Below are 72089 nucleotides of genomic sequence, written 5' to 3' on the forward strand. Positions count from 1 at the left end.
TTTTTGAAAAGTAGACACCCAAAGCTATTTGCTGATAGGCATATTGAGTCCATGGAGTATTTTATATTTTGTCCTATGTTTCGGGAAGATGACAATTTGTTTTGTTTTTTTTGTTTTATTTTTACACAAAGTTGTCACTAAAGGATATATTGCTCACGCATGCCATGGGAATATGTGAAATGACACCCCAAAATACATTCTGTTGCTTCTCCTGAGTACAGGGATACCACACGTGTGAGACTTTTTGGGAGCCTAGCTGTGTACGGGACCCCGAAAACCAATCCCCATCTTTAGGTTTTCTAATGACGTAAATTGCTGATTTTACCACTGCACTACCTGTCACAGTTTCAGAGGCCCTGAAATTTCAAGATAGCACAAAACCCCCCCAAATGACCCCATTTTGCAAAGCTATTAGCTGAGAGGCATGATAAGTCCATGGAATAGTTTATATTTTGCCACAAGTGTCGGGAAAATTATTATTTCTTTTTTTTTTGTTGTTTTTTTACACAAAGTTGTCAGTAAATTATATATTGCTCACACATGCCATGGGTATATGTGAAATGACACCCCAAAATACATTCTGCTGCTTCTCCTGAGTACAGGGATACCCCATGTGTGAGACTTTTTAGCAGTCTAGCCGTGTACAGGACCCGGAAAACCAATCCGCACCTTCTGGCTTTCTAAGGGCGTAAATTGTTGATCTCACTCCTTACTACCTATCACACTTTTGAAGTCCATGAAATGTGATGGCACAAAACCCCCCCAAATGACCCCATTTTGCAAAGTAGACACTCCAATCTATTTGCTGAGAGGCATGGTGAGTATTTTGCAGCTCTCATTTTTTTGGGAAAATGAAGAAAAAACAGGAAAATTCATTTTTTTCCTCTTTTTTCAATTTCCAAAACTTTGTGACAAAAAGTGAGATCTGCAAAACACTCAACAAGCCTCTCTGCAAATAGCTTAGGGTGTCTACTTTCCGAAAAGGGGTCATTTGGGGGGGGGGGGGGTGGGTTGTGCTGTCTTGGCATTTCATGGCCTCCGAAACTGTGATAGGTAGTCAGGAGTGAAATCAACAATTTACGCCCTTGGAAAGCCTGAAAGTGGGGATTGGATTTCGGGGTCCTGTACTCGGCTAGACTGCAAAAAAGTCTCACACATGGGGTATCCCTGTACTCAGGAGAAGCAGCAGAATGTATTTTGGGGTGTCATTTCACATATACCCATGGAATGTGTGAGCAATATATCATTTACTGACAACTTTGTGTAAAAAAAAAAAAATATATATATATATTTCCCGGAACTTGTGGCAAAATATAAAATATTCCATGGACTCATCATGCCTCTCAGCAAATAGCTTGGAGTGTCTACATTCCAAAATGGGGTCATTTGGGGGGGTTTTGTGCTGTTTTGGAATTTTAGGGCCTCCGAAACTGTGACAGGTAGTGCAGAGGTGACATGCACAATTTACGCCATTAGAAAACCTGAGAGTGTTGATTGTTTTTTGCGGTCCTGTACACAGCTAGGCTCCCAAAAAGTCTCACACATGGGGTATCCCTGTACTCAGGGGAAACAGTAGAATGTATTTTGGGGTGTCATTCCACATATACCCATGGCATGTGTGAGCAATATATAATTTACTGACAACTTTGTGTAAAAATATATATATATATATATATATATATATATATATATATATATATATATATATATATTTCCCGAAACTTGTGGCAAAATATAAAATATTCCATGGACTCACCATGCCTCTCAGCAAATAGCTTGGGGTGTCTACTTTCCAAAATGGGGACATTTAGGGGGGGTTTGTGCTATCTTGAAATTTCAGGGCCTCCGAAACTGTGATGGATAGTGAGGAGTAAAATCAAAAATTTACGCCATTAGAAAACCTGAAGATGGTGATTGATTTTCGGGGTCCCGTACACAGCTAGGCTCCAAAAAAGTCTCACACATGGGGCATCCCCATACTCAGGAGAAGCGGCAGAATGTATTTTGGGGTTTCATTCCACATATACCCATGTCATGTGTGAGAAATGTATCTTTTAGTGACAACGTTGTGTAAAAAAACAAAACAAAAAAAAAAAACAATTGTATTTTTCCCAAAACTTGTGGCAAAATATAAAATATTCCATGGTCTCACCATGCCTCTCAGCAAACAGCTTGTGGTGTCTAATTTCCAAAATGGGGTCATTTGGGGGGTTTTGTGGTATCTTGACATTTCAGGGCCTCCTAAACCGTGATAGGTAGTGAGAAAATGCAATGAAAAATTTACGCCCTTTGAAATTCTGATGGTGGTGATTTGTTTTCGGGCTCCCGTACACAGCCAGGCTCCCAAAAAGTCTCACATATGTGGTATCCCTGTACTCAGGAGAAGCAGCAGAATATATTTTGGGGTGTAATTACACATTTGCCCATGGCATGCGTGAGAAATATATAATTTCAATGACAACTTTGTGTAAAAAAGAAAAAATATATATATATTTAGAAATATTCAATGAGCTCAACATGCCTTTCAGAACATTCCTTAGGATGTCTACATTCCAAAAAGTGGTAATTTGGGGGGGGGGGGGGGGTTTGTACTGCCCTGCCATTTTAGCACTTCATGAAATGAGATAGGCAGTCAGAAATTAGAGCTGCGTAAATTTCAGTATTTACACCATAGTTTGTAGACGCTATAACTTTTGCGCAAACCAACAAAAATACGCTCATTGAATTTTTTTTTGTCAAAGACATGTAGCTAAATATATTTTGGCCAAAAAAAATGACATAAATTGAGTATATTGGATATTTTTTAAAAGACAAAGTTGAAAATGTAATTTTTTCCGCAACATTTTTGCTCTTTTTCTATTAATATCGCAAAAAATAAAAAGCGCAGAGGTGATCAAATACCACCAAAAGAAAGCTCTGTTTGTGGGAAAAAAAGGACATAAATTTCGTTTGGGTACAGCATTGCATGAGCGCGCAATTGTCACTTAAAGTCACGAAGTGTCAAGTTGAAAAAAGGGGTCTGGTCAGGAAGGGGGTAAAATCTTCCAGGGCTTAATTGGTTAAAGAAGAATTATACAAAAAAAGATTAGTAAAACCTGCAAGTGCTTTTTTTTTTTTTTTTACCACTACTATTCCTTTTTATTGGGTTTTGAAATTTGCAAATGCAGCAATTTAGAATTTGGATGAAAGGTTTAGCATTGGGAAACACTTTTTGAAAGATAAAATGTACATTTTACATACAACCATATAGATCAGACCAAAATGAGGGACAAATGAAGAGGGACAGAGGGACTTTGTTCCAAATCAGGGACAGCCCCTTGAAATCAGGGACAGTTGGAAGCTATGCACACCTTCCAAGTTGAATGTTGCATTTAGTAGGGTCAACGCTGAACCTGTGGCCTCTCCACCAGTCTAGCGTACCTCTGTCACCTCACTCCCAGAATGGGGTCCCACCATGCACAAAGTGTGGACCTCATGCATGCAGTTACTTAACTCCTTCCCTCTCTCCCATACCATGCGGCCAGGTAAGGTCTCCGTACCGTGGGTTTGTTCCCAGATACTTTGGGGGAACTGACCGCTAGGAAGGGAGCCAGAACACTGACCTCCTCATTACCTGAAGACCTGTCTCCTATTCTAGGTACCACGCTTTATGGACCGGCTGCTATACAGTACACCCCCACCAGTCTATAGCTACCTGTGGCTACTACTCTTCTGCTTACCCTTCATAGTGGTTCTTACTTCTGTACCCCCTTTTAACAGGCCCAGTTCTCCTGATATGCCATGTTCCACCATGCACCCCTTTCAATGACTTCAGACCAGGCATATGGACAGTTCAAGAAACTTTACTAAATGGTTCTGCCAATTACAGGTCCCAATGCATACTCAGTTCTCCTCACTAACTAAGCTATGGCTGCCCAGGCTTACCTTTACAGGTGTAAGTTTTTCCATTGTTGAAGTGTTCCCTGGGGCAGAAGATGAATGTTGCTCTGGACTACATTGCTCCTTGTGATCCCCACCTTTTTGCTTCCTATGCAGTCCCGCTCACTCTCTGAGACCGGCCTTCCCCCTATTTATTAGTAGACCAGGGTGGAGGACAGAACCCAAAAAGCCCAGGAAACAGACAGACCCAAAGCTTAACCCTTCCCTAGCATGGGCAGCTAAATCTCACTTAGAAGCAGCACACTTCCTGAGCTTAGGACATTGACAATGTAGCTGTTAACTGGCTAAACATTATTATTTTTTTAAGATCATTATCAAAAGCATTACACTATCTTAAAATTCTATTCTTTTTGCCATTGCTGCAAGAAAGAGAAAGTTGAATTGCTTTGTCACTAATACAAAATAGTGAATTTTTTTTACTAGTATTTAAAGTGCAAGTTACTTGCTAGGGGGAGAACCTCTGGGGGAATATAAGATGGAAAAGGACCTGGGGGTCCTAGTAGACAACAAGCTTAGCAATGGCATGCAGTGCCGAGCTGCTGCAAGCAAAGCCAATAGAATACTGGCATGTATAAAAAAGGGGACAAAACTATTATTCTCCCACTTTACAAGACTCTGGTCGGGCCGCATCTGGATCATGCCGTTCAGTTCTTGGCACCGGTCCTCAGGAAGGATGTGCTGGAACTGGAGAGAGTCCAACAAAGATAATTAGGGGGAATGCAGGACATCAGCTATAAGGAACGACTATAAGCATTGAACTTTTCTCTGGGGAGAAGACGCTTGAGAGGGGATATAATATCAATGTACAAATACTGTACTGGCGACCCTAGCATAGGGAACAAACTTTTCAGCGAAAGGGAATTTAATAAGACACGGGCCACTCACTAAAACTAGAGGAGAAGCGGTTTAACCTTAAACTACATAAAGGGTTCTTTACCGTCAGAGTGGTAAGGATGTGGAATTCTCTTCCACAAGCAGTGGTGTCAGTAGGGAGCATCGATACTTTAAATGAACTATTAGATGGGCACCTCAAAGACCACAACATACAGGGGTATACAATATACTGTTTAAACAGCAAACACACACATACATCATAGGTTGAACTGGATGGACTGGTGTCTTTTTTCAACCTCACTAACTATGTAATTATGTAAAGTACAGAATGTCTTTGTTAGCAGCCATTTACAGCATATCAGTTTGATAGCAAAACTGAGTCATTCCTCTAAGCTAATCTTATACCACAAAGTTCAATGTCGGGGGTTATAACACACAGAACACTACAGAAACTCTATGTGGTTAGTAATTTTCAATGCCAAAATAAGGTCTTTTAGCACCCAAGGTGTTCATCTCATCTTCCATGTACTGTGAACCTAGTAGCATAGGTACCTTTTTTTATTTCACATGGCTTTGTTTATATTTTCCTTCATATTTACATGCAGGGTAAAGCTATACAGCAAATGTGACTCTTACAGAGGTTGGGACAAACCATTTAACACTGCTTACAATGGTCAGCTTTTCTTCATTTGATTTAAACCCTTATTTAAAAAAAAAGAAGCAAGACTGCTGCCTAAACTGCTTAAAAAGTATTAGCTGAAGTTGGGCTTACATTTGCCTTCTCCTACCTAAAATAGAACTGAAATTGAAGATCTGCTATGTTATAGGGCAGGTCGTTGACTGGTATCGGTCCGTGGCCTGTTAAGGACTGGGCCGCACGGCAGGAGGTGAGTGGCGACCGCGGTCCAGACAGTGTTATCACTATCGCTCCACTTCTGCTGTGCATCCATACCACTAAGCCTGTGTGTCCTCTCCGGCATTACCACCTATCATCCTATCAGCAGAGCAGGGGCAGGAGGAGCTGCAGATCTGCACAGAGAGTGGAAGTCTTTTCATAACAACAAGCGGGTAATCACCCACTTGTTAACATGGTAAGTTGGGCAGCTCCCACCCTCCATCCAGATCTGCAGCTCCTCCTGCCCCCTGCTCTGCTGAAAGGATGACATCAGGGGCTGGGTGGGAGATGCAGGAGAGGATACAAAGGATGATAACTGCCTCTGCCCCGCAAAAGGAAGAACTGTTCAGGGGAAGCAGAGATTTAAAGGGTCCCTGTGATGTTAGACATGAAAGGGGGGTGGGGGCATTACTGCAAGGAGCAATGTTATGGGGGGCTGTGATTGCTAGGGCGCTGTAATGTAAAGGGGCATGATGATATAAACAAAATTAATAAAAATGGTCTGACATTGTAGTTACGTACACCTCCATCCCCAAAAAGCTGCATAACAGAAAAACATTTGCCCTGGTGGGACTTTAATTGAGGCGAACAAACAAGTCACTTAGATGATAAAAGTTTATTAGAAAATGAAATACATGACCATACAGCATAAAAACATGACCAGTATAACATACAGGTATCATAATATTTCATATAAAACATGATGGCAGAATAATAATACCAAGGATGCATATAAATTTACAGTGTTTTGAACTCGACGCGTTTCGTCGGTCGAATGCCCACTCATCAGCAGTAATGATGCATGAGTGTTTCTATAAAATAAATATATGTCAGTATAAAATAATCTACCTAGTGCTGACTAATAAGTGCGGGGACTCAATAAATATATAGCCCATGTGGGGAGATCCACACTTACGTATGATTAGGTCAAAACAATGGGTATGACGCTGCCATAGGAGGAGGCACCAAGTTCAACCCGGGAGCTGAAGGGGCCAAAATCTGCAGCAACCAAACGGGGACCAGGCGAGAACACACATGGGAGGATGGTGATGAGATCTTGGTTTCCATATAACTGGCTGAAAAAGATTGTATAAAGGTATGTCAATATACGGTAGTGTATACTGCATCACATTGGTGATAACAGAAAAAGTATATTGATTTGTAGATAGCAGGGGGGGGGGGGGGGGGTAGGAGGAAAGAGAGAGGGGAAAAAAAAAAAAAAGGAGGACAGAGTGATGCATGTGTAAAAGTAAATGTATGGATGTGGTAAAAAGGGATAAAAAGTAGATAAAGGTTGCCACGATGGTGAGAGAAAAAACGAAGTGAAAGTAAAGGAATAAAAATACTGGTGGATCTGTTCATGTGGGGAAAATATAAGATAAATGACCATGATGTGTGTCAGCCAAAAGGTTGTGTGTGTGCCTGAGAAAATTTTGCGTCATACCCATTGTTTTGACCTAATCATACGTAAGTGTGGATCTCCCCACATGGGCTATATATTTGAGTCCCCGCACTTATTAGTCAGCACTATGTAGATTATTTTATACTGACATATATTTATTTTATAGAAACAATCATGCATCATTACTCCTGATGAGTGAGCATTCGACCCACGAAACGCGTCGAGTTCAAAACACTATAAATATATACCGTATATACTTGAGTATAAGCCGAGTTTTTCAGCACATTTTTTTGTGCTGAAAACGTCCCCCTCAGCTTATACTCGAGTCAAGGAAAAAAATGTCCTCTCCGACGGGTTTAAGGTTTAAAAATGGCGCCGCCCGTCGCATACATGTTACCGCGCACGCGCCGCCGCCGCTCGTGTAATTTCGGCTATTCCCGGCGCCGCTCGGGAGAGGCCGGGAATAGCCGAAAGTATACGAGCGGCGGCGGCGCGTGCGCAAAAACGTGTCGGCGCCGGGCGGCGCCATTTTTAAAATGAAGGCGCCTCTGGAACAGGTAAGTGAAACAGCTTCACTACCTGCCATGGGCAGCGGGCACACTACGAGGGATGCAGTGCTGCGGGCATGGTCCACATGTACCATGCCCACAGCACTGCATCTCCTGTAGTATGCCCACAACCCCGGATCCTCTAGTACCATGCCTGTACCCTGCAATCTCCTGCACCATGCCAGTACCCTGCATTCTCCTGCACCATGCCAGTACCCTGCAATCTCCTGCACCATGCCAGTACCCTGCATTCTCCTGCACCATGCCAGTCACCCTGCATTCTCCTGCACCATGCCAGTCACCCTGCATTCTCCTGCACCATGCCCGCCGCCCTGCATTCTCACCCTAGGCTTATACTCGAGTCAATGATTTTTCCCATCTTTTTGTGGTAAAAGTAGGGGCCTCGGCTTATACTCGGGTCGGCTTATACTCGAGTATATACGGTATGCATCCTTGGTATTATTATTCTGCCATCATGTTTTATATGAAGTATTATGATACTTGTGTGTTATACTGGTCATGTTTTTATGCATGCTGTATGGTCATGTATTTTATGCATGTTGTTTTCTAATAAACTTTTATCATCTAAGTGACTTGTTTGTTCACCTCAATTAAAGTCCCACCAGGGCAAATGTTTTTCTGTTATGCATGATGATATAAAGGGGCTAGCACTGTAAAGGGGCACTGTAATAATTACTGTGCTCCTTTGCTGTGCAGTCTCCTTTATATTACAGTGCCCCTTTACAGTGCAGTCCCTGTTACATTAATTTAAAGGGGACTGCATTGTAAAGGGGCACTGTATTGTAAAGAGGGGCTGTGATGTGAAGGGATACTGGCGATACTGTGGCACAGCTGTGGACTGACTTTGTGAACATTCCCCCCCCCCCACTCCACCCTGGTCCTTGGAAAAATTGGCTGCCAGTAAACCGGTCCCTTGTTCTGGAAAGGTTGGTGCCTGCTGTGATAGGGGACATCTAAAAATGTTAATTGTGCCTAAGCCATACCTTGAAAATGTACCTTTAGGCTTGAATTCCTCCTGAAATATAGTCACGCACATCCTGGTAAGTGAGGATGCCTAGGAACTCCTGTGCCTACAGCCTCATAGGTTTACAACTATAGTGTGAGATCCACGGCACTGCTGCCTCTGACTGGTGATTGGAAGACTAGCAGTTTATTTAACCACTTGCCTACTGGGCACTTAAACCCCCTTCCTGCCCAGGCCAATTTTCAGCTTTCAGCGCTATCGCGCTTTGAATGACAATTGCGCGGTCATGCTACACTGTACCCAAATGAAACTTTTATTCTTTTTTTCAAACAAATAGAGCTTTCTTTTGGTGGTATTTAATCACTATTGGGGGTTTTATTTTTTGGTGAACAAACAAAAAAAAGACCAAAAATTTTGAAAAAAAAAAAAAAAAACAGTTTTTATAGCTTGTTATAAAATTTTGCAAACATGTAATTTTTCTCCTTCATTGATGTGCGCTGATGAGGTGGCACTGATGGGTCCTGATAGGCACTGGTAAGCTGCACTATCTGACTGCACTATCTGACACTGATAGGCTGCACTGATGGGCACTGATAGGCTGCACTGATGGGCACTGATAAGGCAGCACTGATGGGCACTGATAAGGCAGCACTGATAGGTGGCATTGAGGGGTGGCACCGATGGGCACTGATAGGCGGGACTGAAGGGCACTGGTAGGTGACGCTAAAGGGCACTAATAGGTGGCACTCATGGGCAGTGATGGACACTAATAGGCGACATTGGGTGGCACTGATGGGCAATGATAGGCATGGTAGGTGGCACTGGTGAGCACTGATCGGTGGCACTGGTAGGTGGCGCTGGTGGGCACTTGTAGGTGACACTGGTGGAAACTGGTGGGTGACACTGGTGGGCACTGGTAGGTGGCACTGGTGGAAACTGGTGGGTGACACTGGTGGACACTGGTAGGTGGCACTGGGGGCACAAATAATTCCTCTCCTCTTCAGGACCGATGTCCCTCTGACAGCAGCCAGCGATCGTTTGTTTTTTCTCCTTACTGACAGTGTGAGAAGAAAAAAACAGCTGATCGCGCAGGACCGCCCCGTTACTCCGATCTGTGATCAGCGAGTCTCATGGACTCGCTGATCACAGAGCGAGCCAGGTGCGCTCCGCAGGGAGCGCTCAGGCCGCTCATGCACGGGAGGACATCAATGTACACCCTCCCGGAAATTTAGGTCCGCACTGTAGCTGTCTTTCGCCTATAGCGCGGGCGGCAACTAGTTAATAACTAGGCACAAATGACACGTCCAAATGTTCCCTTTAACAAAGCAAATCTTTTTTGTTTGATTTTAACTTTTTGTGTTCAATTTTATCTTGGGTAAATATCCAGACCTCTATATAAAGCCTGGTTAGGGATCTGGGCTCTTCTTTTAAGGAACTGGCTCTATGTTAAAGCCCCTTATGGAGGAGCAAATTTGGGGCGGCATTATCTGTAGCAATGACCTTTTATGTGCCAAGGTTTCCTGGTGTGTGGTTGAAATTCTTCTTGTTCTGAATAAAAATATAAAAGAACGTGGCTGAAGGTATTTGCAGGTACCACAACATGTTTTGCTTCACCAGCAATGGCAATTTCACTTTAATTGACATTAAAACCCAGTGTTGGCATCAAACTATCTTGTCCTCTTTTAGCCAGGAAACCACAGTTTATCAAAGAGGCCTTCTGATTCCATTTTTTCCTCCTTGTTCCTGAGCTTGACCAAAGTTTTATACATGCTAAAGGACATTTGAGTAAGTAAATAAAGTTTATCAAGCCAAATCTATGTCCTTCAAAGTTGATTTCATGGTAGATCCAACATGTTATTGATTGTATAGAGGTCTTGCGTGATGTTGTAGACTTTAACTATGGAATCCACGGTGGTCAAGAGGACAACTTTGGCTTCTTTGTGGTCCTGGACACACACTAATTTGTACATTTCCTCTAGAGGCGGCAGGGCCAAAAATGCCACTTCAGCTATCTGCCTAATGAACCAGCTGTGGTAATGGGACAAGGTCTTGTGGTAGGCATCGGCACACATTTCTGAAGTCCTGTCCTGGCCAGGACTGGTGCCCACTTTGTAAAGAAAGACTTCCAGCCATTTAAGGGCTCTGTGCATGCGCAAGAGTGTCCGGCAGCCTGAGGGCACTTGATTGGAAGGCAGATATTTAAAGTTCACCACCTCATTCTCCAATTCATATTTTATCATGGACTTGATTGTTTTATAGCTTTTCCCGTTCTTGCCATCTAGATATCCTTGGAGGATGTTGATTTTGGTCGTTGTTTCATGAGAAATAAAGGTGAATACAGAACCCATCGAATCCATGAACCTAAGATAAAAGTGGTAAATGTCAATACGCAGACTCATAGCTTCTTTTGTCTGTATCACCCTGCAGGAGGAGGACAGACTCATAGCCCCCTTCTGTCTGTATCACCCTGCAGGAGGAGGACAGACTCATAGCCCCTTCTGTCTGTATCACCCTGCAGGAGGAGGACAGACTCATAGCCCCCTTCTGTCTGTATCACCATGCAGGAGGAGTACAGACTCATAGCCCCTTCTGTCTGTATCACCCTGCAGGAGGAGGACAGACTCATAGCCCCCTTCTGTCTGTATCACCCTGCAGGAGGAGGACCGACTCATAGCCCCCTTCTGTCTGTATCACCCTGCAGGAGGAGGACAGACTCATAGCTCCCTTCTGTCTGTATCACCCTGCAGGAGGAGGACAGACTCATAGCTCCCTTCTGTCTGTATTACCCTGCAGGAGGAGGACAGACTCATAGCCCCCTTCTGTCTGTATCACCCTGCAGGAGGAGGACAGACTCATAGCTCCCTTCTGTCTGTATCGCCCTGCAGGAGGAGGACAGACTCATACCCCCTTCTGTCTGTATCACCCTGCAGGAGGAGGACAGACTCATAGCTCCCTTCTGTCTGTATCACCCTGCAGGAGGAGGACAGACTCATAGCTCCCTTCTGTCTATCACCCTGCAGGAGGAGAACAGACTCATAGCCCCCTTCTGTCTGTATCACCCTGCAGGAGGAGGACAGACTCATAGCCCCCTTCTGTCTGTATCACCCTGCAGGAGGAGGACAGACTCATAGCTCCCTTCTGTCTGTATCACCCTGCAGGAGGAGGACAGACTCATAGCCCCCTTCTGTCTGTATCACCCTGCAGGAGGAGGACAGACTCATAGCCCCCTTCTGTTTGTATCACCCTGCAGGAGGAGAACAGACTCATAGCCCCCTTCTGTCTGTATAACCCTGCAGGAGGAGAACAGACTCATAGCCCCTTCTGTCTGTATCACCCTGCAGGAGGAGGACAGACTCATAGCCCCTTCTGTCTGTATCACCCTGCAGGAGGAGGACAGACTCATAGCTCCCTCCTGTCTGTATCACCCTGCAGGAGGAGGACAGAGTTATAGCTTCCTTCTGTCTGTATCACCCTGCAGGAGGAGGACAGACTCATAGCCCCCTTCTGTCCGCATCACCCTGCAGGAGGAGGACAAACTCATAGCTCCCTTCTGTCTGTATAACCCTGCAGGAGGAGGACAGACTCATAGCTCCCTTCTGTCTGTATCATCCTGCAGGAGGAGGACAGACTCATAGCTCCCTCCTGTCTGTATCACCCTGCAGGAGGAGGACAGACTCATAGCCCCCTTCTGTCTGTATCACCCTGCAGGAGAACAGACTCATAGCCCCTTCTGTCTGTATCACCCTGCAGGAGGAGGACAGACTCACAGCTCCCTCCTGTCTGCATCACCCTGCAGGAGGAGGACAGACTCATAGCCCCCTTCTGTCTGTATCACCCTGCAGGAGGAGGACAGACTCATAGCCCCCTTCTGTCTGTATCACCCTGCAGGAGGAGGACAGACTCCTAGCCCCCTTCTGTCTGTATCACCCTGCAGGAGGAGAACAGACTCATAGCCCCCTTCTGTCTGTATCACCCTGCAGGAGGAGAACAGACTCATAGCCCCTTCTGTCTGTATCGCCCTGCAGGAGGAGGACAGACTCATAGCTCCCTCCTGTCTGTATCACCCTGCAGGAGGAGGACAGAGTTATAGCTTCCTTCTGTCTGTATCACCCTGCAGGAGGAGGACAGACTCATAGCCCCCTTCTGTCTGTATCACCCTGCAGGAGGAGAACAGACTCATAGCCCCTTCTGTCTGTATCGCCCTGCAGGAGGAGGACAGACTCATAGCTCCCTTCTGTCTGTATCACCCTGCAGGAGGAGGACAGACTCCTAGCCCCCTTCTGTCTGTATCACCCTGCAGGAGGAGGACAGACTCATAGCCCTCTTCTGTCTGTATCACCCTGCAGGAGGAGGGATGATATGTAACTCACTTGATCAGTTCTCTCCATCCCCCTAAGTAATGTTCCAGTAAGATTTCATTGTCGGTTGTCACACTGTCATGAAAGGATTGCAACATTTTCCCGATCTGGAAATTCTTCCCCTTGCAGTTCTTCTTAGACGTTTCTATCACCCACAGGTAGGAGGACTCTTCCTTAAAGGACTCCACACCCTTTTCCTGTTGTAAGAAGAGAGAATTTTGTGACAACCATTGAGTAATTTCACAATTACAAAATGTTCATGTATTGTAATGGTCCACATGAGAAGCGAATTTGCATTTTGGTAAAACATCTTATCAGTTTGTCAGTTTGCTTTGAAGCATGGCATACTAAGCAAAACTGTTAGGTCCAATACACCAATCAATATAGATACTTAAGTATTTTTATTTTACTAAGCACATAGCAGCTTCGTCAGCTTATTTTCCTTACTAAAATATTTAAAGTCTATTTAAAGCCCAAGAATTTTGTTTTGGATAGAGTTATGATGTATAGAACACTGGTCAGGGAATTTTGTGCTGTCTGTCCTTTGTCACGTAACCCGTGTTTTCCTTCTCGTTGGGCACCAAGCAAGGGCCTTGTGAGAGGTCTACCCCAGGGCGGCTTCTTCTGGGCTATGCTAGACACTTTATACAGGCTCGCTTTACTACATATGGGGTACCTTTGCTTTGTGCCATCTTCAACAATGCCTTGAGACAAGGCTGAGGCTACCTTTAACCGGTTGCCGACCGCCGCAAGTACATATACTGCGGCGGTCAGCCCAGTGCAGGCAAAGTGACGTATGGGTACGTCACTAGCCTGCGAGCCAATAAGGGGCAAGCGCGCGCCGCCGAAGGCGCGCTCCCGCCCCCGCTCGCTCGCTCTAATCCCCGCGTGTGTGACCGGCGGACCCGATGTCCGCCGGTCACTCTCGATCGTCAGTTACAGAGGGAGAAAGGCAGGCGGCTAATGTAAACACAGCCGCCTGTCATTCTCACTTGTGTAACAGCAGAGATCATACGGTCCTGCTATGTAGGATCGTAGATCTCTGCTGTTATATGAAAAGCCACATCCCTGCACAGTTAGAATCACGCCCCTAGGGACATACTTAACCCCTCCTTCTCCAATAAAGTTAACCCCTTCCCTGCCAGTGTCATTTTTACAGTAACAGTGCATATGTATAGCACTGATTACTGTAGTAATGTCACTGGTACCCCCAAAAGTGTCAAATGTCAGTCAAGGGTCCGATCTGTCCGCCGCAATGTCGCAGTCCCGCAAAAAAAATCGCAGATCACCGCCATTACTCGTTAAAAAAAAAAAACCCACCAAAAATGACAAAAATCTTTCCCTTAGTTAGTAAACGCAATAACTTTTGCGCAAACCAATCAAAATACGCTTTTTGCGATTTTTTTACCAAACATATGTAGCAGAAAACAAATTGGCCTAAAATGTTAAAAAATTTAGATTTTTACATTTTTTGGGGGGGAATTTCATATAAAAAAAATGTGAAAAATATTGTTATTTTTTCAAAATTGTCGCTCTTTTTTTGTTTATAGCGCAAAAAGTAAGAATCGCACAGGTGATCAAATACCACCAAAAGAAAGCTCTATTTGTGGGGAAAAAAGGACATCAATTTAATTTGGGTCGCACGTCCGCTCAATTGTCCGTTAAATTAACGCAGTGCCGAATCGCAAAATATGGCCTAGTCAGGAATGGGGTAAAATCTTACGGTCTTAAAGCGGTTAAAAATACGCTCATTGAAATTTTTTTGTCAAAGACATGTAGCTAAATACATTTTGGCCTAAATATATGACAAAAATTGAATATATTGGATATTTTTTAACTGTCAAAGTAGAAAAATATTATTTTTTCAAAATTGTCGCATTTTTTATTAATATCGCAAAAAATAAAAATCGCAGAGATGATCAAATACCGCCAAAAGAAAGCTCTGTTTGTGGGAAAAAAAGGACGTAAATTTCGTTTAGGTACGGCGTTGCATGACCGCGCAATTGTCAGTTAAAGTCGCACAGTGCCGAATCGCAAAAAGTGGCCCAGACGTAAGACAGCAAAATCCTCTGGTGGTAAAATGGTTAAAGCAGAATTGTCCAAAAAAAAAAAGGATTAGTTAAATCCACAAGTGCTTTTTTTTATTTATATATTTTTTCAATCACTACTATTCCTTTATATTGGCTTTTGAAATTTACAAATGCAGAAATTTAGAAATTGGATAAAAAAAAATTAAGCACTGGGAAACACTTTTTGAAATATAAAAGTGCACTTTCTATATAACTATATAGATCAGACCAAAATGAGAGACAAAAAAAAAGGAGGAAAGAGGGACAGAGGGACTTTGTTCCAAATCAGGGACGGCTGCAAGCTATGCAAAAGTAATCAATCAATAGTAATCAATCTGGTCTATATAGGGTGCACATGTGCCAGAGCTGTAGGGGTTAAAGCAGAAAGTATCACAAATCCAGCATCTAAAGGTCACTAAACCAGATTAAAGGTCTGGTGCCATGGAAATAATTCATGTAGACATTGCTGGGATTTGCAGTCCCTGTCTTGTAAACTGAATAGAGAGCTTGTGTCGTTTTCAGAAGAGGCCACCAGGGGGCGGTGCAGGATGTCAAATTGACCCTATCCTGAACACCATTGGCAGCTGCTGGAGCACATCACAGCCAGTTTTTGCTGCAAGTTGACCTGTCAGTGTGCACCACTGGCCCTGACATCCAGGACATCACTCATACTTTGCCAGATGACTTGTCCCTGGAAGCTCAGCAGTTTGCACACCTGGAAATGAACACTCAGTCCTCAATTTACGCTTACAGTATGATAGTGTAAAGACTAAATGAGAAATGGGTCCCTTAAATCTGTCGTGATGGGGTGCCATGCTAGGACTGACAACAGATTACAATTTACACATATCAGTAATATTTCCATCCATGAGAATTTCGATTGTCAGCTCTTCTGGGCAGGATTGCTGTTTTCTGTCTATCATGGATTAAATGAGAACAGCAAACAGCTGTTTTAACCACTTTACCACCGGAGGATTTTGCTGTCTTACGTCTGGGCCACTTTTTGCGATTCGGCGCTGTGCGACTTTAACTGACAATTGCGCGGTCGTGCAACGCAGTACCCAAACGAAATTTACGTCCTTTTTTTCCCCACAAACAGAGCTTTCTTTTGGTGGTATTTGATCACCTGTGCGATTTTTACTTTTTTGCGCTTTAAACAAAAAAAAAAAGAGCGAAAATTTTGCAAAAATAACAATATTTTTCACATTTTTTTATATGAAATCACCCCCCCAAAAAAATGTAAAAATCCAAATTTTTTATCATTTTTGGCCAATTTGTTTTCTGCTACATATTTTTGGTAAAAAAAATCGCAATAAGCGTATTTTGATTGGTTTGCGCAAAAGTTATTGCGTTTACTAACTAAGGGGAATTCATTTTTGGTGTTTTTTTTTTTTAACGAGTAATGGCGGCGATCTGCGGTTTTTTTTTACGGGACTGGGACATTGCGGCGGACAGATCGGACCCTTGACTGACATTTTTGACACTTTTGGGGATACCAGTGACATTACTACAGTAATCAGTGCTATAAATATGCACTGTTACTGTAAAAATGACACTGGCAGGGAAGGGGTTAATTTTTATTGGAGAGGGAGGGGTTAATGTATGCCTGGTGCTTACTAACGTGTGTGGGGGGAGGTGACTGAGTGACACAGGGACAGATCGCATGTTCAGCTATGCTGAACCCTGCAATCTGACCCTGCCTGTCACTTAGGAGATCCGCCCGCTCTGTTTACACAAGCAGGCGGATCTCCACACTCGATTCCCCAACGATCGGGGAAGAGCGGCGGTGACCACCGCCGCTCCTCCCCTGGCCCGACTCCCGCGCCGCGCGCCGCCGAGAGAGAGGAATGTCTGGTGACGTAGGTCTACGTCGCCAGACGATAACGAGCCACTTTGCCGCAGTACAGTCAACGTGACTGGTCGGCAAGTGGTTAAAGGCAAATCTTTCTGGCACAAGTTCCTGTGCATAAAAAAATGCAAGTATGGTCCATATAGTGTGAATATTTACACATGTATATGCACAAAAAATCTAGCTCCCAGAATGCCAAATAATATAATCTAAATAACATAATAATAAATAATATTAATAATATATAAATAATATAATTCCAAATAATATAATAATATATATTTATACATAATAATATATAATTCGAAATAATATAATTCAAGGGGGGGGGGGGGGTGTGATTTATGTACACGTGTAAAATACTGACCAATAAGGCTTCTTGCACACAGACACCTAAAAACAAACACGTATTTAGGCATTCAGGCGTTTTTTGTTGTGTTTATCCAATTGCAGCCTGTTGTTTTTACAGGGCATTTACACATAGGCATGTAAACTTGCGCCGCATATAGATTTACATACATGCACATATGACACAAGCCTAGAAAAGCTAGAAGAATTTGTACACAAATTCTCTGCCAGGAATCTCATGTTCATAAATCAGAAACGTGTAACCTGATGCAGATTTTTTTTTTTTATGCGCTTCTAGTTTACTGATATTCACACACCTGAGTGTACTGACCCATTAACCACTTAAGCCCTGGAAGATTTTACCCCCTTCCTGACCAGGGGGTATTTTGCGATTCGGCACTGCGTGACTTTAACGGACAATTGCGCGGTCGTGCGACGCTGTACCTAAACGAATTTGATGTCCTTTTTTTTCCCACAAACAGAGCTTTCTTTTGGTGGTATTTGATCACCTGTGCGATTTTTTGATCATGAGCTATAAACAAAAAAAGAGCGACAATTTTGCAAAAATAACAATATTTTTCAAATTTTTTTATATGAAATTTCCCCCCAAAAAAAATGTAAAAATCCAAATTTTTTCACAGTTTAGGCCAATTTGTTTTATGCTACATATTTTTGGTAAAAAAAAAAAAAAATCGCAAAAAGCGTATTTTGATTGGTTTGCGCAAAAGTTATTGCGTTTACTAAGGGAAAGATTTTTGTCATTTTTGTTGTTTTTTTTTTTTAACTAGTAATGGCGGCGATCTGCGATTTTTTTTGCGGGACTGCGACATTGCGGCGGACAGATCGGACCCTTGACTGACATTTTTTACACTTTTGGGGGGACCAGTGACATTACTACAGTAATCAGTGCTATACATTTGCACTGTTACTGTAAAAATGACACTGGCAGTGAAGGGGTTAACTTTATTGGAGAGGGAGGGGTTAAGTGTGTCCCTAGGGCCGTGTTTCTAATTGTGCAGGGATGTGGCTTTACATGTAACAGCAGAGATCTAACGGTCCTACATAGCAGGACCGTTAGATCTCTGCTGTTACACAGGGATTAATGACAGGCGGCTTTGTTTACATTAGCCGCCTGCCTTTCTCCCTTCACAGCGTACGATCGCGAGTGACCGGCGGACATCGGGTCTGCCGGTCACACGCGCTGACTTGTTAGGGAACGAGCCTGGGCGGGAGCGCGCGCCCGCCCGCTATTGGCTCACAGGCTAGTGACGTACCGGTACGTCACTTTGCCTGGCCGGGGCTGACCGCCGCAGTATATGTACTTGCGGCGGTCGGCAAGCGGTTAACTACCGTCTGTTTTAGGCGGCCGCAAAGTTATCTTCCCCTGACACATTACATGAAGTGCCGAGAACAGGACCTGCGGTCGGGTGCAGCGGGACTCGGGAGTAGCCCTGGAAGTGCTGGATCTCCCTTTCCTCCTCCCAGGGTCAGTGTACTCCAGATCACCAATTCTCCTTCTGGCATTGGTGGGCTCTCTGAATCATCTTGCCCTTTAGCATGGGTCAGTGTACTTTTCAGATCTGCCTTTCCTCTTGAAGAGGTCTGTCTACTCTCTGGATCTCCCTTACTTCTTCCAGAGGTTAGTGTCCTTTTTGGAACTCCCTACCTCTTGCACACACTCGCCCCCTAGCTGCCACCAGGCGACCGACGTATACCTACGTCGGTTTACCTGGGAGAGCCACACTGCCGCAGTATACAGTATATGCGGTAAGCGGTCGGCAAGTGGTTAATACACCATCACATGTATTTTTTTTAATGCAAGCAGTGTAAGTCCCGTTACAGCAGAGTTTAGGCTGAGAAAGTGGGGGTGGGGACAACACAAGGAGCCAATCAGTTGTGCTGCAATGCAGGGTACATGCTTGATAGGAGGAGAGAGCAGGGTGATGAAGAGATGAGCTCATCTGTCTACTGCTTCTCCAGTCAGAGGTTGGGGGAGGTACAAGACCTGTAAGTGTTACTGAACTGTAGCAGAGGAAAATCAGGTCTCCTACCCTACCAGACTGGGCTGTGCTGTGTAAACCTCAGAACCTGGGTGGACATAAATATCTATCATTTGGCACATAAAACAATTCTCAAATATGTATTTAGCCGTTTAATATTTTAGCAGTAACAAATCAACCAAAATATGGAGAACAGTGATAAAATAAACGTGAAATGAAGACAAATAATACACTGAAGAAAATTATAAACGCAACACTTTTGTTTTTTCCCCCATTTTTCATGAGCTGAGCTCAAAGATCTAAGACTTTTTCTATGTACACAAAAGTCTGATTTCTCTCAAATATTGTTCACAAATCTGTCTAAATCTGTGTTAGTGAGCGCTTCTCCTTTGCTGAGATAATCCATCCACCTCACAGGTGTGGCATATCAAGATGCTGATTAGACAGCATGATTATTGCACAGGTGTGTCTTAGGCTGGCCACAATAAAAGCTCTAAAGCCCCTTTCACACAGGTGGATCGTTCAGATCCGCCTGTCCGTTTTTTTGGCGGATCTGAACGGTCCCCCCATGCATCTCTATGGGGCAGTGGATGGCAGCGGAGACATGTCCTCTGACACCCGATCCGATCCGTCAAATCTGGACGGATGGAAACCCTATTTTCCATCCGTCCAGCGGATCGGATCAGATGGGATCGGATGAGAAAGGACCGACGGTCCATTCCCAACCGATTCCCCCATAGAGATCTATGGGGCTGTGGACAGCTGTGTCTCCACACACAGTGCGGAGAAAAGCTCTCATTCACCTGCTCAGCGGGGGATCGGCAGATCGATCCCCCGATGAGAAAAGCGGAGTCCGTTTGACGGACTTACTGTGTGAAAGGAGCCTCTAAGGCCCCTTTCACACAGGCGGACCGTTCAGTTCATCAGTTCAGTCACGTCAAAATGTATCAGTTTTCCATCCATTTTTTCATCCATTTTCCACCCGTTTTCATCCGTTTTTCGTCAGTTGTTATCCATTTTTCATCCGTTTTCATCCGTTTTCATCCGTTTTTCATCCGTTGTCATCCGTTTTTCGTCCGATCCTTTTTTTTGACGGATGAAAAATAGGGCATTCATCCGTTCAAAAAAAACGGACATTGACGGAAGCGGATGAAAACGCATGTTAACTGATGATCATCCGTTGTCATCCGTTTTTACATAGAGATACATTGATGTCCGTTTTTCATCCGTCAACGGATGGATGAAAAATGGACAAATGGACCGTATGTGTGAAAGGGGCCGGGGGGCTCTTTCACACATACGGTCCGTTCAGTTCATCAGTTCAGTCACGTCAAAATGTATCAGTTTTTTCATCCGTTTTTCATCCATTTTTCATCCATTTTTCGTCAGTTGTCATCCGTTTTTCATCCGTTTTTCATCAGTTGTTATCCGTTTTTTGTCAGTTGTTATCTGTTTTTCATCCATTGTCATCCGTTTTTCATCCGTTGTCATCCGTTTTTCATCCGTTGTCATCCGTTTTTCGCCCGATCCAATTTTTTGACGGATGAAAAATAGGCCATTCATCCGTTCAAAAAAAACGGACATTGACGGAAGCGGATGAAAACGGATGTTAACTGATGATCATCCGTTGTCATCCGTTTTTACATAGAGATACATTGATGTCCGTTTTTCATCCGTCAACGGATGGATGAAAAATGGACAAACGGACCGTATGTGTGAAAGGGGCCGGGGGGCTCTTTCACACATACGGTCCGTTCAGTTCATCAGTTCAGTCACGTCAAAATGTATCAGTTTTTTCATCCGTTTTTCATCCATTTTTCATCCATTTTCCGTCAGTTGTCATCCGTTTTTCATCCGTTTTTCATCAGTTGTTATCCGTTTTTTGTCAGTTGTTATCTGTTTTTCATCCATTGTCATCCGTTTTTCATCCGTTGTCATCTGTTTTTCGTCCGATCCTTTTTTCTGACGGATGAAAAATAGGGCATTCATCCGTTCAAAAAAACGGACATTGACGGAAGCGGATGAAGACGGATGTTAACTGATGATCATCCGTTGTCATCCGTTTTTACATAGAGATACATTGATGTCCGTTTTTCATCCATCAACGGATGGATGAAAAACGGACAAACAGACAGCATGTGTGAAAGGGGCCTAAAATGTGCAGTTTTATCACACAGCACAATGCCACAGATGTCACAAGTTTTGAGGGAGCGTGCAATTGGCATGCTGACTGCAGGAATCTCCACCAGAGCTGTTGCCCATGAATTTAATGTTCATTTCTCTACCATAAGCCATCTCCAAAAGTGTTTCAGAGAATTTGGCAGTACATCCAACCGGCCTCACAACCGCAGACCCCGTGTAACCACACCAGCCCAGGACCTCCATATCCAGCATCTTCACCTCCAAGATGGTCTGAGACCGGCCACCCGGACAGCTGCTGCAACAATCGGTTTGCATAACCAAAGAATTTCTGCACAAACTGTCAGAAACCGTCTCAGGGAAGCTCATCTGCATGCTTGTCATCCTCATCGGGGTCTCCACCTGACTGCAGTTCAACGTCGTAACCGGCTTGAGTGGGAAAATGCTCACATTCGATGGCGTCTGGCACTTTGGAGAGGTGTTCTCTTCACAGATGAATCCCAGTTTTCTTAGATCTTCAGTTCGTGAAAAATGGGGGCAAAAAGAAGTGTTGCATTTATAATTTTTGTTCAGTATAAATAGCAAAGTGAATATAAGCCTTAGACTTTTCTTCTGTTTTTTCTAGCTTTTTGCGGAATTAAAAATGTGTGAGTGTAAACCCTAGGGGAGGCTCACCCATACATCCTCCTTCGCGATGACATCATTCTCATTCTTGACACACGGTTTCCCATCCTCAATGCACTCATAAAGGGGAGTATCTGCTGTACAGGAAGAGAAAGAGAAAAGAACAAAATAGTTGGAACCATTGGTTGAAAAGCAAAAGCGTAGAAAATGATACTGAGCTCCCAGGGTGGGGCGATAGGGCAGGGGGTCTCCAAACTTTCCAACCAGTTTACTGTCCTTCAGGCTTTAGGGGGTCTGGACTGTGACCAATGGGAGTAGAAAATGCTCCCGCATCAGTGCCCCATCTTCTGTTCTAATGGGATAAATTGTGCCCCATTGCTGATATCAGTGAGGAGATTATTACCTTGTAGAAAAAGAAATAGCCGCACATCCAGGAATTCCAGTTGCCTTTAGATTTCTTTTAATTCCAAAATGTTACAAATGATGACACCAAAGACACCAACATGAAGTCACGTAGACGCGTTTCACACATAATGATTAAGCACAAGATGTATGTGGGAAACGCGTCTACGTGACTTCATGTTGGTGTCTTTGGTGTCATCATTTGTAACATTTTGGAATTAACCACTTGCCGACTGCCGCACGACTATTTACTGCGGCGGTCAGCCCCTCACAGGCAGAGTGACGTAGTACTACGTCGCTAGCCTGTGAGGGTCTAGGGAGCGAGCGCGCGTCCCCTGGAGGCGCGCTCCCACGCGGTCACGGACTCCCCCGCGCGTGTGACTGGCGGACCCGATGTCCGCCGGTCACTCAGCGATCGTCGGGGCAGAGGGAGAAAGGCAGGCGGTTGATGTAAACAAGCCGCCTGTCATTCTCCCCTGTATAGAAACAGTGATCATACAGTTCTACTATGTAGGACCTTTGATCACTGTTCCTACACCTCAAGCCACAGCCAATCACAGTTAGAAACATGCCCCTAGGGACACACATAACCCCTCCCTCTCAAAAAAAAGTTAACCCCTTCACTGCCAGTGTAATTTTACAGTAACAGTGCATATGTATAGCACTGATTACTGTAGAAATGTCACTGGTAACCCCAAAAGTGTCAAAAATGTCAGTCAAGGGTCCGATCTGTCCGCCGCAATGTCGCATTATCGCAAAAAAAAAATCGCAGATCGCCGCCATTACGCGTTAAAAAAAAACAACAAAAATGACAAAAATCTTTCCCTTAGTTAGTAAACGAGATAACTTTTGCGCAAACCAATCAAAATACGCTTTTTGCAATTTTTTTTTACCAAACATATGTAGCATAAAACAAATTGGCCGAAAATGTTAAAAAATTTAAATTTTTACATTTTTTGGGGGGGGGGGAATTTCATATAAAAAAAATGTGAAAAATATTGTTATTTTTGCAAAATCGTCGCTCTTTTTTTGTTGATAGCGCATGATCAAAAAATCACACAGGTGATCAGATACCACCAAAAGAAAGCTCTGTTTGTGGGAAAAAAAAGGACGTCAAATTTGTTTGGATACAGCGTTGCACGACCGCGTAATTGTCCGTTAAAGAAATCTAAAGGCAACTGGAATTCCTGGATGTGCGGCTATTTCTTTTTCTACAAGTTTTCTACGGAGGCGGGCCAGGGCCAGCACTCTATGGGATACTCCATCTTCTAGCTATCACCACACACCTGGAGCAGCGTTCTCTCTCTTCAGGAGATTAGTACCCCTTTGATGGTGTCAGTAGGGTGAATGGTGCCTCATCATTGGTGTCAGTAGGTGGAATAGTGCCCCAAGGGCAAAATAAAGGCAAGTAAAGGCCACATCTGGCCCCTGTGCCACCGTTTGGAGACCACTGCGATAGGGAGTTCAGATGAGGACAAACGCGTGGTGTTGGCTGATCTGAACGTTCATGGCCATGTCTATGCTGGCCCTAAACTGCACACATTTTGTCACTTTTAAACAGCTTTGAACTTCAATCATATACTTGTGATGGAGGTAAAAAAAAAAAAAATGGCCATCTTTCTTTCCCATATTAAAAAAAAAAAATAAAGAGTTAGATTCACTTTTTTGCCAAATTTGCGGACACATGGCATCGTTCGCGGCGGCCATATTTGTTTACATTGGGGAGAACTTTGACCCGTGACACAGCCGTCAGGTGGAACGGGACAGCCAATCGAAACATTCCAGCACATGGACAGTCCCCCTACCCTATAAATAGACCCGGTCTGGCGGCCATTTCACATTCCGCTTTTTGCCAGTGTAGGGAGAGGTCTGCTGTGCTCATCAGGGAGAGTTTGCTAGACACAAATAACTCTGTGAAGATCTACAAAAGTCCTTTTCAGGGCTGGTATTTCGGTATAGGTCTAGTATCTTTTGAGCTTAGGGAGAGGTATCCAGTGGTTGCTTTAGGGGCAGTTAGAGATCGGCTGCAGTCACACACAAATCGCTCTGTCAATGGCCACAAAAGTCATTTAAAGGGCTGCAAATTTTTTGGTTTGGCTGTGCACGCACTAAAAAGGGGGGGGGGGTGGTGGAGGGGGTTAATCCACAGTATAATATACTTTGTAGAAAGCATATTATAGTGGATTAGTAGTATTATTGTGCACTGTGCAGCATTGTGACAGGTGTGGTGGTGAGACTGAGCGTTTCTGCAGCAACACTACACACAGTGGCAAACTCCCTGGCCAATTATTTGTAGAACTGGTGTGATAAACCAGTGGCCCCCCAATAGCACATATTGAAGTGGAGTGTTATCCGAGTATACTTTTACAAGTGTATTTGTGTCCTGCAACAATATTGCCTCTTTTGCTGTGTGAAGTCTGATACACACAGTGCCAAACTCACTGTCCAATTTTTTCAACAACTGGTGTGATAAACCAGTGGCCCCCCAATAGCACATATTGAAGCGGGGTGTTATTTAACAGTATGCTTTTCTAAGAGTGTATTTTAGTCCTGCAAAAATTTGGCCTCTCTTGCTGTGTTGACTGTGCTACACACAGTGACAACAGCTACTGGCCAATTATTTGTAGAACTGGTGTGATAGACCAGTGGCCCCCCAATACCACAGATTGAAGCGGGGTGTTATCTACCTTTTTCCAGATATACTGCGATTCTCTAGAGACTTTTGTCACAGGGTAATTAAAAAACATGACAGGCAGAGACGTACGCAGGGGTGTTAGGGGTAGGGCAGGAGCAGTAGGCCAGGGCCTAACTGTAAAGTTTCAAAAGCCGCGTGCAATTACGACAAAGGATGCACCAGACTTGGTTGAGTGGGTCACTAATCCTTCCTCTTCTGCACCCTCCTCATCCTCTCTATCTGCACCCTCTTCACGCTCTGCTGTGTGCACCCCCAAAGACACCACCACCACCACCACCACCACCACCACCACATACCCTCCACTTGAGTTACTGGAATTATTTTCCGATCCATCACAAGACGTTTGCGATGCGCAGCCATTGTTGGCATCAGATCAGGAAGAGGAGGTAGCAACAGCCGCCACTCAGCAGTCTGACGACAGTACCCAGATCAGCCCAAGGAGGTTGGTCCCCACTGTTGCTGCCTACTCCGAGATCTCGAATGTTAGTGGTGGGGAAGGTGACGTCGATGATGACGAGTCTATGGACGTCATGTGGGTGTCCACAAGAGAGGAAGAGGAAGGGAGTTCAGAGGGAGAGACGGACCGGCAGATAGGGAGGAGAGGCAGGCAGAACTTGCATTGCACAAGAGGTAGAAAGCAGACTGCAAATTTATCAGGAGCAAGCCATCAACCATGTACAGTCACATCTGGCGCTCCCAGGACGCCGACACATGGCTCCGCAGTGTGGGCTTTTTTTAATGTGTCCGTTGCTGACAACGGTGTTGCCATCTGCAGCCTTTGCAGTCAACGCATAAGTCGCGGTAAGCCCAACACTCACCTAGGGACAACCGCCTTAAGAAGGCACCTGAACTCCCATCACCAAGCCCAGTGGGAGCAGCACCGTCAGAACCCACAAAGCCACACTCAAGGCTCTCACCGTCCAGCCCCTTCTCCTTCTCCTCTCTCCTCACATTTGCCCTCCACTCCACCTTCCATGATGCCGTCGTCACGCTGTTCTGGAAAAAGGTAGGCTTCTGTGGTCCAAATGTTGGAGCGGAAAAAAATGATGACGCCGGATAACCCTCTTGCCCAACGTTTGACTGCTGGCTTGTCGGAACTGATAGCCCGCCAACTACTGCCATACAAACTGGTGGACTCGGAGGCCTTTCGTAAATTTGTGGCCATTGGAACACCACAATGGAAGGTCCCAGGCAGGAAATATGTCTCGCAAAAGGGCATTCCAGAGCTGTATGACCATGTTAAGCGGCAAGTGAATATATCTCTGGCACACAGTGTTGGTGCCAAGATACATCTGACCACAGACACATAGTCTAGAAAACACAGGCAGGGGAAGTATATCACTTTTACTGCCCACTGGGTGAACCTTCTGATGGCCGTTAAGCATGTATCCCCAGAACCTATTCCACATGCCAGGTGAGATGTTGCCATGCTGTGCTGTGTCTGTTGTGCCTGGAAGCCAAGAGCCACACTGGTCCTGCACTCCTTTCAGCTTTGCGTTCACAGGCAGATCAGTGGCTGAGTCTGCTGAATTTGTCAGTTGGTAAAGTGGTGTGCGACAACGGTGCCAATCTGCTGAGCGCGCTGAAACAGGGCAAAATAACACACGTGCCATGCATGGCACACGTCCTGAACTTGGTGGTGCAGCGATTAGTTAGCAAATCCAACTAATCGTCCAGGACATCTTGCGACAGGCCAGGACAACCGCCTTAAGAAGGCACCTGAACTCCCATCACCGAGCCCAGGGGGAGCAACACCGTCAGAACCCACAAAGCCACACTCAAGGCTCTCACCGCCCAGCCCTTTCTCCTTCTCCTCTCTCCTCACATTTGCCCTCCACTCCACCTTCCATGATGCCGTCGTCACGTTGTTCTGGAAAAAGGTAGGCTTCTGTGGTCCAAATGTTGGAGCGGAAAAAAATGATGACACCGGATAACATTCTTGCCCAACGTTTGACTGCTGGCTTGTCGGAACTGATAGCCCGCCAACTACTGCCATATAAACTGGTGGACTCGGAGGCCTTCCGTAAATTTGTGGCCATTGGAAAACCACAATGGAAGGTCCCAGGCAGGAAATATGTCTCGCAAAAGGGCATTCCAGAGCTGTATGACCATGTTAAGTGGCAAGTGAATATATCTCTGGCACACAGTGTTGGTGCCAAGATACATCTGACCACAGACACATGGTCTAGAAAACACGGGCAGGGAAAGTATATCACTTTTACTGCCCACTGGGTGAACCTTCTGATGGCCGTTAAGCATGTAACCCGTGGCACCCGTGTAGATTTAGTTGTACCACCATGGATTGCAACCAGGCCTGCCTATTCTTCTCCTCCTCCTCCATTCTCCCTCTCCTCCTCGGCTGACTGCTCCTCTTCCGCTGCTACCGTCTCTTCTCCTGTGCCACCCAAGATCCCCAGAACCTATTCCACATGCCAGGTGAGATGTTGCCATGCTGTGCTGTGTCTGTTGTGCCTGGAAGCCAAGAGCCACACTGGTCCTGCACTCCTTTCAGCTTTGCGTTCACAGGCAGATCAGTGGCTGAGTCTGCTGAATTTGTCAGTTGGTAAAGTGGTGTGCGACAACGGTGCCAATCTGCTGAGCGTGCTGAAACAGGGCAAAATAACACACGTGCCATGCATGGCACACGTCCTGAACTTGGTGGTGCAGTGATTAGTTAGCAAATCCAACTAATCGTCCAGGATGTCTTGCGACAGGCCAGGACAATCTCAGGCCATTTCTGAAGATCTTACACAGCTATGGCTCGCCTTGCTGAGATACAGCCGCGACACAACCTGCCCCTCAGGCGTCTTATTTGTGACTGCCCAACGCGATGGAACTCAACGTTGCATATGCTCAATAGGCTGCTCCAGCAGAAACGTGCAGTTAATGACTACCTGTTTGAACCCAGCGGCAGGACAGGTTCTGGGAGCTTGGGTTTTTTTCACCTCGCCAGTGGTTGCTCATGCGGGACGCATGCAGACTTCTGCGGCCATTCGATGAGATCACCAAACTGGTCAGTCACGGCCAGGGCGCCATAAGTGACATCATACCTTACGCCTTCTTTCTGGAGCGTGCATTGCGTCGTGTCATTGATCAAGCCGTCAAGGAGCAGGAGCAGGAAGATCAGGAAGTCGCAATGTTTGATGAATTCCCAGGGGGTGCCACTCCATCTGAGACAAATCAACAGCAGGAGTCTCAAGCAGTGGCGGCTGGTGCTCAAAATTATTTTGGGGGGGGGGGGCGCAAAAAGAAAAATGTAATAGGCATTGCTTTGCGGCAAAAAACGCTGTAAAAAATTGCGTGACCAGCGTGCCCCCTTTCAATGCAGAGTGACCAGCGTGCCCCCTTTCAATGCAGAGTGTCCAGCGTGCCCCCTTTCAATGCACAGTGATCAGCGTCCCCCCTTTCAATGCACAGTGACCAGCGTGCCCCCTTTCAATGCAGTGACCAGCGTACATGCCCCCTCCAATGCACAGTAACCAGCATACATGCCCCCTTTAAATGCAGTGACCAGCGTGCATGCCCCCTTCAATGCAGTGACCAGCGTACATGCCCCCTTCAATGCAGTGACCAGCGTACATGCCCCCTTTCAATGCAGTGACCAGCATACATGCCCCCTTCAATGCAGTGACCAGCGTACATGCCCCCTTCAAAGCAGTGACCAGTGTACATGCCCCTTTCAATGCAGAGACCAGCGTACATGCCCCCTTCAATGCAGTGACCAGCATACATGCCCCCAATGCAGTGACCAGCATACATGCCCCCAATGCAGTGACCAGCATACATGCCCCAATGCAGTGACCAGCATACATGCCCCCAATGCAGTGACCAGCGTACATGCCCCCAATGCAGTGACCAGCATACATTCCCCCAATGCAGTGACCAGCATTCATTCCCCCAATGCAGTGACCAGCATACATGCCCCCCAATGCAGTGACCAGCATACATTCCCCCAATGCAGTGACCAGCATTCATTCTCCCAATGCAGTGACCAGCATACATGCCCCCCAATGCAGTGAAGAGCATACATTCCCCCAATGCAGTGACCAGCATACATTCCCCCAATGCAGAGATCAACGTGCGTGCCCCCTTCAATGCAGTGACCAGCATACCATTCCCCCAATGCAGAGATTAGCATGCGTGCCCCCTTTCTTACCTGGAGCAGCAGCGGCGGGCGGCTTCTCATCAGTCTCTCGGCGTCGGCTTCTCCTCGGTCCCGGCGGCGCTTCTCCTCCAGTCCTCCCGCTCCCGCCTCCTCCTCGGCCAATGGCATGGGGTTTGCCTTGCGGCCAATCAGGAAGCGCGTATCTGACACGCTTCCTGATTGGCAAGGAGGAGGATCGGTGTGACAATAGCGAATTTTCATTTGCTATTGTCACACAATGGGTGGGCTCGGGACGCACTGCTCTGCGCCCCGGGTCCACCCTTTGCATCGCCCTATTAGAGCCTCTGGCTCTAATCAGGTGATGCCAAAAAAAAAAGCCCCATTGAACTCCATGCGTCCGGCGCCCCTGCATGCAGATTAGGGGGCCGAATGCTTGGATTGGGGGGCGGCGCCCCTGCGCCCTCAGTACACCGGCCGCCACTGGTCTGAAAAGGAGTCAGAGGAGGAGGATGGTTCTGGGGGGGGGGGGATGAGGAGGAGCAAGAAGAGCATGCTTTAAACCTTTCTGGGATCCCTGGTGTTATCTGTGGATGGGGCAGGAGAACGAGGACGACATTATCCTGGATGATGAGCTGGAAGCAGGCCACCATACCGCTTCTAGTTTAGTAGGAATGGGGGCCTACATGCTGCAGTGTTTTAAGGGGGACCCCCGTATAAAACGCATAAAGGCCAAGGACCAGTACTGGGTGGCAACGTACTTAGACCCCCGGTACAAACACAAAATGGCGGAAATGTTACCACAATCACAGAGGGCGGTCAGAATGCAGCACTTCCAGGCCTTGCTGGTTTGTGCTTTTCTGTGCGTTGGCAGAGGAATTTCCAGTCACAGAGAGACAGTTGTGGGTAGCAATCCCAACAGCGCCTTCAAGAAGAGGGCGGGTGGAAGATGTCTTGGTCACTTCAGATATGAGATCCTTCTTTCAGGCGAACCATCGACAGCTGTACTCCGGATCCAGCATGAGTGAACGCCTAGACCGACAGGTGTCCAACTACATCGGGTTAACGGCCGATGTGGACGCTCTGAGGAGTGATGAACCCCTGGACTACTGGGTGGGCAGACTTGACCTCTGGCCAGAGCTTGCACAATTTGCAATGGAAATGTTGGCTTGCCCCCCGTCCAGTGTCCTGTCCGAAAGGACGTTCAGCGCAGCAGGGGGGACGTGACCGATAAGCGCACTCGCCGAGCTAATGACAATGTAGACTACCTCACATTTATAAAAATGAATGAGGCATGGATCTCTGAGGAATTCAACATATGTGAGCAGTAGACCAGGTTTCATTGAAATTCCTCATGCCAGGCCACAAATATCCGCCAGACCGCCATCCACCCACAACAATTCCTGGTCCTTGGCTTCGCTACATACAGTGGCATAAAAGGCATTTCATGTCCATTGATTGGCAAATTTATGGGGCCGACAATTATTTTTTCTGTGAATGCCTAATGTACCTCCAGCCACCAAATACTAAGTTCTTTAGTGTCAGTTCGAACCATGTGAGCTAATTTTTGGAGCCTATACAGGCCGACACTTACCATTCTGTGTACTGTGAACGCCTACCGTACCTCTAGCCATCAAAAACGTAGTTCTTTGCTGTCAGTTCAAACCATGTGAGCTAATTTTTGGAGCCTATACAGGCCGACACTTACTTCTGTGTACTGTGAACGCCTACCATACCTCTAGCCATCAAAAACAGTTCTTTGCTGTCAGTTCAACCCATGTGAGCTAATTTTTGGAGCCTATATAGGCCGAGACTTACTTCTGTATCCTGTGAACGCCTACCGTACCTCTAGCCATCAAAAATGAAGTTCTTTACTGTCAGTTCAAACCATGTGAGCTAATTTTTGGAGCCTATACAGGCCGACACTTACTTCTGTATCCTGTGAACGCCTACCGTACCTCTAGCCATCAAAAATGAAGTTCTTTGCTGTCAGTTAAACCCATGTGGGCTAATTTTTGGGGCTTTTTATGGCCGACACTTACTTCTGTATCATGTGAATGCCTAATGTACCTTCAGCCACAAAAAAGTACGTTCTTAGCTGTCAGGTAAACGCACGTGGGCTAATTTTTGGGGCCTGGAATGGCCGACAGTTACTTCTTTATCCTGTGAATGCCTAATTTTTCAGACTGGAAATGAAAAACAATAGGTCTGTAAAGGTTCCGCCAAATTGTGGAATGGATGCGGACCCATTTTACAGATGTGTGAATGGACCCTATATGTATTAAACAATGTATTTACCGGCTGCTGTCAGTTCTGGCTAATTTATGAAAAAAAATATATATATTTTTTGCTGGAAAAAAAAAATAAAAAATCTAGGGCAACTTTTTCAATTGCAATACTTCTGTTATGACATTGTCCATGTGGTGGGACTATTTGTGCACAGCTAGTACGTCTTTTGTGGCTGCAAATAAGACCTAAAGGTTTTTTAAAGTTCACCTCCCATTAAAGTCAATGGGGCCCGCCGCGAACTTGCGGTTCGCAGATTTTTGAGAAAATTTGCGGCTGACGTTCGCGAACTGCCCCGGCCGATGTTCGTCCATCACTACTCAGGAACTATGCTTAATAATGAGGCTATTTATGGCCAACACACTCAATTCAATGACATCTGGGCACCATGGATTCAGACAAATTTTGGAACCTATAGTCAAAATTCCAATCTATTACCATATATTAATGCTACAGGACATGAGCCAAGATTTCTGCTTCAACAGATATGACTTTTGACAGATAGGACTCCCATGTGATTTACTCCCTTTTTGCTTTCTACTTACCTACCCATGTCGTATTTCCTCTCACCCCTCACCTATAACACCATGATTTTCCCATCCCAGTGCAGGAACTGCTCATCCTTTAAGGGGTTTGGTAGTACCATATGGGTCACACTTGGCAAACTTTAACAAATATATATTTGGGTAATGCTTCATCATTAGGGTCCTTTTATGAGTAATAGTTCAATGTTCTTTCACTACCAATGTATATACTGTAGTTGACCCGGTCTGTTTTACATTAAAGATTGTTGTGCTGTGATGTTTTCTGCTGTCTTTATCTTGCTGTAAACTTCTTAAAGTAGTTGTAAACCTCAGACATGAAATATAAACAAAGCCTATCCCTCTGACCTATTCCTCTACACCAGGGGTCTTCAAACTATGGCCCTCCAGTTGTTCAGGAACTACAATTCCCATCATGCCTAGTCATGTCTGTGAATGTCAGAGTTGTACAATGCCTCATGTGATGTGTAGTTCTACAACAGCTGGAGGGCCGTAGTTTGAGGACCCCTGCTCTATAGTGTGTCTCAAATAAAAACACTAAGTGTCATTTCTGTCTGCTGCTTTGTTCCTCTGCTTTCTGCATTAATCACTTCTGACATTTTTTCCTGACACCAAGAGAAAAATGGTGACAGGGGAGGTACCTCAAGCTGATTGACAGCACCAGCTCTGTTCCTGTGAGCTTTGTCAAGGGGGGTGTGTCCCTTCCCTCCAATTATCTCTCAGAGCTCTCCTCACTGAGCTCTGCAGTGTGTAACTTCAGCTCTCTGCTCCCTTTTTTCTGAAAGCTAAGACAAGCTTTTTAAATTCAGCACTTTGAACACATATAGAGAAGAGAAGACTGCAGAAAAAAAGGTCCACTTTCACAGGTAGCCTTAACCTATACACTCAATCTAATCATTAGCCACCTAAATCCCAGTGTTGAACTGTATGTTTATACAATTTTCTTCTAGTTTTTAATTTACATAGGGATGACAGTGGACCCAAAACTGGGCTGTGGTCAGATGCAGCTTTGCTTGCCCTTAACCAGCCCTTGGGGCACTAAGCCTCCCATTGGCACCAACAATGGGGCACTATTACTCCCACTGATACTAACAATGGTGCACTTTTCCTCCCACTGATAACAACGATGGGGCACTTTTCTTTCTACTAAAACCTATGATGGGGTACTATTTCTTTCACTGACACCAAGAATGGGGCACTATTCCTTCCACTGATACCAATGATAGAACACTAATCCTTTTACTAATACCAACAATGGGGAACTATTCCTTTTACTGATACCAAATGATGGAGCACTATTCCACACACTGACATCACCCCCCCCCCCGAATATGTCAAGACAATATTTTCACTAAAAATGCACTAAAATCATTATTAGCAGACACAAACATAAAAGAGAAGCTGTGTGAATTAACCCCTATTTTTAATTGTTTTTTTTTTTTTTTTACATTTTCTCAAAGTTAAAAAGGTTTACAATTATTTTATTTTACAATTTTTTTATTACAATGTTTGTTATTTTTTTATTTTATTTTTTTACAATTTGTTATTTTTTCATAGGATATGGAAGCCTGCAGCGCTGCAGGAGGGAGGGGGAATGCACAGTGAAATGGGGGCACAAGGGGGGGGGGGAATCAGGAGCAGGGACATAGGGAGGGAGGATCAGTGTCGGAGAAGCAATTACAGGAATGATGGCCTGTGTCTGTGTCTCCCTCTGCAGCAGCTGAAAGCTGGCAGGAGCGGGAGAAACTGGGCTTCTGTCTGTAATTGCTCCTCGGCCAGACTGCACCGATTCCCAATGCTGTTAGGGCCCCCCTGTGTGCCCATGCCCCCTACAGGAGGACTGGTGGTCCTCCTCTATCAGCGGCCCTGTGCCTCCCTCTGACACCAGCAATGGGGCACTATTCCTTCCCCTGACACCAAAAATGGGGCACTATGCCTACCACTGATACAAACAATGGGACACAATTTTTCTAATGCCAAAGATGAGGCACTAATCCTCCCACTGATACAAAATAAGGGGCACTATTCCTCCCTCTGACACCAATGATGGGGCACTATTCCTCCCACTGATACCAATGATGGGGCACTATCCCCCCCCCCGCCCCCGACCCCAAAAATGGGACACTATTGCTTTCATGGACACCAAAGATGGGGTGCTAATCCTTCTATTGACACCAACAATGGGGAAATATTCATCTCCATAACACCAATGATGGGGCACTATTTCTTCCGCTGACGTCTATGATGGGGCACTATTTCTTCCACTGACACCAATGACAGGACACTATTTTTCCTGATACCAATGATGGGGCACATTTTTCTGATACCAATGAGGGGGCACCATACCTTCCAGTGACACCAACAATACGATATTATTTCTTCCACTGACAACAATGAGGAGATACTATTCCTCCCACCGAGACCAACAATGGGCCACTATTCTGCCCACTGACACCCATGATGTGGCACTATCCCTCCCACTGATACCAATGATATGGCAAGATTCCTCCTACGGACACCAATGATGGGGCACTTTTGCTCTCACTGACACCAATGATGGGTCACTATCCCTCTGACAGATACCAACAATGTGGCACTATTCATCCTACTGGCACCAATGATGGGGCAATATTCCTCCCCTAACACTGACTATTTCCTCTTCTATCAAAATTCTACCCTTTACAACCCCTGCCCCCTTCAATACTAGAGATTCTGTTGGTCTAGTGGCCTACTATCCCATGTACTATGGTGCTGTAAATCCCTTTGTTCCTATTGGAATCAAGTATTCTGACTCCTAATCCCCACACCCCAACTTGCTCTTCACTGTTCAAGACAAACTACCTAGAAAAAGACTAATTATCCTTCACATTTAGGAGCATTATTATTCTCCTACTATCAGCTGTAAAACTACCGTAAATATAACTAGACTTTGGAGTCAAGTGCACCCCCCAGGTTTATTAGAAGTCATAAATGATCTAAATCAGCAATGTTCCATGGATAAAATGGTAGCTCTAAAAGATAACACCTTCGGAAATGTTCAGTTAGTTAGGCCTAATGGGTATGTATCCTGAAATGTAACATCTATTCCTACTGAATGGACTTTTGGGAGGTATGTACAGTATATATGATGTAGGCATCGACCACCTATCGGCAAAGCCGATATATCTGGGGCCGATCTGCATTTTCCCCGATATATCGGAATCGGCCCCGGAGGTTAGTGATATTGCCGATATTTCGGAAAGTGCTTGTACCGGGGTGATGCCTCCAGCCGAGGGTCAGCTGAGACAGCTCGGCTGTCATTACAAGGAGCGGGAGGGAACGTCCCCCCCCTCCCGCCGCCTTCCGTGGCTCGCCCGGGTCTCCCATCCCACCGGGAGACCCGGGCAACCAGCCTGCATGGCCGCCGAAGACCCGATCAAAGCCGCATTCGGGTCTCCATGTAAAAACCCGCAAGTGATGTCATGACATCACTTCCGGGTACTCGGCGCCAAATTTAAAAAAAAACGATAGCATTCAAAACAGCCAAACTTGGCGTTTTGAATGCTTTTAAGTGCAGAGGAGGGGTTTGGGGTCTTGGACCCCCAGATGCCTCCACAAGAGTATTTTTTTAATGTACAAAAATATCGGCCCATATCGGCCGATACCGATACGTGATGACCAAAATATCGGTATAGGCAATGAAAAAACGATGTTGGTCGATCACTAATATGATGTAAAGTGTATGTAGAGCCAAAACTTTTTTTTTTTTTATTGTTTTGGATAGAATAGGGAAGAGTTAAACGCTTTTTCAAGTTATTTTTTACTGTTTTTGTATCATTGATGGGATTTTCCTTCACTTCCTATCCCAGTGCCACAAAATAAGAGAGAGGAAATCTACTCTTAGACAGTTGTCCACAGAAGAGATGTCCACAGGGGAAGATTTACCCTCACCTCTTGTTCTTAGATAACCATAAAATTGTGGGTTTCCCATCTATCATTTCCCCGCTCTATCCAAAACTTAAAGCCCAATTACGGGAGACTTGAAAACTATCCATTGCAAGGGGGCTGCGTTTAGGTCTAGATTTACTAACCTGCTTCTGTGCTCCCGCCACTGCTAGACTACTCCCCACAGCATTTTTTCCTCCATGCTCCAGCCATCTATGGTCTGGACTTCATTAGGACCAATCTTGCAATGGACATGTTGACTCCAAGGGACAGCCCCACCTCTGGAGCATGGGGGAATGTCATCTGCCGGGGGGAGCGGAGGATTGGGTAATTAAGCAGTTAACCCTCGCAGTGTGGATGCAGCCCTATTACAAGGGCCAATTTTCAAGTTTCCCTGAGTTGGACTTTAAAAAAAAAAATTTTTGCTTCTACATACCTAAAGTGATTCTTTTTTTGTTTATAAACATTTATTGAAAATAATTTTTCTAAATATCACAAAATCAGATGCATATAAAGAGACAGAATATAAGTATAAACTTTTAGTATGTAGTAATAAATTCCATTTACAAAAATATCCATCCAATGTAAAAATGTAAACCAGGATACAAAGCAAAACAGCAGAAAGAGAAAGAAAAAGAAAAGGAGAATAGCTTAAGGTAGAGAGAGAGAAAAAACAAAAGGAAAACATTTTTTACTTCGGTCTCCCTCCTGCCTCTCAGAGGGAGATGGTCGGCCATCACTATAGTATGTCACGAGTGTTGGGGTAAAATAAATCGCTTAAATAGAATTGGTAAAGTGGTAAATTTAAGTTTTACCGAATAGGATGAATGCATTTATATAAATACCATGGAGTCCATTCAAGGTCATATAGTTGTTTAGTGTCATTAATTGTATGGTGGAGGTATTCCATAGATCTGATCTCTTCTATCCTATTAATAACTACTTAAGCCCCGGAAGATTTTTACCCCCTTCCTGACCAGGGCCTATTTTGCGATTCGGCACTGCGTGACTTTAACGGACAAATGCGCAGTCATGCAACGCTGTACCCTAATGAAATTGATGTCCTTTTTTCCCCACAAACAGAGCTTTCTTTTGGTGGTATTTGATCACCTGTGCAATTTTTACTTTTTGCGCTATAAACAAAAAAAAAGAGTACATTTTGAAAAAATAACAATATTGTTCACATATTTTTATATGAAATACCAAAAAAAAAAAGTAAAAATCAAAATTTTTTAACATTTTTGGCCAATTTGTTTTCTTCTACATATGTTTGGTAAAAAATAAGCGTATTTTGATTGGTTTGCACAAAAGTTATTGCGTTTACTAACTAAGGGAAAGATTTCTGTCATTTTTGCTGTTTTTTTTTAACGAGTAATGGCGACGATCTGCGATTTTTTTTTTTTGCGGGACTGCGACATTGCGGCGGACAGATCGGACCCTTGACTGACATTTTTGACACTTTTGGGGGTACCAGTGACATTACTACAGTAATCAGTGCTATACATATGCACTGTTACTGTAAAAATGACACTGGCAGGGAAGGGGTTAACTTTATTGGTGATGCAGGGGTTAAGTGTGTCCCTAGGGGCATGCTTCTAACTATAAAGGGATGTGGCTAGTGATGTAACAACAGAGACATACGATCCTACATAGCAGGATCGTATGATCTCTGCAGTTAGATCAGGGAGAATGACAGGCGGCTTTGTTTACATCAGCCACCTGCCTTTCTCCCTCTCCACTGGGAGATCGCAAGTGACCGGCGGAAATCGGGTCCGCCGGTCACACGCGCGGACATGTTAGGGAGCGAGCGGGGGTGGGAGCACTCCTCCAGCGGCGCGCGCTCGCCCTCTAGAGCCTCACAGGCGAGCGACGTAGCCCTACGCCACTTTGCCTGTGAGGGGCTGACTGCCGCCGTAAATAGTTGTGCGGCAGTCGGCAAGTGGTTAAAGTGATTCTAATGGCTGTAATAAAATAAATAAATAAATAAAAAATAATAACAAACATATCATATTTACCTGCTCTGTATTGGTTTTGCACGGAGCAGCCCTGATCCTCTTCTTTTTAGGTCTCCCGCCAGTGGTTATGGCTCCTCCCCCCTGCTAAATGCCCCCAATAGCAAGCCTCTTGCTATGGGAGCACTCAAGCAGGCTTGAACATTGTCCATTCACATACAGAACGTGGCTCGGTCACACCCCCTGCTTGCTCCTCATTGGCTCACTGGCTGTGATTGACAGCAGCAGGAGCCAATTGCTCCCACTGCTTTGTGAGTCATTGAGTAGACAGAGAGAGACCCAGGAGAGCTGCTGCTCTCGGCCCTGCTTACCTGAGATCGGCCCTGCTTACCTGAGCCCTAAGATAAGGGGGTATCACCAACCCTCCTGTACAGGGTCCGGACAGCAGGGTGAATTGGATGTGGGCAGGCAGGGTGATCAGGACGGTAGGGGGCAATTGGTAGAACCAATCTCCTGTATGGCTTTTTCTCCAGCAGCTGGAAGCGGGCTTTTTCTCCTCTCCCTCAAGTTGGCTTAGCTGCTGCAGAGAGAGCCATACAAAGGATCGGTGTTAGTAATTGCCCCCACCACACCTATCACTCTCCCTGTGTACCATTGATTTCGCCTGTAGGAGCTGCCGCCCGCAGTATACAGTGCCTTGCGAAAGTATTTGGCCCCCCTTGAACTTTGCAGTGGTCTGATACTCCTTCCATTTCAATATTATCGCTTGCACAGTGCTCCTTGGGATGTTTAAAGCTTGGGAAATCTTTTTGTATCCAAATCCGGCTCCACAACAGTATCTCAGACCTGCCTGGTGTGTTCCTTGTTCTTTGTGATGCTCTCTGCGCTTTAAACGGACCTCTGAGACTATCACAGTGCATTTATACGGAGACTTGATTACACACAGGTTGATTCTATTTATCATCATTAGTCATTTTGGTCAACATTGGATCATTCAGAGATCCTCACTGAATTTCTGGAGAGAGTTTGCTGCACTGAAAGTAAAGGGGCTGAATAATTTTGCACGCCCAATTTTTCAGTTTTTTATTTGTTAAAAAAGTTTGAAATATCCAATAAATTTCGTTCCACTTCATGATTGTGTCCCACTTGTTGATTCTTCACAAAAAATTACAGTTTTATATCTTTAAGTTTGAAGCCTGAAATGTGGCAAAAGTTCGCAAAGTTCAAGGGGGTCGAATACTTTCGCAAGGCACTGTATGTATGTGGGGTGGTCGGCTACTGGTTAAAAGCTGGGGTGGACATTTGCTGAATCAGATGGCCACCAAAAGCTGTTTAACTTTGAATCATCCCTGAATCTTACAATAAAATAAAAAGAGATACCCCAAAGGTTACTTACGGAGCCGGCTGATGCTGAGGTAGAGGAAGAGGAATATCAACAGTAGCGGGAGGGTAAGACGAATGATTTTGTGGCAACCCATGTGTGTAGGAGACGAATTTGACATGATTAGCTCCAGATCTATGGGTTCGCCATGCCGAGACAGCTGTCGTTTCCTGATTCTGTGACAATCACTGGTGTCTTTCACAATGCAGTTGACGCTGATAAGGATTCAACCTTTACCCCTCCGATCGGCAGGGTCAGCCCTAGTGGGAAGAGATATAAAAATTTCATTGATTTGTTCAGTGAAGTACAACTCATCACTTAACTAGTGCCGTCAAAAACAAAATCAGCGCAATCATATGGTGTCATAAATAATGAAAGGTATAATGAAAAATAATAAACCACCCAATTGCTGCCAACACCAACAGTGTTTTCACTACACACAATATCAGATAATACAACAGAAATAAAGTGTTGTGCCAATGAAAATAAATGAATACTACAACATTCCTAAATAAAGTGATATTGAAAATAAAGCATACAGTCCATATATCATACAGTATCTCAAAAAAGTGAGTACACCCCTCACATTTTTGTAAATATTTTATTATATCTTTTCATGTGACAACACTGAAGAAATGACACTTTGCTACAATGTAAAGTAGTGAGTGTACAGCTTGTATAACAGTGTAAATTTGCTGTCCCCTCAAAATAACTCAACACACAGCCATTAATGTCTAAACCGCTGGCAACAAAAGTGAGTACACCCCTAAGTGAAAATGTCCAAATTGGGCCCAATTAGCCATTTTCCTTCCCCGGTGTCATGTGACTCATTAGTGTTACAAGGTCTCAGGTATGAATGGGGAGCAGGTGTGTTAAATTTGGTGTTATCACTCTCACTCTCTCATACTGGTCACTGGAAGTTATACATGGCACCTCATGGCAAAGAACTTTCTGATGATGTGAAAAAAGAATTGTTGCTCTACATAAAGATGGCCTAGGCTATAAGAAGATTGCCAAGACCCTGAAACTGAGCTGCAGCACAGTGGTCAAGACCATACAGCGGTTTAACAGGACAGGTTCCACTCAGAACAGACCTCGCCATGGTCAGTCAAAGAAATTGAACACACGTGCTCAGCATCATATACAGAGGTTGTCTTTAGAAATAGAAGTACGAGTGCTGCCGGCATTGGTGCAGAGGTTGAAGGGGTGGGGGGTCAGCCTGTCAGTGTTTGGCATCCCACGTGGTTAAAGCAGAGGCGCCGATTGGCGGCCTTCTGGGTGTCACCAGGGCGCAGAGCAATGCGCCCCAACACTCCCCTTTCTACACTTCTAGTCTTGTGATTGGTCCGGACCAATCATTCAGGACTCCCGTCGGATGTCGTCATGGGGACGGGGCGTGCGTCAGTCACTCTGACTCACTCACCTTCCCAGTTCCCGCCCGCCGTCAGACTCAGAGCGAGGAGGAGCAGCGTGGTCGGCGGTCACGAGACGTCTCCAGTCAGCCAGGAGCAGGTAAGTGAAAGTGAAGCCGCTGCCTTGTGTGTTTTCTCCCACTACTCTGCATTGCTTTAGCCCGCTCTGCAGCTTTATCCTATTGACCCACATGTGCATCCTATAAATCCAGCTATAAAACTAGGATTTATTGTAACAAGGATCATGTCTCACCTCCGATTCATTATTTTATACACTGTCTGCCCCCTGGGTTTATATGAATTGTATCGCCAGCTCCACTTTTGTCCACTTTTGGGGTAGAAGGAAAAGCAGCTGCCTAGTCTGTGAACCCTTTTACAGGATTAGGAGAAAATGCTCAATGACATATTTCAAAGAAACCATTAATGAGATTGTGAAGGAGATTTAAAGGAGCAGCTTAGAGCTGCTGGGACTTGTAGTTCTGTACTGGGTGTGTGTGCTGCTATATTGGTGCTGGGACTTGTAGTTCTGTATTGGCTCCATGCTGCTATCTGGACATTGGGACTGCTGATGTGTGCTGCTATCAGAGGTTTAAAGGAGCAGCTTACAGCGGCTCAGACTTGTAGTCCTCTACTGGCTGTGTGTGCTTCTGTCTGCACACTGGCACTGCTGGGACTTGTAGTCTTCTACTGGCTGTGTGTGCTGCTATCTGCACACTGGGGATGCTGGGACTTGCAGTTCTGTACTGGCTGTGTGTGCTGCTGTCTGCACACTGGGACTGCTGGGACTTGTAGTTCTCTACTGGCTGTGTGTGCTGATCTCTGCACACTGGGACTGCTGGGACTTGTAGTCCTCTACTGGCTGTTTGTGCTGCTGTCTGCACACTGGGACTGCTGGGACTTGTAGTCCTCTACTGGCTGTGTGTGCTGCTGTCTGCACACTGGGACTGCTGGGACTTGTAGTCCTCTACTGGCTGTGTGTGCTGCTCTCTGCACACTGGGACTGCTGGGACTTGTAGTCCTCTACTGGCTGTGTGTGCTGCTGTCTGCACACTGGGACTGCTGGGACTTGTAGTCCTCTACACGCTGTGTGTGCTGCTATCTGCACACTGGGACTGCTGGGACTTGTAGTCCTCTACTGACTGTGTGTGCTGCTGTCTGCACACTGGGACTGCTGGGACTTGTAGTCCTCTACTGGCTGTTTGTGCTGCTGTCTGCACACTGGGGATGCTGGGACTTGCAGTTCTGTACTGGCTGTGTGTGCTTCTGTCTGCACACTGGCACTGCTGGGACTTGTAGTCTTCTACTGGCTGTGTGTGCTGCTATCTGCACACTGGGGATGCTGGGACTTGCAGTTCTGTACTGGCTGTGTGTGCTGCTGTCTGCACACTGGGACTGCTGGGACTTGTAGTCCTCTACTGGCTGTGTGTGCTGCTCTCTGCACACTGGGACTGCTGGGACTTGTAGTCCTCTACTGGCTGTTTGTGTTGCTGTCTGCACACTGGGACTGCTGGGACTTGTAGTCCTCTACTGGCTGTGTGTGCTGCTATCTGCACACTGGGACTGCTGGGACTTGTAGTCCTCTACTGGCTGTGTGTGCTGCTCTCTGCACACTGGGACTGCTGGGACTTGTAGTCCTCTACTGGCTGTTTGTGCTGCTGTCTGCACACTGGGACTGCTGGGACTTGTAGTCCTCTACTGGCTGTGTGTGCTGCTGTCTGCACACTGGGGATGCTGGGACTTGCAATTCTGTACTGGCTATGTGTGCTGCTATATCGGCACTGGGACTTGTAGTTCTGTGTTGGTTCCATGCTGCTAACTGAATGCTGGGACTTGTAGTCCTCTACTGGCTGTGTGTGCTGCTGTCTGCACACTGGGACTGCTGGGACTTGTAGTCCTCTACTGACTGTGTGTGCTGCTGTCTGCACACTGGGACTGCTGGGACTTGTAGTCCTCTACTGGCTGTTTGTGCTGCTGTCTGCACACTGGGGATGCTGGGACTTGCAGTTCTGTACTGGCTGTGTGTGCTTCTGTCTGCACACTGGCACTGCTGGGACTTGTAGTCTTCTACTGGCTGTGTGTGCTGCTATCTGCACACTGGGGATGCTGGGACTTGCAGTTCTGTACTGGCTGTGTGTGCTGCTGTCTGCACACTGGGACTGCTGGGACTTGTAGTCCTCTACTGGCTGTGTGTGCTGCTCTCTGCACACTGGGACTGCTGGGACTTGTAGTTCTCTACTGGCTGTTTGTGCTGCTGTCTGCACACTGGGACTGCTGGGACTTGTAGTCCTCTACTGGCTGTGTGTGCTGCTATCTGCACACTGGGACTGCTGGGACTTGTAGTCCTCTACTGGCTGTGTGTGCTGCTCTCTGCACACTGGGACTGCTGGGACTTGTAGTCCTCTACTGGCTGTTTGTGCTGCTGTCTGCACACTGGGACTGCTGGGACTTGTAGTCCTCTACTGGCTGTGTGTGCTGCTGTCTGCACACTGGGGATGCTGGGACTTGCAATTCTGTACTGGCTATGTGTGCTGCTATATCGGCACTGGGACTTGTAGTTCTGTGTTGGTTCCATGCTGCTAACTGAATGCTGGGACTTGTAGTTCTCTATTGGTGGCATGCTGCTATCTGGACACTGGGACTGCTGATGTGTGCTGCTATCAGGAGAAGTTTAAAGGAGCAGCTTAGAGCGGCTGGGACTTGTAGTTCTGTACTGGCTGTGTGCGCTGCTATCTGTACACTGTTTATGAGCAGTGTATAGACATACCCCCCAACCGTCCCGGATTCCGCGGGACTGTGCCGCAATTTGGCGGGAGTCCCGCGGTCCCGGGAGCCGGGCTGAAGTCCCGGAAAATGTGGCCGCCATCTCTTCTCCCCCCTCCTCCTCCTCCCAGCTCCGCCTCCCGATCGTGCATCTCAGCGCCGGCCGCGATCGCTGCAGCGGGGGACAATCAGAGGAACCGTTCTGTCAGGGGAAGATAACTCAGCGGCCGCCTGACACAGTCTGTAGTTAATGCTGCAGCGAGATTCACTCCTGCACTTTTTAACTACCGTCTGTGTCGGGCGGCCGCGGAGTTATCTTCCCCTGACACAAACAGGAAGTGCCGAGTAGCAGGACCTGCGGGCGGGTGCAGCGGGACCCGGGAGTTGAGGTCTCTGCGATCCCTGTCATCTGTCTACTCTCTGGATCTCCTTGTCTCCCCAGAGGTTAGTGTCCCTTTTGGAACTCCCTACCTCTTGCTGCGGTGTTAGCCGAGGGAGGGGGGGGGGGTTGGGTTGTATGGAGCTGGGGTGAATGGATGTAGCTGGGGGGGGGTTTGTTTGGAGCTGGGGTGGATGGATGTACCTGGGGGAGGGGTGGATGTAGCTGGGGGGGGTTTGTTCGGAGCTGGGGTGGATGAATGTACCTGGGGGAGGGGTGGATGTAGCTGGTGGGAGGGGTTTGTTTGGAGCTGGGGTGGATGGATGTACCTGGGGGAGGGGTGGATGTAGCTGGGGGGGTTTGTTTGGACCTGGGGTGGATGGATGTACCTGGGGGAGGGGTGGATGTAGCTGGGGGGAGGGGTTTGTTTGGAGCTGGGGTGGATGGATGTACCTGGGGGAGGGATTTAACCGGGGGGGAGGGGTGGATGTAGCTGGGGGGGTTGTTTGGAGCTGGGGTGGATGTAGCTGGGGGGGGATTTGTTTGGAGCAGGGTGGATGGATGGACCTGAGGGAGGGATTTAACCGGGGGGGATGGGTGGATGTAGCTGGGGGGGGTTTGTTTGGAGCTGGGGTGGATGGATGAACCTGGGGGAGGGATTTAACCGGGGGGGAGGGGTGGATGTAGCTGGGGGGGTTTGTTTGGAGCTGGGGTGGATGGATGGACCTGGGGGAGGGATTTAACTGGGGGGGTGTATGGAGCTGGGGTGGATGTAGCTGGGGGGGTGGATGAACCTGGGGGAGGGATTTAGCCAGGGGGGTGTATGGAGCTTGGGTGGGCATTTGGGGAGGATGTAGCTGGGGGGGGGGTGGATGGATGGACCTAGGGGAGGGATTTAGCCGGGGGGTTGTATGGAGCTGGGGTGGATGTAGCTGGGCGAGGGATGTAGCTGGGGGGTTGGATGGACCGGGGGGATGTGTGGAGCTGGGGTGGGCATTTGGGGTGGATAGAGCTGGGGGAGGGATGTAGCTGGGGGGGGGGGGGTGGATGGACCTGGGGAGGTATTTAGCCAGGGGGGGTGGATGGAGCTGGGGTGGGCATTTGGGGTGTATGGAGCTGGGGGGTAGATGGAGCTTTGTTGGGTATTTGGGGTAAATGGAGCTGGGGTGGGTGTTTGGGATGGATAGAGCTGGGAAGGGAGGTTGGGAAGGGGGTGAATGTAGCTGGAGGGGGGGTGGAATGAGCTGACGGAGGGATGTAGCTAGGAGAGGGGTGTATGGAGCTGGGGTGGGCATTTGGGGTGTATGAAGCTGGGGGGAGGGATGTAGCTAGGGGGGGTGGATGGAGCTGTGGTGGCCATTTGTGGTGTATGGAGCTGGGGGGTGTATGGAGCTTTGTTGGGCATCTGGGGTATATGGAGCTGGGCAGGGTGTTTGGGATGGATAGAGCTGGGAAGGGAGGCTGGGAAGGGGGTGAGTGTAGCTGAGGGGGGGTGTGTAGCTGGGGGAGGGATGGAGCTAGGGGGGTGTATGGAGCTGGGGTGGGCATTTGGGGTGTATAGAGCTGGGGGGTGGATGGTGCAGAGTCCGACCCCTGCATTCTGTACATTACACTCCTGTCCCCTGCGCTCTGCACATTACATACTCCTGTCTCCTGCGCTCTGTACATTACACACCTGTCCCCTGCCCTCTGTACATTACACTCCTGTCCCCTGCGCTCTGTACATTACACTCCTGTCCCCTGCGCTCTGTACATTACACTCCTGTCCCCTGCGCTCTGCACATTACACTCCTGTCCCCTGCGCTCTGCACATTACATACTCCTGTCCCCTGCGCTCTGTACATTACACTCCTGTCCCCTGCGCTCTGTACATTACACTCCTGTCCCCTGCGCTCTGTACATTACACTCCTGTCTCCTGCGCTCTGTACATTACACTCCTGTCCCCTGCGCTCTGTACATTACACTCCTGTCCCCTGCGCTCTGCACATTACATACTCCTGTCCCCTGCGCTCTGTACATTACACTCCTGTCTCCTGCATTCTGTACATTACACTCCTGTCCCCTGCCCTCTGTACATTACACTCCTGTCCCCTGCCCTCTGTACATTACACTCCTGTCCCCTGCGCTCTGTACATTACACTCCTGTCCCCTGCGCTCTGCACATTACATACTCCTGTCTCCTGCGCTCTGTACATTACATACTCCTGTCCCCTGCGCTCTGTACATTACACTCCTGTCCCCTGCGCTCTGCACATTACATACTCCTGTCCCCTGCGCTCTGTACATTACACTCCTGTCTCCTGCATTCTGTACATTACACTCCTGTCCCCTGCCCTCTGTACATTACACTCCTGTCCCCTGCCCTCTGTACATTACACTCCTGTCCCCTGCGCTCTGTACATTACACTCCTGTCCCCTGCGCTCTGCACATTACATACTCCTGTCTCCTGCGCTCTGTACATTACACTCCTGTCTCCTGCATTCTGTACATTACACTCCTGTCCCCTGCCCTCTGTACATTACACTCCTGTCCCCTGCCCTCTGTACATTACACTCCTGTCCCCTGCGCTCTGTACATTACACTCCTGTCCCCTGCGCTCTGCACATTACATACTCCTGTCTCCTGCATTTTGTACATTACACTCTCCTGCACTATATACACAATACTGTACATTATATACTTCTCACCAAAGTCTTCATTGTCTCAACAGTTGCTGGTTGCTATGCAGTCGCTGACTATTTTAATGAAGCTCTTCTTTAAGGTAGGCTGAGCAATCAAAGCATATTTTATGAGTACTAGGAAGTCTGGGTTTTGTTTACCCTATCCCTTAAGCTCCTCCCACTGCTACGCAATTGGCCACACCCACAATTTGCCGAGGTTGTATTCCTCTTTTAGTGTCCCTCATTGCCAAGTTCAAAAGTTGGGAGGTATGTATAGATGTATAGAGCACTCTTCTCACTGATTACCATTCTATAGAGTACTGTTGACAATTAACCCCATGCTAATGTGCCATGAGTTGTGGCTACAGTAATTAGGCACTGTTCCTTGATTACTGAAGGCCCCTTTCTTGCCGCGAAGCAATACCTATTACATTTTTCTTTTTGCGCCCCCCCCAAAAAAAATTTTGAGCACCAGCCCCCACTGCCTTGGACTGGACCTTGGACTTGGACTAAATACCTTGGACTTGGACCTTTACAAAAAGGTTATTGTTTCCTGCAGAATACATTTGCTCCATTCACCAAATAAATTTAGCAGAATACATTTTGGGCTGTTCCTGGTGGTACGGGCAGACGGAGGACCTACTACACTTTGGCACGTTAGGTATTAATGGGGTGTCTCCACACTGGATATGGACTTTTGGTCCCTGTATAGTTTAAACTTGAGGTTTTTGTCTGAGAGATATCTACATACAGCTTATATCTAGCTAGCCTTATATCTAGGGCCCTTATCTGTGCTGCAGCAAAAATGACATTTCTTAAGAAAAAAAAAAAAAAAACAAGTCAAATCCCATTTGAAATGACTCGCAGTTACAATAGCCAGAACCTGGCTATTAAAAAAAATAAAGGAAAAAATGACGTGGGGCTCCCCTCGTCCATATGGAACCCCATACATTTTTTTTTTTTTTGGCCCCCCAAAATCTATACCAGACCCTTATCTGGGCATGCAGCCTGGCAGGTCAGGAAAGGGGGGACGGGGGACGAAGGAGCACCCCCACTCCTGAACTATACCAGGCCACATGCCCTCAACATGGGGGGTTGGGTTCTTTAGGGCAGGGCGCCCCCACCCCAAAGCACCTTGTCCCCATGTTGATGGGGACAAGGGCCTCTTCCTAACAATTCTGGGCTGTGGCTGTCGGACCCTGGAAGCCCCTTTAACAAGGTGGCCCCAGATACCACCCCCCCATGTGAATGGGTATTGGGTACCCCTACCCATTCACCAAAAAAGTGTAAGAAAGTAATAACCACAGGAGACAGTTTTTGACAAATCCTTTATTAAAAAAACAAAAATAAAAAAATAGTGTCAATCACGCCGCCAACCGACCCAAAACAATAGAAAAAATTAAAAACGCTCTCACCTCCTGGGAGGCCTCCCACCGTATACCTGCTCCACGTTTTGACATTTCATATATAGGCAAGGGGTGGGGCCACCTGGCTATGTCATCCGGTGACACCGCCCCCTTCTGACATCACGACACGATCCCAATCCTTGTTTTTTCTTTTTCAATGCAGCTATCAGGGATGTGGCACCTTGGCATATATCAGATCTTATTTTGATTCATACTGAAGCTGCTAAATTTGTTCTGGGCAACTGAGCTTCAAGGACTTCTGTTCATTAACCGCTTGCCGACCGCCGCACGACTATTTACGGCGGCAGTCAGCCCCCTACAGGCAAAACGACATAGGGCTACGTCGCTCGCCCACGAGCCTGCCTTCCCCGCGTGAGTGACCGGTGGCTCCGATGTCCGCCGGCCACTCGCGATCTCCTACTGGAGAGGGAGAAAGGCAGGCGGCTGATGTAAACAAAGCCGCCTGTCATTCTCCCTGATGTAACTGCAGAGATCATACGATCCTGCTATGTAGGATCGTATGTCTCTGTAGTTACATCACAAGCCACGCCCCCCCACAGTTAGAAGCACACCCCTAGGGATACATTTAACCCACTGATCACCAATAAAGTCAACCCCTTCCCTGCCAGTGTCATTTTTACAGTAACAGCGCATATATATAGCACTGATTACTGTAGTAATGTCACTGGTCCCCCCAAAAGTGTCAAAAATGTCAGTCAAGTGTCCGATCTGTCCACCGCAATGTCGCTGTCCCGCAAAAAAAATCGCAGCTCGCCGCCATTACTAGTAAAAAAAAAAAAACAATAAAAATGATACAAATCTTTCCCGTAGTTAGTAGACGCAATAACTTTTGCGCAAACCAATCAAAATACGCTTATTGCAATTTTTTCATATATGTAGCAGAAAACAAATTGGCCTAAAATGTTAAAAAATTTAGATTTTTACATTTTTTTGGGGGTGGGGGGAATTTCATATAAAAAAATTTGAAAAATATTGTTATTTTTTCAAAATTGTCACTCTTTTTATGTTTATAGCGCAAAAAGTAAAAATCGCACAGGTGATCAAATACAACCAAAAGAAAGCTCTGTTTGTGGGAAAAAAAGGACTTCAATTTCATTTGGGTACAGCGTCGCACGACTGCGCAATTGTCCGTTAAAGCCACGCAGTGCCGAATCGCAAAATAGGCCCTGGTCTTTGAGCAGCCAAATCCTCCGGGGCTTAAGTGGTTAACCACTTGCCGACTGCCTAACGCCGATCTACGTCGGCAGTCAGCCCCTCACAGGCAAAGTGACGTAGGGCTACGTCACTAGCCTGTGAGGGTCTAGGGAGCGAGCGCGCGCCCCCGGAGGCGCGCTCCCGCGTGGTCACGGACCCCCCGCGTGTGTGACCGGCGGACCCGATGTCCGCCGGTCACTCTGCGATCGGCGGGGGAGAGGGAGAAAGGCAGGCGGCTTGTGTAAACAAGCTGTCTGTCATTCTCCCCTGTGTATGAAGGATGATCATACGATTCTACTATGTAGAACCGTTGATCACTCTTCATACATCTGAAGCCACAGCCAATCACAGTAGAAAGCACGCCCCTAGGGACACACATAGCCCCTCCCTTTCAAAAAAAGTTAACCCCTTCACTGCCAGTGTATTTTTACAGTAACAGTGCATATGTATAGCACTGATTACTGTAGAAATGTCACTGGTAACCCCAAAAGTCTCAAAAATGTCAGTCAAGGGTCCGATCTGTCCGCCGCAATGTCGCAGTACCGCAAAAAAAATCGCAGATCGCCGCCATTACGCGTTAAAAGAAAAACAACAAAAATGACAAAAATCTTTCCCTTTGTTAGTAAACGCGATAACTTTTGCGCAAACCAATCAAAATACGCTTTTTGCGATTTTTTTTTTTACCAAACATGGGTAGCATAAAACAAATTGGCCGAAAATGTTAAAAAATTTTGATTTTTACATTTTTTGGGTGGGGGGGGGGAATTTCATATAACAAAATGTGAAAAATATTGCTATTTTTGCAAAATTTACGCTCTTTTTTTGTTTATAGCGCGTGATCAAAAAATCGCACAGGTGATCAAATACCACCAAAAGAAAGCTCTGTTTGTGGGAAAAAAAGGACGCCAAATTCGTTTAGATAAAGCGTCGCACGACCGCGCAATTGTCCGTTAAAGTCACGCAGTGCCGAATCACAAAATACCCCCTGGTCAGGAAGGGGGTAAAATCTTCCGGGGCTTAAGTGGTTAAGGGGATAAAAACAACTTTAGGAAAGAACACATTTTATACGTATGTTTATATATTATTATATTTTTTCATGTATATCTTTTCTGAGTCCTATGGCATTTTAAATAAGCAGACATTGTACAGAAACTACACAAGAGCTTGCACAATTAAGTGACTCATACACACAACCTATATGTGCTGCAAATTTTCCCTACAGAACTTCTAGAATGTCTCTAGACACAACAGGCGATGATAGCTTAACTCATATCGCCAACAATGTACAACACATAGAAACTGCTGAATATGATGGGATAAAGTCCAAGATACGGGTTGGCTGAGGTAAGCACAAGCTACATGTCCCAGATAGGATCTGATCCCAGTACAATGATATAAATGAGACAGCAGGAACACAATGCATTGGAGGAAGCACCTTTGAAGGAAACTAGTCAAAGGTTTAGCAGCTCTTCATTGGGTAATGGCCATTCATTTATCCAGTTCTGATTTTGTTACAACGGTATCTACTGAAGTGCTGAGTCCGTGTTGGCAATGGGTCACTGATTTTTTTTTTAGGTTCCACTGACCAGAAATATTGGAACTTATTTGACATTTTTCGTTTCTTTTCGAATACCTATATGACATAGAAAACAAAGAGGTTGATAAAGGCGCTACCTATCGATAATGAAGTGCTAAACACAAATGGTGTACCAGACCAATAGTGAAACCAGAAATTGTGTAGCTTTAAATATAAAGTGCACAAGTGACAAATCAAAATTGTCTAAATTATAATTATAAAGTGCAAAAGTGATGAAATTGTCCCACTCCACTGGGGAAGGTACTCAATTCTTGTCCTAGACCGGACAATGTACCATAAATAAATAAACTGCTAGGTGCAATAAATAAAAGAATAAAAACGGTGATAAATTTTATTCCAAAACAGAAATAATGTACAGTGCGGGTTCAAGTGAGGGTATGGTGCTCACCATATTCCCAAAGTATATAATTGATATATAAAGGTGAAAATAAATAAATAAAAACTTCTTCCTGAAAGTGCTGAGTGCAAAATAGTGAAGGAACTTTGTTGAAATTAATAGAAACAAAGTTCCAATAAGAATAGAAAAAAGAGTGTGTACACCAGTGTGGCCACTAGGTGTTGCACCCTATATACGACCTGTTTGCTTGGTTTGGTACTATAGCAAAGTTGGAAAGAATATCCGGGGTTCCCTCCAGTCCAGATAAGCAAAATGCAGGTTATCTATGTGCTCAAGCGAAAAAAGGAAACCCCATGATGTTAAGTATAAATGTAGTCAATAGAACAAGGACACGTAGTAACTCACAGTATCGGCTGCTATAGATCAGCGTGCTAGCCGGTTAGCTTCCGCGTTCCACGGCCCGAGCTCCAAAAACCGGAAATGACGTATGATGTATTCGACTCCACTCTACACGTTTCGTCAGAGGACATCTGCTGGAGCGGCCTATGTTCTCTACATCAGGAGCTCAGGGCTGTTAGTTTGTAGTGTGGGGCTGAGATCAATGTGAAATAACAAAGTAAAGTGTCAAAAGTTACAACCTATGCATAACAGTAAAACCCCCTCCGCCTACACCTAACACTAGCACAAAACACTTAACCCTCAATCTAACACTAACTCAACACTTAACCCACCTTCTAAACCCTAACTCAACATTTAACCTACCTTCAAAACCGTAACTCAACATTTGACCCACCTTCTAAAACCTAACTCAACATTTAACCCACCTTCAGAACCGTAACTCAACATTTAACCCACCTTCTAAACCCTAACTCAACATTTAACCCACCTTCAAAACCCTAACTCAACATTTAACCCACCTTCAAAACCCTAACTCAACATTTAACCCACCTTCAGAACCGTAACTCAACATTTAACCCACCTTCTAAACCCTAACTCAACATTTAACCCACCTTCAAAACCCTAACTCAACATTTAACCCACCTTCAAAACCCTTATAGGCTACTTATAGGGTCATTAATGGGTATCATGACTCTGAATGGTGCATAACCTAAACCATTCTAGAGCCTACCTCCATATATTTACAGTGGACTATTTGGAAGGTATGTGTCCCTTTATATGGATTGCTTAATATGAGCATCTGTATTATCACCAAGTCTCCATTCCCTTAGTTTCTGTCTATGTTCTCTCCCTTTCCTGTTTTTCTTTTTCCCTCCTATCTTTCCACCCTTCTCCTCTTCTTCCCTTTCCCCTTCCCCCCTCCCCCTTCCCTCCCCTCCCCCACCCCCCTTTTTCTCCCTCTTCTTTCCCCCCCTTCTTCTTCTCCTCCCCTCCCCCTTCCCCCCTCCCCCCTCCTCCTTCCTCTTCCCCCTTTACCATTCCTTCTCCTTCTTTTCTTTTTCTCCCCCCTGGTTCCGCTTTTCATTATGTAATGAGTCCTCTTTGAAATTCTTCCATAGCATATAACCTGACATTGTTTGGTATACTCCCTATTCCTTAATAAGGTGGACTCTATGTTTGAGTAGGACAAGTGTGTCCCTAGGGGAGCTAAATAAATTATAACACAAGAGGTGGGTAAAAAAGTGTTTTAAATATAAAATAAATAAAAAATTCTCTATTCTGATATACATGGATATTTTCAAATATAAACACTTTCCTTCCCACCAACATGTTTTTGATAAATACATTAATGTTTTACAGCCCGTTTATCATGTTCCCCTTGGCTCTGTGAACCAGGAATAGGAAATAAATCCTTACAGAGGACAGGATGGAATGATTGTCACCGTTATATATGGGGGCTCCATATTATCCATCTAGGAGAGTAATATAGACAAAGCCTGACACCTGTAATTGTATACCTAACCATAGGGACTGTGATTCTCCCTACCTGTCATCCTAATCTCCATATACAGCAAGGTCAGTAATCTGGGGACATCCACGTGGGCTCCACTAAGATATGTGCTCCACAGTATATAAATAATGATGACAATATCAATATACTGCTATTATGTATTATTAATGCCTTTTTCTTTGTTACAATTGTACACTGCAGAAATATCGGTATTGCTCGGTCTCTCTGGCCCTGACGAAGCCTGATGCGAAACACGTTGGCTCATTGGGACCCACAAACCGAATATCATCAAAGACTTCTTGCACCAACATCAGCTTGAAGCATGTATTGCTCCCATAACAGGGAGATATTTCTGTGCTGTGGTTTTTAATACATGTCTTATATATGAGGGATGTTTTATATGTGTCATTATACATCCCCCTGTGGATACAAATCTTATTTTAGATATATCAATAAATGATTCTATTTTAATATATTGGTTCTCTGGTCTTCCTTCTCTCAAATTAGCCTGAAACCCCTACTTTGTCTCTAGATATTTGTTTTAACATTTAATCCACCTTCTAAACCCTAACTCAACATTTAACCCACCTTCAAAACCCTAACTCAACATTTAACCCTCCTTATAAACCCTAACTCAACATTTAACCCACCTTCTAAACCCTAACTCAACATTTAACCCACCTTCAAAACCCTAACTCAACATTTAACCCACCTTCTAAACCCTAACTCAACATTTAACCCACCTTCAAAACCCTAACTCAACATTTAACCCACCTTCTAAACCCTAACTCAACATTTAACCCACCTTCAAAACCCTAACTCAACATTTAACCCTCCTTATAGATAGGGACGATCGAACTGTTCGGGTCGACCATCGGTTCGACCCGAACATTGACTGTTCGAAATTCGACCGAATTTCGAACTTTTTGCTGAAAAAGTTTGGAATTCGGCAACCAGAACCGACCAAAATGCAATGGGACAGGAACTGGGCTTTAAAAGCCCGTGATTGAACCAGAACCATCAGTAAAAGCCAATTGAGGGGGCAGGAGGATGCTAGGAATGTGATTGGAGTGACTAGGGGGCCCAGAAGCCAATCAGTAGTGAATACGCCCCCCAGTATATAACATAGCCCCGCCAAATCTCTAGCACTGTAATACAGGGATGTGGAAGAGAGTGGAAGCAGTTCTGTTACTCCTGCTTCAAAGTGTCATTTAGCAATTATTAGTGTGAGGAAAGGGATATCTAGTGTAGTTAGGGTACTATTTTCCACTATAGTTAGATTTAATAATCTAGTTTCTGTAGGGAAAGTGTTAAATGTCAGGGGGACTGTAGTGTAGTGTAGGGTTAACTGACTCTGACTGCTATGGCAGGGTGACCAAACCCTTCCATGTCAGGGTGACCGCCATAGAAAAAAGATTGTTTCTATTAGAATTGCAGTAGAGCAGGATAGTGGCTCCGCTACTTTCACACCTGGCCGTTTTTGTTGCAGGCGTTTTGTTTGTCTTTGAAGGTAGGCATGACCATGACTTATATGTGTATAAATACATATAAGTGTGTGTGTATATATACCCCTATACAGAAGTACAGATGTTATGCCTGCCTCCAAAGACGCCCAAAAAATGCCCAAAAAAACCGCCTGCAACAAAAACGCCCAGGTGTGTTGTTGCAGGAATTTGTTTTTGGGCGTCTTTGAAGGCAGGCATAACATCTGAACTTCTGTATAGGGGTATATATACACACACACTTATATGTATTTATACACATACACACATATAGGTGTGATAGGAGCCCCATGCCTGCAAATTATTTCTTTAGCGCAGGCATAGGGTTCTGCTACTTTCACACCTATATATGTGTATGTGTATATATACATACATGTGTGTGTGTATATATACCCCTACACAGAAGTTCAGATGTTATGCCTGCCTCCAAAGACGCCCAAAAAATGCCCAAAAAAACGCCTGCAACAAAAACGCCCAGGTGTGTTGTTGCAGGCATTTTTTTTGGGCATTTTTTGGGAGTCTTAAGAGGCAGGCATAACACCTGAACTTCTGTATAGGGGTATATATACACACACACTTATATGGATTTATACACATACACACATATAGGTACATATTATGTACTTTCACACCTATATATGTGTATGTGTATATATACATACATGTAGGTGTGTATATATACCCCTACACAGAAGTTCAGATGTCATGCCTGCCTCCAAAGACGTCCACAAAAAAGCCCAATAAACGCCTGCAAGAAAAACGACCGGGTGTGAAAATAGCAGAGCCACTATCCTGCTCTACTGCAATTCTAATACAAACAATCTTTTTTTTTTTCTGGTTCTGGACATGCTACGGAGCTTAAACTTCACAGGTACACTTTTTAGACCCCCAGACACTAAATCCAAAGAAATCTTTTTTTTTTTTCAATAATTTTTTTCAATAATTGGCTCTCTATCAAAAATGAAAATTTTTAAGAACTTTTTTTTGTGTGATTAATAGTCCCTGGGGCATGACCCAGAACCCTAGGCGCTTTTTAGGTGCATTTATTGGGTTTTAGGGCTTTAAAATGGTGTTTTTTGATTACCGAAGTTCGGGTCCCATTGATTTCAATGGGGTTCTGAAATCCGGGGCCGAACTTTCGGGAAGTTCGGGTGTTCTGGTCGAACCAAACTTTTCAAAAGTTCGATCATCCCTACTTATAAATTCTAACTCAACATTTAACCCACCCTCTAAACCCTAACTCAACATTTAACCCACCTTCTAAACCCTAACTCAACATTTAACCCACCTTCAAAACCCTAACTCAACATTTAACCCACCTTCAAAACCCTAACTCAACATTTAACCCACCTTCTAAACCCATAACTCAACATTTAACTACTTTACCACTAGAGCATTTTGCTGTCTTACGTCTGGGCCACTTTTTGCGATTCGGCCCTGTGCAAATTTAACTGACAATTGCGCGGTCATGCAACGCCGTACCCAAACGAAATTTACGTCCTTTTTTTCCCACAAACAGAGCTTTCTTTTGGTGGTATTTGATCACCTGTGCGATTTTTACTTTTTGCGCTATAAACAAAAAAAGAGCGTTTATTTTGAAAAAATAACAATATTTTTAACATTTTTTTATATGAAATTCCCCCCAAAAAAGATGTAAAAACCAATTATTTTTAAATTTTTGGCCAATTTATTTTCTGCTACCCATGTTTGGTAAAAAAAAATCGCAATAAGCATATTTTGATTGGTTTGCGCAAAAGTTGTTGCGTTTATTACCTATGGGAAAGATTTCTGTCATTTTTGGTGTTTTTTTTAACGCGTAATGGCGGCGATCTGCGATTTTTTTTGCGGGACTGCGACATTGCGGCGGACAGATCGGACCCTTGACTGACATTTTTGACACTTTTGGGGGTACCAGGGACATTACAGCAGTAATCAGTGCTATAAATATGCACTGTTACTGTAAAAATGACACTGGCAGGGAAGGGGTTAATTTTATTGGAGAGGGAGGGGTTAATGTATGCCTGGTGCTTACTAACGTGTGTGGGGGGAGGTGACTGAGTGAGCCAGGGACAGATCGGATGTTCAGCTATGCTGAACACTCCGATCTGTCACTCCCTGTCACTTAGGAGATCTGCCCGCTCTGTTTACACAGGCGGGCGGATCTCCAAACTGGATTTCCCGACAATCGGGGCAGAGCAGTGACGATCACCGCTGCTCCTCCCCTGGCCCGACTCCCGCTGTGAATGAAAACAGCGGGAGCGCGCCTCCGGCGGCGCGCGAGCGCCGCCTACAGGGGGAGGAGTCTGGCGACATAGGTCTACGTCGTCAGACGATAACGAGCCACTTTGCCACAGTAGTACTACGGTACTCAGCGGAAAAGTGGTTAACCCACCTTCAAAACCCTAACTCAACATATAACTATCCTCCAACTCAACAATTAAGCCGACCACATTCAGTTCAGAAGTAACCGACCAAGATTCAAACCATGTATGGGCAGGTTGAATGTACCCAAGTTGATCGATCAATGAACTTCGGTACAACCAGCCTGCCGGATTTTACATGTAATTATCTCTAGCCGCTGGTATAGCTGCTAGCAATAATCACTGCGTTCTCTGAGCAGGGATGGCTTCCCCTGCACCCAGCTGAGAGAACACAATGGTTCAGCAGGAGGGATTCCCCTGTCAACGTTGTCTGGGTTGAATAGGGAATTGTGGTTGCAGGTAAGAAATTCGCTTCATCTTTGGCCGGTCTTAACCCTCCACCTAAACCCTTACCTAAGACTTAACCCTCTACCTAAACCCTAACTCAACACTTAACCCTCCCCCTTAGCTAACACTTAACCCTTCACCTAAACCCTAAATCAACACTTAGCCCTCCCCCTTACCCAACACTTAACCCTCCAACTAAGCCCAAACCCAAAAACTAAAGTGGAATTCAAGCTGTGACGGGAGTCACTTTGGTTGGGGGGGGACCATGGTACCCAGCTTACCTTAGAGAGGTTGGGAAATCCATGTCTCAGCTCCCCAAGTCCCTCTTATATGTAAGTCATCTTGTGTCTATTAGGGGCACAGGGTTTCAAAGAAAATTATGGACAACTACCTAATGGACACTGAGAATATGGTTTGGATTACTTCAAATGGGACAGTAATATTTATCCACAATATCCTTTAAGAAATCTTTTGATTTGCAGCAAAAGAGCTTTGCCTCAGACTACTGTATTGTAGGTCAGAGGTGAACAGTCTGCTACTGGGGTCTCCTGCTACTGTCTGAAGATGTTCTGTGTTTATACTTAGCATAATATGTATTGTAATTTTTGAGTTTGATGCTGGCAAGTCTGACCTGGAATGAAATCCCTGATCATTCAGGTGGCTAGTTTAATTAACTTAATGTTTAGCTATGGTAATTTTGTTTCCTGGGTGAAGTTTGTATTGTTACAGTAAAATGATCAGGAGGGGGATGTCCTCCTGTAGGATATATATTCTGTGTGAATGGTCAAATAAGTGTTTCAGGTTTTTACAAGCTAATGTCAGCTAGTCTTGTATATTGTGGCTATAATATCTGAAATCTATGTTCAAGACTAGAGGAAGCAGTATACTGCTTGAAGCACTCAAGCACAGTGTGAGTCAGTTCCATGATATTGGTGGCAAGCGGTGGGATAGTGCTTCCTTCCTGTGAACATATCCAAACCACCTCCGGGATCCAAGCTCGGTTTAGCAGACATTGGTCACCCCATCAGATTCTGTATATGGACCTGGTATCAGAGTTCTAGGGGCTGTTACGGACCGCCCTTTCAGTAATCCCCAGGACTGTGTCTGCGGATCAATACCGGGAGATCAGGCAGCAGATTTGGGGGGAGGGTCTGGATTGGAGCCCTCCAGATATATACACCAGGGCAGGGACTTTCCAACCCCAGGGCAATGGGGAGTTATGGATGCCATTCCTGGGAGAGCAGCCCCAGGAGCAATGGGTGTCCGCCCATTGTGAACACCCATGCCATCTGATTCAAGTGCGGACCAAAAAAAGGGCCCTGCTCCATTTTGGTACGAATATGATGGGATTTCAGCCATACAGGTTATATGGCTGAATTTGCATTGCACAGATATCGCATGTGATCTGCACAGCAATGCGGTGCAAATCGCATGTGATGTCTTTGATCACACAATTATGAACCCAGTCTGAGTCTGGCTTATTGCAGAATAGGAGGGTTTAGCTGCATGTTGAGCTACACACAGGGAAACGTGTAGCGGGGACAGAACAGGCAGACTATGGGGGACATCAGAGCTCCCCGAATTTCCAGCCGTTGTTGAGCGCTCCATGACACAGGGGCATTGGAGCTGCAGGATAACATGACCAGACTGGACTGGACTATAAAAAGGTGAGTATACAGATCTTTTTCACACAGGATAGGTAGGAGGAAGGGGACATTTTTAAGAATAGTTAGTGTTAGGCTTGAATTCCACTTTAACCCTCGACCCAAAACCTAATTCAACAACCAGTCCTCCCCCTAACGCAACACTTAACCCTCTTCCTAAAGCTAATATCTTTTAGCCCTAACCAAACAGGTGATGCTCCCCCTAACCCAACTCATAACCCTCCTCCTTACATCACCATGTTTAGGAAATTATGTGGAATGGTGTGAATTTAAGTTGCTTATTGTGACAAAGAGGTATCATCCCTAATTGTTGAAAGGGCTAGAGAGAACATTGGATGTGGGACTTTGAATATGGGAAGGAGAAGAGGCTATGTGGCCATTTCTAGGGGCAGCCAGAGTAATATTGGTGCTTAAGCAGCCAACTAGCTGGAGTTATAGTGACACAGCGTGGGTGACAAAGGGCCCTGGTAGAGAGGGGGTTTGTGAACTTGGCCCCCCTCCCCCAGTACCGGTGCTCCACATACAGGGACCGATAGCACGGCACTTGGCACGGGGTATCCCATATACCTAGCCTGAGATGTCACTGAAGAGGTGAGTGAGAGGCCTGGGGAATGAGGAAGCCTGGGAACATGTATAGAGATGATCTCTTGTGTCTGGGAGAAGTCTCATAGTGTCCCTGGGAGTGAGGTGCCTCGTAAGGCTGTGCTTTTAGAGTGGAGTAAGGCTCCGCGGTACTCACTTGCAGGACAAGGACAAGGGGTGGGCAGGAGGGACGGCTGTCCTGGGCACTGTGGTATCATGTGACGTGGGAGGAAGTTTAAGTGGGAGGGGATTTGTGTTGGAAGGGGGAATTTGGGGGGGGTAGCAAGGGTGTGTGTGCCAAGAGTGGTGATTTAGGGGGATTTATGTTGGGAGGCAGGATGGGAGGGAAGGAGATTTGTGCTAATAGGGGGTATTTATGCTGTGAGGGGGGATTCAGAGTGGGGGGGGGGATGTGTACTAGAAGGGGAAATTTTAGGGAAAGAGGATTTGTGCTGGAGGGTGATTTTTTTTTTTGGGGGGGGGGCATTTGAGCTTTGGAATTTGGGGCATGGGGGGGGCAAAGATTTGTGCTAGGAGGAGGGATTTTAGCAGGGGGGTGAATTTGTACTGGGGGGTAGGGGGAATTTATACTTATGGGGTAAGCATTCCGATTAGTGCTCAGTTTTTTTGTTGGGGGGATTTTTGCTGACTCATAATGCTTGGGGGGGCAGTTTGGCACGTTCACCCTGTGCTCTGGATGACCTTGTCCTGGCACTGCACACTCGTATTTGCTGCGTCCAGGGGCATAACTACAGGGGTTGCAATTGCAACCAGGCCCCATGCTCCAGGGGGCCTGTGCGGCTCCTCTGTACACCTGGATAGGAGGGGTGGTGGGGGCAGCATGTAGAGAAATCACTGTCCTCCTTTCTCCTCCTGTAGCTGCAGGAGGAAAATGGAGGAGATTAGTTCCTCTGTATGGTGCCCCCGCCACTCCTCCTATCCAGTTCGTTCACTTGTGTTCTTCTGTCTCTGGGCCCCTGTATGCTCCCCTGGTCCCCCCCCCACTGGGCTGCGCCCCGCCCCCTACTGTGCTCCCTCCCCTCTCCTGCCGGCTGCTGCAGGGGATGTGTCATCTTGGGAACTCCCCATGGTGGTGGAATGCCAGGGCGACTGATAATCCACTTGTTTTAGCATCCCAGGGTACACCATCAGTAGCGGCGCTCTTGCGCCTTTATTCACTTTTACCCCCTTAATGACCAGGCCATTTTTTGCAATTCAGCACTACGTTGCTTTAACTGACAATTGCGCGGTCGTGCGACGCTGTACCCAAATACAATTACTGTCCTTTTTTCCCACAAATAGAGCTTACTTTTGGTGGTATTTGATCACCTCTGAGGTTTTTTGTTTTTGCACTATAAACAAAAAAAGAGCGACAATTTTGAAAAAACACCAATATTTTCTACTTTCTGCTATAAAACATTCCCAATAAAATTTTTTAATAAATCTAATTTTGTTTTTATCAGTTTGGGCCAATTTGTATTCTGCTACATATTTTTAGTAAAAAAAAAAAATCCAAAAAAGCGTATAATAAATGGTTTGCGCAAAAGTTATAGCGTTTACAAACTATGGGATAGATTTATGGACTTTTTTTTATTTATTTATTTTTTATTAGTAATGGCGGCGATCAGCGATTTTTATCGGGACTGCGACATTGCGGCGGACAAATCTCACTAAGTGACACTTTTTGTGGACCAGTAACATTAACCACTTAAGATTTGCCCGCCGCAGTTATACTGCGGCAGGCAGCCCCTCCTGCGCGAACCGACGTAGGTATACGTCGGTTGTGGGCCTGCCGCTAGGGGGCGAGTGCGCGCCGCTGGCGGTACGCTTCCGCCCCCATTTGGCAGCAGGGACTCGGATGCATGGGGCCATCAGGCTCTGATTGCCGCCTGACACCCCAATCGCTCCCCGCTGAGAGAGAAGGACGGTCAGCTGTAAACACAGCTGACCGTTCTTCTCCCTGCAGTGATCACAGAGTGTCTGTGATCCTTCTATATAGGATCACATGTCACTATGATTATTTCACAAGCCACGCCCCCCCACAGTTAGAATCACTCCCTAAGGCTCACATTTAACCCCTTGATCATCCACAGGGCTAACCCCTTCCCTGTCAGTGTCATTATTACAGTAACAGTGCATATTTTTAGCACTGATTACTGTAGTAATGTCACTGGTCCCCCCAAAAGTGTCAAAAATGTCAGTTAGGGGTCCGAACTGTCCGCCACAATGTCGCAGTCCCGCAAAAAATCGCAGATCGCCGCCATTACTAGTAAAAAAAAAAAAAAAAAAACAATAATAATGACATAAATCTTTCCCGTAGTTTGTAGGCAGGATAACTTTTGCGCAAACCAATCAAAATACACTTTTCTGCGATTTTTTTTTTTTTTTTTACCAAAAATATGTGGCAGAACTGGCATAAAATGTTAAAAAAATTAAGATTTTTACACTTTTTTTTGGGAATGTTATATAGCAGAATGTGAAAAATATTGCTTTTTTTCAGAATTGTCGCTCTTTTTTTGTTTATAGCGCAAAAAATAAAAACCGCACAGGTGATCAAATACCACCAAAAGAAAGCTCTATTTGTGGGGAAAAAAGGACATCAATTTTATTTGAGTACAGTGTCACACGACCACGCAATTGTCCGTTAAAGTAACGCAGTGCCAAATCGCAAAAAAAAATGGCCTGGTCATTAAGGGGGCAAATCCTTCTGGTCCAGAAGTGGTTAATACAGTGATCAGTGCTAAATAATTTTCACTGTTCCTGCATAAATGACACTGGCAGGGAAGGGGTTAGCACTGGGGGTGTTTAAGGGGTTAAATGTGTTCCCTAGATGTGCTTTCTAACTGTTTTGGGGATGGATTGAACAGAATCAGAGAGAGATCGGTGACAGGAGAGCCTTCTTACATTGTTTACATTCCAGGCGGCTCTCCTGTCAGTTTTGCAGAAGACCGCGGGAGGTCAGTGGCGATCGAGCCCGCTCCTCCCACTGTGTCTAATCACAGCGGGAGCGCGGCTCCGGCGGCGCGCGCGTGCCGCAGAAACCGCGTTCACATAATCACGTAGATCTATGCGATTATGTGCAGCTGAGCCGCTCTGCCGCAGTCAATCTGCATGGGGCGGTCGGCAAGTTGTTAAAATCTCATACTTTACATCCTGCGGGTAAGAACTTGGAGACAGATGTAAATTGCTTTATTTCAAATTATTAGTTGCTGGTTTTGCGGGATGGGTTTATAGCAGGGGTGGGTCATATGAAGGTTTTCCAATAGAACTCAATCCATACAAAATAGAGTTTATATAACAATATAGTTTAATAATATTATCATAAAATAACTTTTTTATAACAATTTTATTCAATTAATTATGAATGTACAACATACCTCCCAACTTTTTGAGAAGGGAACGAGGGACACCTATTAGTAAAAGTATGCAAGCAGAGGACACACCCCCTGCCACGCACCCTTAAAGGAGAATTATACAAAAGAAAAAAAAAAAAAAAAAAAAAAAAGATTAGTTAAACCCACAAGTGCTTTTTGTTACAACTATTATTCATTTATACTGGGTTTTGATATTTACAAATGCAGCAATTTAAAAATTGGATGAAAGGTGAAACACTTTTATATGATATAGATTATTAATATATGTATATTAATTAATATATTTATATTATATTCATATATATATTTATTTTAGCTAAATAGTGCATTTTATATACAGATCTATAGATCAGACCAAAATGAGGGACAATTGAGGAGAGAGGGACAGAGGGACTTTGTTCCAAATCAAGGACAGTCCCTCCAAATCTGGGACAGTCCCTCCAAATCCGGGACAGTTGGAAGCATTGATGTACAATATGGTTAAAGTACCACTAGGGGGGGCATGAATGTCGACATTGCGGCGGACAGATCGGACTCCTAACTGACATTTTTTTACACTTTTTGGGGGGACCAGTGTCATTACTACAGTAATCAGTGCTAAAAATATGCACCGTTACTGTAATAATGACACTGGCAGGGAAGGGGTTACCACTGTGAGTGATCAAGGGGTTAAATGTGAGCCTAGGGGAGTGACTCTAACTGTGGGGGGGGGGCTTCTGAGATGACCATAGAGACAAGTGATCCTTTATAGAAGGATCACATGAGCTCTGTGATCATCCCAGGGAGAAAGACGGTCAGCTGTGTTTACAACAGCCGACCGTCCTTCTCTCTCAGTGGAGAACGATCGTGGGTGTCAGGCGGCAATCGAAGCTGCCTGACACATGCATCGTCTACCCCGCTGACGAGCAGGAGCGCGCCGCCGGTGGCATGCGCTCGCCCCTAGCCTCCTGAGAGCGAGCGACGTAGACCTGCCAAGGAGCGGCTGCCTGCCGCAGTAAATCTGCGGTAGGCGGTCGGTAACTGGTTAATATATCCTAAACCTGCACGGTTTAGGATATATTCACTCTGCATGCAGCCGCTGACACCAGCGGCGCATGCGCTCTGAAGGTCCAGTGTATCTTGCCGGACCTTCAGAGCTCCTTGCCGGAAAGGGAACTCCTGCGCGCAGGACGCCGAGGGAAGATGTCAGCTCCCTCAGCGGTGTCCGGACAACCGTGTGGGGGCTTCGTTCTAAGGTAAGTATTTCATAACGTGCTAGTATGCGATGTATACTAGCACATTCTGCCATTGTCCTGCAGTTTTTCTTTTGTTTTTTTGTTTTTTAGAGAAGATACAACTGCTTTTTTTTTACCACTGCTTTTCCTTTAAATTGGCTTTTGAAGTTTACAAATGCAGCAATTTAGAAATTGGATGAAAGGTTTAGCACTGGGAAACTCTTTTTGAAAGATAAGTGGTGCATTTTCTTTACATCTCTATAGACCAGACCAAAATGAGGGACAAATGAGGAGGGAAGAGGGACAGAGGAACTTTGTTCCAAATCAGTGACAGTCCCTCGAAATCAGGGACAGTCCCTTGAAATCAGGGACAGTCCCTCCAAATCCGGGACAGTTGGGAGCTATGCTAAAGGCACTATTGGTGTGAAACTACCTTGGTGTTGGTGGATGCATATCTTCTTGGAATATTTGGAAAGGACACTGTTACTATCACAGTAGTTCACTGGACTTTTATGAGTCTGATTTTTTTTTCTTTTTTTTTTCATATTTGCGACGAGCAGCTCTCAAGTATAATAATATCAGCCTCATTGATTTGCAGAACTTTGTTTCGTTTATTCACTGTAAGGCTCGATGTGGGAAACCCTGCAAATCCAGTGCGGGTTCCTGCATCACACCTGAATCACCGGGGGTTATCCCTGCCTTCTGCGAACTGCTGCAGGTGTCAGGACAAAGTTAATTAAACCCCCAGATCGGAATTGGATCGCATTGGGTGTGAACACCCATGCGATCCGATTCTGGTTCAGACAGAAAAAAAAAAAGGTCCTGCACAAGTTTGGTCTGAATGCGATGCAAATTCAGCCAGTTTCTGTTGCTGGATATGCATCGCACAACCATCACATGTGATCTGCACAGCAATGCGGTGTGAATCACATGCAATGTCTGGCATTGCTACAGTGTGAATCGGCCCTAAGAGCCGGTTCACACTACCGCGACCAGAAAGTCGCCCCAAAAAGGAGCGACTTTTTAGCCTGACTTTAGCGCGACTTGTGCACTACTTTGAAGATACTTTAATGATAGGTGACTTTGTCTGTGGGGAATGCCTGGGTAATCTTTTTCTTTTTCCTGGAAAGTCTGATCACAGTCGCTGGAAAATAGATAAGGATCCAACTTCGAGGCGACTCCCATTGAAGTCTATGTGCACAAGTCGGATAGCGGTCACCTTGAAAGAGTACAGGAACCTTTTCTGAAGTCGGAGTGACTTCAGTAGTGCATATTAAGACGGGTCTCATTCATTTACATTGAATTTGTAATGACAAGAGACCTGGGGCGACTTGAGGGCACACAAGTCGCGTCCCAAGTGGGAGTAGTGTGAACCGGGTCTAATTGTTGGTATTTATCTCTGCATGGGCCTAAAGTTAGGTTAACCCTTTGATTGCTACTGTACTGTGATTGTACCGGGGTCTGTGGAGAGATAACCACACATGTGGAGTAGAGTGTGCTCACTTCTAAGGCTTGCCAAACATCTTCAGTTCTCTTGTACAATTTTCTGTTAGATTCACCAAAAAACCAGGGGAGGCCCATCCATTGGGGGCGCAGGGGCGCCGCACCCCCTATCCATGTGTCCGTCCCCCTAATCTACATGCAGGGCGCCAGACGCATGAATTCCAATGGGGGATTTTCTTTTTTTATGCACATGATTAGAGCCAGAGGCTCTAATAGGCTTCAGAAAAGGGTGGGCTCGGGGCGCAGAGCACTGCGCCCCAAGCCCACCAAGTTGTGATCGCCGCCATTACTGGTAAAAAAAAAAAACAATAAAAATAACATAAATCTTTCCCGTAGTTAGTAGACACGATAACTTTTGCGCAAACCAATCAAAATACGCTTATTGCAATTTTTTTTTTTTACCAAAAATATGTAGCAGAAAACAAATTGGCCTAAAATGTTAAAAAAATGTGGTTTTTAATTTTTTTTGGGAATGTTATATAGCAGAATGTGAAAAATATTGTTTTTTTTTTTTTTTCAGAATTGTTGCTCTTTTTTTGATTATAACGCAAAAAATAAAAATTGCAGAGGTGATCAAATACAACCAAAAGAAAGCTCTATTCGTGGGAAAAAAAGGATATCAATTTTATTTCGGTACAGCATCGCACGACTGCGTAATTGTGCAATAAAGTAACGCAGTGCCGAATCGCAAAAAATGGCCTGGACATTAAGGGGGCAAATCCTTCCGGTCCAGAACTGGTTAAATAATCATAATTGTCAAAAGATCTAGTGAATGGTAAAAAAATATATATCATATATAAGAAATAATTTTCATGTATATATAAAAACCAAACAATTCATTATTGAGGAAAAAATCCTTTAAATTTGAATAAATGCTAAAAATTCAATAATCCAACTGAAACAAAAAAAAATTTTTTTGAAAAAATTCATAAACAATGTCCTAGAAGGAATACAACAAGTGCAGGAAAGTGCATAACGTCTGTGCAAATAGAATTCTACTGTGAATTGATGCGTGCCAAAAACCCTGTGTGCTCCTTCCACCAATCACCCCAAACTGACTCACCAGATGGAATGGCTGATAAAGTTAGGAACCAGCTATTGCGCTTTTTTTTGTATAATATATCCAGCAGGCCGGTTCACAAAATATTATCATCTGTCCCCGTCATACAGGCACTCTCATGGGAGTGTATAAGGATATACCGTTTTTAGGAAAGAAAGGAAAACCCACATAGCGTAATTCCATAAAAAAAAAAATAGTTTGTTTATTAACCACTTTACCACTAGAGCATTTTGCTGTCTTACGTCTGGGCCACTTTTTGCGATTCGGCGCTGTGCGACTTTAACTGACAATTGCGCGGTCATGCAACGCCGTACCCAAATGAAATTTACGTCTTTTTTTCCCCACAAACAGAGCTTTATTTTGGTGGTGTTTGATCACCTGTGCGATTTTTACTTTTTGCGCTATAAACAAAAAAAGAGCGTTTATTTTGAAAAAATAACAATATTTTTAACATTTTTTTATATGTAATTCCCCCCAAAAAAGATGTAAAAACCAATTTTTTTTAAAATTTTTGGCCAATTTGTTTTCTGCTACCCATGTTTGGTAAAAAAAATCGCAATAAGCGTCTTTTGATTGGTTTGCGCAAAAGTTATTGCGTTTACTAACTAAGGGAAAGATGTATGTCATTTTTGGTGTTTTTTTTTTAACGAGTAATGGTGGCGATCTGCGTTTTTTTTTGCGGGACTGCGACATTGCGGCGGACAGATCGGACCCTTGACTGACATTTTTGACACTTTTGGGGGTACCAGTGACATTACTGCAGTAATCAGTGCTATAAATATGCACTGTTACTGTAAAAATGACACTGGCAGGGAAGGGGTTAATTTTATTGGAGAGGGAGGGGTTAATGTATGCCTGGTGCTTACTAACGTGTGGGGGGGGAGGTGACTGAGTGAGCCAGGGACAGATCGGATGTTCAGCTATGCTGAACACTCCGATCTGTCACTCCCTGTCACTTAGGAGATCCGCCCGCTCTGTTTACACAGGCGGGCGGATCTCCAAACTGGATTCCCCGACGATCGTGACAGAGCAGCGGCGATCGCCGCCGCTCCTCCCCTGGCCCGACTCCCGCTGTGAATGAAAACAGCGGGAGCGCGCCTCCGGCGGCGTGCGAGCGCCGCCTACAGGGGGAGGAGTCTGGCGACGTAGGTCTACGTCGTCAGACCTACAAGAGTCACTTTGCCGCAGTAGTACTACGGTACTCAGCGGTAAAGTGGTTAAAAGTAAACAGATAAAACTCACATTTTGCGAGTATCTTCCCGACACTGAGGGTTCGAACTTGTATATTACGGTGTACTCCTCTCCTCCAGCTATTACTCCAAAGCCACAAGTGCGAGTCTGACATGTGCAGTAGTGTCCAGCGTCCTAGCCCTGCCCGACTAGTTTCGTCATTTGACGTCCTCATGCAGCAGCCTAACCCTGTAATGACTGGGCCACCTCCCCTATTGAACATTAACTACTTTGTATCCGGGCCATTTCTAACACTTCGTTCCTACATGTAAAAGTTTATACAGTATTCCAACATGCACCGAGGCGACTTTCCCTCTGCCAATCATCAGGACTGTATCAAAAGTCCATGCATCCATTCATCCAGGTTTCCTCCCACTGTCCAACATGCCTCCCTATTCAAACACTCTCTAGACAGAATGAGTTGCACTTTGAGCACAATGAGCAGACCTCACTAGCAGATCCTGCTCTCTGGTAGGCAGAGAACAATATAGATTTACCTGCAGCTCTTCTGTTAAGCAGACAGAGCTCAAACTATACTTTCTCACTAGCACCTACCTAGGAGGGTGCTACACTCACCCCCCGCCAAAAATTAGCCATGTCTTCACTGCCTCTGAGCAGCTGCCTCTACAAAAATTCTTGTACAAATTTTTTTGCGGAGTATCCCACAAACTTGGAAAAGGGGAAAAGGGAAATAACATATGTACAGGGCCATGGGGCATACCCCATACGTGGCCAGTGAATACTAATAATTTAAGTGGAAAAATATATGACTCTGCTGTACAAATATTTACACATGCATGTACATATACCAGGTGTATTTAGACCAATGCACCCACCCGCCAAACAAAAGTCTGCTTGACAGGTTATGACATTACCTTATCTAACTAACTAAATACAATATCAACATTGTATAGATATATACACAGAGAACAGTGGAGGGCCTATTCAGACCCGGAAGTCCCATGCAAGCCGGCAAAGGAAACAAAGGGTTAAGCACAAACATTTACTTTGTCCACCTACTCACAGTGAGACTGCCCTCTCCTCAGAGGCGACCTTCTCACAAGCATTATCTCTAGCTGTGGCATTCCCAGAGATCTTCATCACTTCCAGCCCCCTAAGGGCACGCTTGACTCGACATTCTGTTGTGTACCTGCAATAGACAATAGACAACAAACAGATCCTGCCAAGCTGACCATCTAACATTTCAAAACGTGATTTCTACTGAGAATCACATTTTGACTAATAATAGGCACAGCCCCTTTCAGACACTAGGGCACCGACTCTCTCTCCTATTATAAGCAGACCCACAAGTTCAGAATAAAGAAGTGTGGAGTCCATCTGAATGGTGCTCATAATGTCCTTTCCTTCTGTAACACCGAGGCAACACATCTTCTTCTGGCAGCAAGTTATTTTGCTGCAGCCTGAGCAAACTTGCTTAACTTGTCTCTGCAAACCTCTTCAAGGGATCCTTCACTCTGGCATCCCCCCTCTCTGAAGAGACAATGAGTCACTACCACCTTTTCACAAGGTAGCACAAAGACAAGTGTGTCTTGCCTACAGTCAAGCGTGGTGGTGGGAGTGTCATGGTCTGGGGCTGCATGAGTGCTGCTGCAATTCATTCATACAGTTCAACATACAACCATGAATGCCAACATGTACTGTGACATACTGAAGCAGAGCATAATCCCCTCCCTTAGGAGACTGGGCTGCAGGGCAGTATTCCAACATGATAACGACCCCAAACACACCTCCAAGACAACCACTGCCTTGCTAAAGAAGCTGAGGGTAAAGGTGATGGATTGGCCAAGCATGTCTCCAGACCTAAACCCTATTGAGCATCTGTGGGGCATCCTCAATTGGAAGGTGGAGGAGCGCAAGATCTCTAACATCCACCAGCTCTGTGATGTCTTCATGGAGAAGTGGAAGAGGACTCCAGTGGCAACCTGTGCAGCTTTGGTGAACTCCATGCCCAAGAGGGTTAAGGCAGTGCTGGAAAATAATGGTGGCCACCAAAACATTGACACTTTGGGCCCAATTTTGACATTTTTACTTAGGGGTGTACTCACTTTTGTTGCCACCGGTTTAGACATTAATGGCTGTGTGTTGAGTTATTTTGAGGGGACAGCAAATTTACACTGTTAGGGCTCTTTCACGCGGGCGATCAGTTTTTATTCTCCGCTCCGATCCTTTTTTTTTTTTTCACGGAGCGGATGACACTTGTGTCATCTGCTCCGTATGTCCGCATATCATCCCATCAGTTTACGGATGATATGCGGACATAATGTAAGTCTGTGGGCATTGCAGATGTCAGCGGATGACACCGCTGACATCCGATTTTCCTTCCTTTTCCGTTTTTTTGAACGGAGGAAAAATAGGGTTCTGTTCCGTTCCAAAAAACGGAACAGAACTGAAAGGAAGAAAATCGGATGTCAGCGGATGGTATTCGGCTGACATCCGCAATGCCATTGACATACATTATGTCCGTAAATCATCCGCAAAAAAAATAGGATGATTTGCGGACATGCGGAATGCCCGTGTGAAAGGGCCCTTATACAAGCTGTACACTCACTACTTTACATTGTAGCAAAGTGTCATTTCTTCAGTGTTGTCACATGAAAAGGTATATTAAACATTTTTTTAAAAATGTGAGGGGTGTACTCACGTTTGTGAGATACTGTGGGCCTGATTCATAGTACGGCGAATTGGCTAACGGCGGGATTTTTGCGAACCGGCGAATTTTTACGTCTGAAATTGGTATTCAAAGAACGGCGGGCGGCCAATAATACCTAGTGTGAGATTCATTAAGATGCTACAAGGTCAGAGCGCAACTTAAAAACAGTTGATTGGAGATGACTAGCTTTTAAAAAATGTCAAAAACTGACTTAGAAAGAGAGATATCTGCAAAAGTGTAGAAAGTAAAAAAAGCTCCTCAAGCCCCGAGCTGCGAGCGCGCGAATGTGCGCATGCGCAACGCCAACTAGGCTCAAAAAATTCCACTAGCGCGAATTTGGGCAATTTCTTTTTTGAATACGTATTAAAAATTCGCTGTCTCGCCCATAGAAAATGGAAAAAACCGGCGGATTAGAAAAACATGCACACTTCTAACAAGGGATCCCTTAGTAAACACCATCACGTTCCATACACCTTTCCTGCTAACTCTGAAATAATAACAGTGAAATCTACAGTGTTTATATAGAACCTCCACATTATCTAAATTATCCCACAAAATATTACATTGGGGAATGGGTAGTCATATAGAACAAAAATAGAGGTAAAACATATTTCAAATAAAGATTTTTAGCATTTCACAAATATAAAGGAAATGTCACAATTTTGCCAATATTCTATGTGTTTCAAAAGAATGTTTTTCTAAATATATTGCAAATACAACATTTTCTTCCGTATGGGTATGGCCAAGTGTTAGCATTTGAGTACACATTTAACTGAAGGTATATATATATCCCCATACTTGGCTAATTAGCAAAGTATGCCCAACAAACAAATATAGCTTTAGCTCACAATATTGCTACATATTGACTTTATGTGGCATCTTTTGTATTTTGTTCATGTCTTTAGATTAAAAGTTTGCTGATACACATGCCTTTTTCAAACATGAGCAAAATTATTGATGTTAACATTTGGAGGTTTGGAGACCTCCAAGTGTTGCCCATACAGAGGGCTCCTTCTGGATTCGAATTTACAAACCTACAGCCGGAAGGCAGACTCCCTAATGATTGTGCTATTTCTCCGTCCTTACTGGCATTAAAGAAGCTCATGTCCTCTTGTGAGCGTTGGGTGTTTTCCTCATGCCATCATAAAGCTCACATGGGAACAGGGGCCATTGAACTGAATAGGATTGGACTTTTTGGCTGTTTTGGGAGTTGATCGTGGAGCTGTACAAATCCCCCCCAAACGCCCCCAAACTGGCTACGTTCACATGTAGGTGTTGTGGTCTGTTTTTGGGGCTTTTTTAGGATATTTCATATAAAAATGCCTGCCCAAAAAATCCATGTCAAAACGCCTGGGAAAACGCCAGCAAAAACGCCCATAAGAACGCCTGATATAATTGCCACGCCAAGATTATGGATGTTCATGAGTGATGAGTCAGATTGTTGGCTTACATATCTGTTCAATCTTCACAATCTCAACTCCCAAATCCAAAAAGGTGTGTTTCAATAGTTTCCCTAAATATATATTTCGCTCTCTCTCGCTCTCTCATGTAATTGTATATATATGTATGTATTCCTGTATCTAAACATTCTAAATAATGACTAGCAAACTTGAAGAGAGAATTTTCTCAA

The 72089-nt window shown here is 45.3% G+C and overlaps 1 protein-coding gene across 2 annotated transcripts; it reads right to left on the reverse strand.

Moving 5' to 3' along the window:
- Positions 1–10333: 10333 nt before the first annotated feature.
- Positions 10334–39482, reverse strand: GLTPD2 (glycolipid transfer protein domain containing 2). Of its 2 annotated transcripts, none has more exons than XM_082256668.1 (4): positions 39290–39482; positions 22042–22124; positions 12974–13158; positions 10334–10964 (listed from the first exon to the last, which is right to left on the reverse strand). In XM_082256668.1, the coding sequence occupies exons 1-4, from the start codon at positions 39393–39395 to the stop codon at positions 10439–10441; spliced, it is 900 nt and encodes a 299-aa protein (XP_082112794.1). In that variant the 5' UTR covers positions 39396–39482; the 3' UTR covers positions 10334–10438. The 2 variants fall into 2 exon arrangements, with proteins under 2 accessions (XP_082112794.1, XP_082112793.1); XM_082256667.1 differs by having other exon boundaries at positions 22042–22127.
- Positions 39483–72089: the final 32607 nt, after the last annotated feature.

This window comes from Pelophylax lessonae (assembly GCF_965119305.1).
Source record: "Pelophylax lessonae genome assembly, chromosome: 4".
Classification (NCBI taxonomy): domain Eukaryota; kingdom Metazoa; phylum Chordata; class Amphibia; order Anura; family Ranidae; genus Pelophylax; species Pelophylax lessonae.

What these genes read in the sequence shown, in the direction of transcription:
- GLTPD2 (XM_082256667.1), bottom strand. Translation starts at nt 39,395, where the DNA reads ATGTCAAATTCGTCTCCTACACACATGGGTTGCCACAAAATCATTCGT. An exon ending in CCTCAGCATCAGCCGGCTCC is followed by an intron (nt 22,128 to 39,289) that starts GTAAGTAACCTT and finishes CTTCCTGTACAG; the next exon opens with CAGATACTCCCCTTTATGAG. An exon ending in TCGCGAAGGAGGATGTATGG is followed by an intron (nt 13,159 to 22,041) that starts GTGAGCCTCCCC and finishes TTCTTACAACAG; the next exon opens with GAAAAGGGTGTGGAGTCCTT.